This window comes from Rutidosis leptorrhynchoides, chromosome 1 (assembly GCF_046630445.1).
Source record: "Rutidosis leptorrhynchoides isolate AG116_Rl617_1_P2 chromosome 1, CSIRO_AGI_Rlap_v1, whole genome shotgun sequence".
Classification (NCBI taxonomy): domain Eukaryota; kingdom Viridiplantae; phylum Streptophyta; class Magnoliopsida; order Asterales; family Asteraceae; genus Rutidosis; species Rutidosis leptorrhynchoides.
Window position 1 is genome coordinate 429,689,047 of NC_092333.1, and position 72,089 is coordinate 429,761,135.

General features: G+C 31.3%; 1 protein-coding gene and 1 non-coding gene across 2 annotated transcripts; both read right to left on the bottom strand.

Moving 5' to 3' along the window:
* Positions 1-22,876: 22,876 nt before the first annotated feature.
* LOC139902370 (uncharacterized) lies at positions 22,877-44,598 on the bottom strand. The gene is made up of 3 exons (XM_071885005.1): positions 44,413-44,598; positions 23,374-24,259; positions 22,877-23,274 (listed from the first exon to the last, which is right to left on the bottom strand). The coding sequence occupies exons 1-3, from the start codon at positions 44,596-44,598 to the stop codon at positions 22,877-22,879; spliced, it is 1,470 nt and encodes a 489-aa protein (XP_071741106.1).
* Positions 44,599-50,220: 5,622 nt separating this feature from the next.
* On the bottom strand, positions 50,221-50,327 carry LOC139887107 (small nucleolar RNA R71). The gene has a single exon (XR_011772952.1). It is a non-coding gene; the product is annotated as a small nucleolar RNA R71 (small nucleolar RNA).
* Between the last annotated feature and the right edge of the window lie 21,762 nt (positions 50,328-72,089).

The following is a 72,089-nucleotide window of genomic DNA, read 5'->3' on the forward strand; positions in this document are numbered from 1 at the left end:
CTTGAAATAATACTGAGTAAATATATATATGTAAATCGATTGTGAGAGTTTAGAGAAATATATTTTCAAGTTTCTATGAAATAATGAAACCTATTGAATTCTATTTATAATAGATTTTTGAATTATTAAAGTGAATTATTAAAGTATGAATTATTAAAGTGAATTATTAAAGTATGAATTATTAAAGTAAATTATTAAAGTTAAAGTAAAGTAAAAGTAAAGTAAAAGTAAAGTAAAGGTAAAGTTAAAGTATAGTAAAAGTATAAAACTATGTACGTATAATACGTGTATAAATATATATAATATTAATTTAAATCGTTATATATATTTAATAAAATAAAATATAAATATCGTTATCTTTATCATACTGGTTAAGAAATGAGTTGTCAGAAGTGGTTCTAGATATTTATAAAAGTTATATACGTTTCAATAATAAAGTTCTTTTTAAACTGAAAACGTTTTTGTACGTTTGAAACTAAATCAAATAAATATGATAATTTTGTTTTCCAAAACTAAATATATTTAAGAATCATTTTGTTAAAAGTTTAAAATAATGGAAATCGTTATATCATAAAATGTTTTAGAAAAGTAGAATTGTATATTCATAATAGGTTTCAAGTTTTTAATTTACAGTTTAATCGTGAATCGTAGGGTTAAGTCTAAAGGATACTCAAACGTACGAAATCATTCTAATGTAAAACATCGATATCTATTTTCTAAGTTATCTATATTCCATAGTATTACTTTCATATTAAATATTATGAAATCTAATAGTTACCGTATCAAAAGTCACGAGGATAATATCGTAAATTATGAATTGGAAATCAAACAGAAATCTCCACTAACCCTTGTCTAGTTCCCGTTAAATACGATCATGTAAAGTATTATACCTAATACTTTGTTAACGTTTTCAAGTTATAATATATATATATATATATATATATATATATATATATATATATATATATATATATATATATATATATATATATATATATATATATATATATATATATATATATATATATATATATATATATTCCAATCCAATTATAATGGTTCGTGAATTGCAGGGTTTGGTCAAGGTTAAATGAATGTATGAACACAGTTTAAAATTTTTGAGATTCAACATTACAGACTTTGCTTATCGTGTCGGAAACATATAAAGATTAAAGTTTAAATTTGGTCGAAATTTTCGGGTTGTCACAGTACCTACCCGTTAAAGAAATTTCATCCCCAAAATTTGATCGAGGTTGTCATGGATAACAATAAGAATGTTTTCATGACAAATATAAGTTGATAACTCAAATTTTATCATCATTGAGTAATATGGATAAAACAATCCGTTTATGTGAAGAGTATGGGTGAAGTTATCACAAAAGAGTGAAATGAGTAAATGTAAATTATTTTTAACCGGTGACGTAGTCACGGTTGATTTCTAGAATTCAAGGGATTTAAAGAAAATCTTCATAATAAGATTTGGTTCTTCGGTAATTAAGGAAATTAGAATCCTCTTTGGTTAAATGCGATGATCTATCTTGATTGTTCTGTATGATATTTCCCTATAAATCCACCCTCTTCGTTTCCTTATTTCCACAGCTCATACCTTCTATTCTTTCTCCCTCAACTCATACTTTAAAGCATTCGTCAATATGCTCCATCCGGTTCTAATTATTGATATACTCCTAACTGTTATATCCGTCATTCTTCTTTTTCATCTGCCACAGGAAGAATCTATTCACTTCTACTATACTCTTGGTTTTATAGTGTTTTTAGTTCTCCCATGTCTTTTCGTTGCAACACATATTGATATACACGGTTTGCAATTTATGTATTGTTGTCGAGCTTTATATTTTCTTTTATATTTGAGAGTTCCATGCTTTTGTCTCCTCTTCCCGACTTCAAGTCAAGCGAATAATGGTCCAGCTAGAATTCGTAGGTATGGATTTTGAATTATCATAATATACAAAGTAGAAAGAAAGGTAGTAGCACGATTTGATTTGTCAAATTACCAGAATATCCGGAAAAGACTGAATCATCAAGAAAATATTTTCTTGATATTTTTAGAGGTTAAATAGAATACCAGAGTCGTGTAACATGGCACATGATGACGGTATGGTCTGTGAATCGTCATGTCCCATTAGAAACTCAGCATGACTTACTGTAATATAATCACGTTGATCAAGTGTCATTATATTATACTAATTCATGCTTCAGTTCCGAACACTACTTCAAAAAAATTCTTATTTTAAACTCGAAGGTTTCAAAATTTAGAAACTAAAATAGTTTCTTTTATGATGTAATACAGATAGCGCGAAGAGGTAAATGATTTCAGATAAGAATAATTATGGAAATATGTAACGACCCAACCCGTAATCCATACGATAGATTTTTTATTTTTTATACAACACAATTACACGCCGAATAAATATGTAACCCATTTCACGAGTTCCATTTAAAATGCACAACAATTAATCGTTTACAAAAGGCACGAGGGCCACGAATAAATTTTAGTACAAGTTTGACCCATTACATATGATAGTTTACAATCCAAATGACACTTCGAGCATGGTTTGGGACTAAACTACCCATAATGTTAGGCCAACATCAAAACTCCAACAAAGCATCATCACCGGACACCTAATGCCCGATAACCCCCCTTGCCCTTAACTGCGCCTGCATCTAAAAAGATAAACAACGAGAGGGTAAGCTGACGCTTAGTGAATGCAATAATTATACACATACATATATAACCTACTTACATGCAATCACATACACAATTACCTCATACACGCTAGCAATTTAAAAGACATACCAAAACAAGGCATAACGCTAAATCTCCAAAACCACAAGCTAGCACAACGATAACATATATAACTCGAATAATGTGAAAACACCACACAACAAACACATAGCCATGGTTAACCAATAGTACAAGGAATGGTACTTCGAATTTCCCATTGGTGTTCCCAACAACCGTTAGTGCACAACAAATTATAACACTAACCCCGAAGTGGTATCGATCGCCCGAACTTTAAACCCACCCGTCACGTGTAATGTGGTATCGAACGCCCGAACTTTAAACCCACACTACATGCCCACACACATATATGACATGGCATTGAACCCCTGAACTTAAACCCACATCGAATCTCGTACAAGTAAATACATTATATACACATATGCATAATCATTCCACTCACCTCAAGTCTCTTGTGAAAGCTAACCGAGCTTGCAACCCTTCAATGTAACGTACCTATTACATTATGCATTTATTAACATACAATCTAGTTGAATTAAATGCCAACCACTAACCCTTGAGCATTTAATGACCCGTTTGCATTAAATGACTCAACTACACCAAAACCGCCCATTAATGGCCATGCCTCGTCATAAATCACTAAAAGCTAGTGATTAGGGTTTAATAACATCAAATAACATAAGCTTGGTGTACTTTATAACCATTTCACCCGATTAGGTCAGCTAGTGCTCTTTTGACTATTTGACTCATAAATTAAGTCAAATTTACACAATAATAACTCTATCATCCTTTTAAAAGTGTATTAATGACTAACAACATCATTTAGCACTTACAATCTCAAATCACAAGACCAAACCCTAGATAATAGCTATTTAGGGTTTCCTTTCAACAATCCAACCCAAAACCCACCCATTTAACCCTCAAATGGGTCACACTAGTTCCATATGAACTAAACCCTAGCTTAAACTAATTAAAACTCAAGACTTAGAGTTAGAACTTACCAAGACTATGAACGTGTAGCTTGAGATACAATGAACAACTTTAATTCTTGCTCCTAGGTTTGATTCACAACTCTTCACCTTCAAATCTCAAGATTAAACTTAGTGGGTTTTATGTTTTGGGAGGAAAATGTGAAAGAAAATGGAAAAGAAATGAGAAATAGAGGATAAGTGGCTGAGATTAAAGGCTCCAATCTGATCTATACACAAAAAGACCAAATTACCCCTAAAGCCCTATTTAAATTGGGCTGAAATTGGAGTCAGAACTGCAGAGGTGCCGCGGCGCGGCTCCTTTGTCACGGCGTGACATAAAGAAGGAAAAACGACCCTTCTTAACTCAAGTTCTGATCTGGATTTGCTTTACATGTCGTGTCGCGGCCCCATTCCTCGCGGCGCGGCATTGGCCTGTTCCTGGTCACTTTGACAACAAATCATAAAACGAAGGTTCATACAACTAGCACACCTCGTTCACTATTCCTATGCACGTCTAAGCTTCGCCCTTAAGTCTCACACGACTCAACACCATCGCGATACATACATAAACATGTACACGCATGCATTTGCATATATGTATATATATATATATATATATATATACATATACATACATGTACTTACACAAAAACTAAGGACACATACATAAACATGTACACGCACGCATTCGCATATATGTATATATATATATACATATACATACATGTACTTACACAAAAACTAACAGTTAGCTCACTTAATCACACAAACGAACAAGTTATAAGCGTGCTAATAATTAAAGTCGTACCTTTAAACGTGCACGGGAAAACGGGGTGTTACAACTCTCCCCTACTTAAATCGGAGCGTGTCCTCGCGATCCAAGCCGCATGATACGAGGGAAGGTAAACCAACACGAATTCTTCGGGCACCCAAGTAAACTCGAAACCTTTACTACAACGCCATTGGACCTTAAAGGTCCTCACCTATTTGTTACGCAACATTTTTACCTTCTCGTCGAGTATAGCAATCGGCTCTTCAACGTATTTTAACTTGTTGTTTAGCTCAATTTTGTCTAAAGGCATCCATGAAGAATCATCCGCAAGACACTTACGGAGGTGGGAAACATGAAATGTGTTATAGATCCCCGCAAGTTCTTCGGGTAATTCCAAATGATGCGCGACCTCCCCAATACGAGCTAAAACCTTAAACGGCCCAATAAACCGAGGAGCTAACTTTCCTCGTTTCCGAAATCGAATAATACCCTTCCATGGCGAAACCTTGAGCATCACCATATCACCTTCTTGGAATTCTATCAAACGTCTACGCTTATTGGCGTAAGATTTTTGCCTATCTTGCGCCTTTTTCAAATGTTCCCGAATCATATTGATTTTATCATTTGTCTCCAATACCAAGTCGGTGCTCCCGACTTCCCTTTGACCCACATCACCCCAACAAATCGGGGTTCGACACCTCCTACCGTATAACATCTCATATGGTGGCATTCCAATACTAGAGTGAAAACTATTATTGTACGAGAATTCCACCATTGGCAAATGTTCGTCCCAACTACCGCCAAAATCAATAATACACGTACGTAATATATCCTCCAATGATTGATTCGTACGTTTGGTTTGACCATCCGTTTGAGGATGATATGCCGTACTCATATTCACCCTCGTACCCATGTCTTCATGAAACTTCTTCCAAAATCGAGAAGTAAAACGCGTGTCTCGATCCGAAACAATAGACGCGGGAATGCCATGTATCGATATCACCTCTTTAATGAACATCTTCGCGAGTGCCTCCGACGAGATTGCTTCTTTAATAGAAAGAAACAACGCACTCTTCGTCAATCTATCGACAATCACCCAAATAGTGTCAAATTGGGTTCTTGCCGTTTTCGGAAACTTGGTAATAAAATCCATGGTAATATGCTCCCACTTCCACATTGGAATTTCTAGCGGTTGTAACTTACCATACGGCTTTTGGTGTTCGGCTTTAACTTGCAAACACGTGACGCATTGCTCAACATACTTAACAACGTCGCGTTTCATGCCCGGCCACCAATAATCTTTCTTCAAATCATGGTACACCTTCGTCGCACCCGGATGTATGGAATACTTAGACTTATGCGCCTCATCGAGAAGCACCTTTCGGAAATCACCCATCTTAGGCACCCACACTCTTTCTTGAAAAGACAATAAACTACGCGAACCCATCGTAATGAATTTCGATTGCCCCACAATTCATTTCGCATGCTTGTTGTGAACGTAAGCCTCTATTTGAATCACACCAAGTTTTTCAAGAAAATCGTTAGTAATAATCATACGTAACAATCCCAATCGTAACGTCGGGTGGTGACTCTTTCGGCTTAACGCATCCGCGACCACATTCGCCTTGCCCGGATGATAAAGTATCTCACAATCATAATCCTTCACCACATCCATCCATCTACGTTGACGATAATTCAAATCCCGTTGATCAAAAAGATGTTTCAAACTCTTGTGATCCGAATAAATCGTACACTTGACACCATACAAGTAATGGTGCCAAATTTTCAAAGCATGGACCACCGCCGCTAATTCGAGATCATGAGTCGGGTATCTCTTTTCATGTTCCTTTAATTGGCGAGAGGCGTAAGCGATGACTTTACCTCGTTGCATTAGAACACACCCGAGCCCATTCAAAGAAGCATCACAATAGACCTTCATATCATCTACACCTTCTGGCAATACTAAGACCGGAGCTTTACACAATTTCTCTTTCAACAATTGAAAAGCGATTTCTTGCTCGTTCTCCTAATTGAATCTCGTATTCTTCCTTGTCAACTTAGTTAATGGCGAAGCAATCTTGGAAAAGTCTTGGATAAACTGACGATAGTAACCGGCCAATCCGAGAAAACTTCAGATTTCCGTAGGCGTAGTCGGTCGTCCCCAATCCTTCACCGTCTCTATCTTCCCCGGATCCACTTGAATACCATCCTTGTTCACAATATGGCCAAGGAATTGAACCTCCCTTAGCCAAAATTCACATTTGAGAATTTAGCATACAACTTCTCTTTTCTCAACGTCTTCAATACTTCGCGTAAGTGGTGTTCATGTTCCGTCATGCACTTAGAATAGACAAGAATATCGTCAATGAACACAATTATCGACTTGTCCAACATAGGTTGGCACACTCGGTTCATAAGATCCATGAATGCCGCCGGTGCATTCGTAAGACCAAAAGGCATAACCACAAATTTAAAATGCCCGTAACGCGTTCGAAAGGCCGTTTTCTCAATATCTTCCTCACGGACCCGCATTTGGTGATAGCCGGACCGTATGTCAATTTTGAGAAATACGTCGTACCTTGGAGTTGGTCGAATAAATCGTCAATCCTAGGCAATGGATAACGATTTTTGATCATCACTTTATTTAACTCCCGATAGTCGATGCACATACGCATACTACCATCTTTCTTCTTCACGAACAAGACCGGAGCACCCCATGGCGAAGCACTCAGTTGAATAAAACCCTTCTCAAGTAACTCCTGGGTTTGATTTAACAATTTTTGCATTTCTGTTGGTGCTAAACGATAAGGAGTTTTAGCAATGGGAGTAGCTCCCGAAACCAACTCAATGCGAAATTCGACTTGTCTTTCCGCCGGAACACCCGGTAACTCATCCGAAAAAACATCTTCAAACTCACTTACCACCGGAATGTCACGAATGGGTGGTGGCTCATTACGAGTATCAACAATATGAGCAAGGAAATCCATGCCACCGGTAACAACGAGACGACGTACCCGTGCAAAAGTGCATATCGGCACCGGTCTCCTTCGTTTATCACCATGAATAATTAGCTCTCCCCCACTAGGGGTCTTCACACGAATAGATTTTTCATGACATGCAATATCGGCTATATAATGATCGAGCCAATCCATACCAACCACGATATCAAAATCACCCAACGTCATCGGAATGAGATCAATATTAAAGTTCTCGGAACCAAACACAACATTACAATTCTTACACACATCAACCACTTGCACCGTCTTGCCATCCGCTATTTCGACTTCTACCAGAAGACTTAACTTAGCTAATGGTTTATTAAGTTTAGGCACAAATTTTGGAGACAAAAACGATAAATTTTCACCGCTATCAAATAGAATCCTTGCCGGATTAGAGTTAACCATGAAAGTACCTGAAACGACTTCATTTGATTACTTGGCTTCGTCATTGGTCATCAAATAATTACGTCCCCTAGCCGACCCGGCCGCCTTCTCCATTCTCTTAACTTGATCATTTCGGAGTTCGGGGCACTCCGACTTTCGGTGCCCTTCTTGTTGACAATTGAAACATGTGATCACATTAGTACGCGGTTTTGGGCAATCACGAGAGTAGTGACCTTTTTGCCCACAATTGAAACAAGTGACCATGTGACCACTAGAAGCACCCTTCTTCACGCTACCGACACTTTCGGATGCTCCCTTACTCTTCTTGTTCGAAAAATTAGAAACTTCAAACTTTCGTTTACTTGGCGCATAACTAACCGGACTCGGAGCTTACACTTCAAACCCCTTCACCACCGCCAACAACTTAGCAAAGGTCTCAACATGACCAATACTAATTTTACCCTTCAAATCATCTCTAAGGGTCGCATGAAAGTCTTCCATTAACAATTGATCATTCCCCACATACTCGGGGTAAAAACGCGCCTTAGCGAGAAAGTTGGTTTTAAGAGTGTTTAGGTCCAAAGACCCTTGACGCATGTTCCTTAACTCGTTGCGCAATTTGGAAAGATCCGCTTGCGTACGATATTCAAGGAAAAAATCCTTCTTGAAATCCGCCCAAGATAACCCCACAAAAGCCGCATCACCTACCATATCAATCTTGCCATCGAGCCAATCTTTAGCATGGCCCCTTAACAAACTAGTAGCAAGCCTTGTTTTCTTTTCGGGAGGGCACTCGGTCGTGCAAAAATAACCTTCAACATCGGAAATCCAAGCCACACTCTTCATGGGGTCGGGATCCCCGTGAAAGTGAGGAGGCTTAGTCGCCAAGAAGTTCTTATAGCTAAACTCCAACTCGCCCACATTTTGAGGTCTAGGAAACCTCCTTTCAACTTCTTCTTTAACGGCATTAGTCATCCGTTCTTGAATCATATCGACAATTTGTTCCGAAACTGACTCTTCGAATATTTGTTTAACCCTTCGTGAGAAAACCGAAACATAGTTTTCTAAAGCGGTCTCAATCTTGGTAGTCATCTCATCTTCCTCCACATGAGAGGGACCACCATTGCCATTCGTATTCGTTTCGTTTCTCGTCTTCATTCTAAAGATTAAAAATGGATTAGATATCACCAACAATTTAATACACATATATACCTATGCATATGACCACACACACACCACATCTTGCTCGATACTTGTCGCACATCCTTGCTCGACTTGACTTGCAACCGTAATAGTGGTCGCGACTCACTATTACGCTCACATGCCATGCCATGCTCAAACGTGTCACAAAAATCTTGCTCGATGTTTAAAACAACAACACATGATTAGTAACATCATAACATAGCATAGTTGTCCACTTATGCATCAAAGAACTAATCAAACCCCGCACTGACCCGTAGTCCTACAAGTCCCGCATATAATTCCACAACACAAAAGTCTAAGTCTAGGCGCCTATCTCAAGTTACCTAAATCCCTTAGACCATGCTCTGATACCACTTGTAACAACCCAACACGTAATCCATACGATAAAATTTTTTTTTATACAACACAATTACACGCCGAATAAATATGTAACCCATTTCACGAGTTCCATTTAAAACGCACAACAATTAATCATTTACAAAAGGCACGAGGGCTACAAATAAAGTTTAGTACAAGTTTGACCCATTACAAATGATAGTTTACAATCCAAACGACACTTCGAGCATGGTTTTGGACTAAACTACCCATAACGTTAGGCCAACATCAAAACTCGAACAAAGCATCATCACGGGACACCTAATGCCCGATAACCCCCTTTCCCTTAACTGCACCTGCATCTAAAAAGATAAACAACGAGAGGGTAAGCTGACGCTTAGTGAATGCAATAATTATACACATACATATATAATCTACTTACATGCAATCACATACACAATTACCTCATACATGCTAGCAACTTAAAAGACATACCAACGCAAGGCATAACGCTAAATCTCCAAAACCACAAGCTAGCACAACGATAACATATATAACTCAAATAATGTGAAAACACCACACAACAAACACATAGCCATGGTTAACCAATAGTACAAGGAATGGTACTTCGAATTTCCCATTGGGGTTCCCAACAACCGTTAGTGTATAACAAATTATAACACTAACCCCGGAGTGGTATCGATCGCCCGAACTTTAAACCCACCCGTCACGTGTAATGTGGTATCGAACGCCTGAACTTTAAACCCACACTGCATGCCTACACACATATATGACATGGCATCAAACGCCCGAACTTTAAACCCACACTACATGCCCACACACATATATGACATGGCATCGAACGCCCGAACTTAAAGCCATATCATATATTGACCCGATGTGGTATCGACTGCCCGAACTTAAACCCACATCGAATCTCATACAAGTAAATACATTATATACACATATGCATAATCATTCCACTCACCTCAAGTCTCTTGTGAAAGCTAACCGAGCTTGCAACCCTTCAATGTAACGTACCTATTACATTATGCATTTATTAACATACAATCTAGTTGAATTAAATGCTAACCACAAACCCTTGAGCATTTAATGACCCGTTTGCATTAAATGACTCAACTACACCAAAACCGCCCATTAATGGCCATGCCTCATCATAAATCACTAAAAGCTAGTGATTAGGGTTTAATAACATCAACTAACATAAGCTTGGTGTACTTCATAACCATTTCACCCGATTAGGTCAACTAGTGCTCTTTTGACTATTTGACTAATAAATCAAGTCAAATTTACACAATAACAACTCTTTCATCCTTTTAAAAGTGCATTAATGACTAACAACATCATTTAGCACTTACAACCTCAAATCACAAGACCAAACCCTAGATAATAGCTATTTAGGGTTTCCTTTCAACAATCCAACCCAAAACCCACCCATTTAACCCTCAAATGGGTCACACTAGTTCCATATGAACCAAACCCTAGCTTAAACTAATTAAAACTCAAGACTTAGAGTTAGAACTTACCAAGACTATGAACATGTAGCTAGAGATACAATGAACAACTTTAATTCTTGCTCCTAGGTTTAATTCACAACTCTTCACCTTCAAATCTCAAGATTAAACTTAGTGGGTTTTATGTTTTGGGAGGAAAATGTGAAAGAAAATGGAAAAGAAATGAGAAATGGAGGATAAGCGGCTGAGATTAAAGGCTCCAATCTGATCTATACGAAAAAAGACCAAATTACCCCTAAAGCCCTATTTAAATTGGGCCGAAATTGGAGTCAGAACTGCAGAGGTGCCGCGGCGCGGCTGCTTTGTCGCGGTGCGACATAAAGAAGGAAAAATGACCCTTCTTAACTCAAGTTCTGATCTGGATTTGCTTTACATGTCGCGTCACGGCCCCATTCCTCGCGGCGCGGCATTGGCCTGTTCCTGGTCACTTTGACAACAAATCATAAAACGAAGGTTCATACAACTAGCACACCTCGTTCACTATTCCTATGCACGTCTAAGCTTCACCCTTAAGTCTCACACGACTCAACACCATCGCGACACATACATAAACACGTACACACACACATTCGCATATATGTATATATATATATACATATACATACATGTACATACATGTACTTACACAAAAACTAACAATTTGCTCACTTAATCACACAAACGAACAAGTTATAAGCGTGCTAATAATTAAGGTTGTACCTTTAAACATGCACGGAAAAATGGGGTGCTACAAAATATCTTCAGAAATATGGAGGATATTTATAATGAAAGCTACGATGATATCTTAGAATTTCTAATATCAGAGGATGATGAAGAATATTATCTGCAAGGGTTTAGAGTCAGGTGCAAGGTATTCGTTAATGACTTCAGCAGAAACTGAATCATTTGGATTCTTTGAAGGCAGGTTTAGTCTTTGTGATTTGTCCACAGCCTCCTTCATACTTTGCTCAATCAGTTTTTCAGTTCCAAACCTTCTCTTTTTCTAAGCTTTGCCAACACACTATTCTTTATCATCAAACTTTTTACTGTTAAGGTCGTTTTACAGTTTTTGCTGCTTCATCGGCATATTTTGAGAACTAGTTCGCAGTTTAGGGTGTTTTTCAGAAACTTCACATTCGAAATATGTAAGTCTAGGAGTTAGACGTTATATGTACACATATAGTTGTTGGCGTAGACATGCTGTAAGATTTCAAAATACTGATTGCTGAATCCCAGTAATTGGCATGGTAATTCTTGTTACAAGATACGGATGAGTAAATGATGGGGTTTCGATAAATATAATGATTTTTCAGAAAGTCAAAGATCAATGAAGTTCTTGGTAAAGTTATTGCTAATGTGGTGAAATATAAACAGTTCCCCGGTAACGATGGCGAAAGGGCAACGTATATATCGAGGTTATAATATGGCTGTTTCGTCTAAAAAGTCGAAGTTGACTTGTTGGAGCCGTGACAAAACTGACTACTTTGGAGAGGAGTTAAAAAGTCATTTTAGCTAATAAATGCCAAAGAGTCTGACACGGATACGTGTTAAACTATGACTTTGGTTTCAAGAGTTTTTCAGATACATAACTGTGGTTAACATGTGGTTGGATCATCATCTCGATTGTTCATTATTTGAAGTGTCTTCAGGAATTTCGAAAGGTTTGAACACAGATTGTAATCGGTAATATATATATAATGTTCTAGCACAGTTTTGAAATCAAAGTATAGCTTTGAAAGATGTAGAAATCTAAGAGTGATGATACCGGTTATATATTGAATTGAATTTTGCTATTTCAAAATTATAGTATGTAATTGAATTTGAATGAGTATGGTTGTTTTGATTTCTATGAAAGAGCGTATATTGCTATGAAAATAGTAAGTATAGTTAATGATTGCTGAATCAGATTCGAAGAATGTAACATATTAATTGTGAATTTATATATCTCTCGGGTATTACCTACCAGTTAAAAATTTTTTTCACAAGTAATGTTTTGTACTCGAGAATTTTATTACAATCTTTATGAAAATATATGTATATTTTCTTCAGATGTAATACAGATTTGATGAGTTAAGTTCGTTTGATCTTAGGCTGGAATTAAAAATGAATAATCTCTAACATTAGAGATTACATAATCTTCACAGAGTATTTCACTACTATGATCAATACTTCATTATTTATTCTTACAGATATTTCCTTAGTGAATCATGTTGATGTGCATAGAACTCTTGCTAACTTCGCAAGATACGAATGATGTTTTCTAGTAAGTTTCGAGTATATCGAAAGTGTAAAATCAAACATGTAATTGAATAATACACTTGGATTATTTTGAAACAGCATTCATTGAGTTGAAACAGAGATCGTAGTTAACGATGGTTAAGTTGTTAAGGAAGGATGTACATCTTAGCATTTTAGTAATATGAATTAACTGAGTAGTATTTACCCTTTTTAAATTCATACATAATAGCTTAATACGAAAAGATTTATGATGGTTTCAAAATTTATATGTATATAAGGTACACATATAAATTCTTCAGAGGAATTGAGTTAATACGTCATATCTCATTGATACAATATACTCGTTGTTGATTCGTAATAATATCCAAAGTGATTTCTTGAACTGGCGGCGCTTATGCTGTTTATAGGTGCTGCTAGTGTTGATGATACTGACGGTACTGACGGTGCTGGTGATGTTGACGGTACTGTTGATGTTGTTGGTAAAACAAGTCTAGCTTGTAAATTACGCATCATTCTTGTCAGGGTTTCTACTCTTCCTTCTATCATTTTGGTTCACTCATCTAATTTTTGGTTAGGACTAGAATAGATAATCTCTAAGACTTTAGAGATTACATAATCGTAGCAGAATATTTCTCTAATGAAGTTATGAATTAATACTTCATCGATTATTGTTGTTGGTACTCTTTGGTATCTATGGTGAGTATGACGTTGATGCTCGTTGAACAGTTTATGATGTTGAAGCATGGGATGTGGATGTTGTTGGTGGTGGTAATGGTTCTGTTGGCATTGCTGATGGTGGTACTATTGATTCCGGTGATGCTGCTGGTGCTCGTAACCTTTCCAACATGTTCTCCAACACTACTACTCGAGCGCAAAGCTCATTGACTTCTTCTATTACACCGGGACGGTCGGTGGTTCGAACGAGCGGGTGAATAAGATCTAGAATCTAAGATAGTATGTAATCGTGACGAGACACTCTGGAAATATGAGAGAAAATGGTGTCTCAAATAGGTTCACCGGTGAGTGCTTCAGGTTCATCGCCAAGAGAGCAATGTGGTGGATGGAAGGGATCACCTTCTTCTTGTCTTCAATGATTGAGAAGGCTACGAACCCATCCCCAATTCATCCAGAATAGATGATGGCTGATTGGTTGATCCATTCCAGTCACACTGCTTTCGGAGCTCAAATGAAACTCCATATCAAAATCCAAGGGACTTGAACTAGTGGAGAGTTCCATTTCGTAGGATTGAATAAAGGATTTTTCGATATGAAATGATTTCTGTCTATCGGATGGTATTCTAATTACATAGAATATCTATCTATCTATCTATCTGTCTATCTATCTATCTATCTGTCTATATATATATATATATATATATATATATATATATATATATATATATATATATATATATATATATATATATATATATATATATATATATATATATATATATATATATATATATATATATATATATATATATAGAACAAAAAATTTCGTAGATTACTGAGCATTTTACGGGATATGTCAGGCAAAGTTTACAGTAACAGATACGCTAAGATATGAGTTAGCAGATACGCTAAGATATGAATTTTGTCTATACACTATCTATGCAATGAATGCAGTAAGACGCGTAAAACTTTTGACATGCAGACACGGTCGAAGTCCAGACTCATTAATGTATCTTAATATCTATCAGTTAGACACACTAATGCAAGACCTGGTTCGCTAAGACCACCGCTCTGATACCACATGAAGCGACCCGTCCCAATCCATAAGGATGAATACAATAATATATGATTACATCGCGAGGTATTTGACCTCTATATGATACATTTTACAAACATTGCATTCATTTTTAGAAGATAACCTTTCATTACATCGAAAGTTGACAGGTATGCATACCAATTCATAATATATCCAAACTATAATGACTTAATCTGTCATTTACTTAATAATATTCTTTATTGAACTCTACGACTTGAATGCAACGTCTTTTGAAATATGCCATGAATGACTCCAAGTAATATCTTTAAAATGAGCAAATGCACAGCGGAAGATTTCTTTCAAACCTGAGAATAAACATGCTTTCAAGTGTCAACCAAAAGGTTGGTGAGTTCATTAGTTTATCTTAATCCATCATTTCCATAATTTTAATAGACCACAAGATTTCATTTATTCAATAATCATACACTCGCAAGTGTTTAAAATTCATTCATATGGATTGAACACCTTGTAACCGACATTAACAAAATGCATCTAGAATATCCCCAAACATATAAACATCGAAGTACTAAAGCAGTTCAAATTCTCTGACTGGGGTGTGTCAAAGCCCATAGATCTATCTTTAGGATTCGCATCAATTGGTGGCAATTATAATAAACACCAATTCTTAGGCTACCAAGTTCAACAAGGGCGATATCCGGTATAACAATTCAACCATAGAATGTAGTTTCAATTACTTGTGTCTATTTCATAAAACATTTATAAAAACAGCGCATGTATTCTCAGTCCCAAAAATATATATTGAAAAGCATTTAAAAAGGGAGCAAATGAAACTCACAATACTGTATTACGTAGTAAATATGCATATGACGGCACTGAACAAGTGCAAGGTTGGCTTCGGATTCACAAACCTATATTAATTATATATATTTATATGTTGGTCAATAACTGTCTAACAATTTAGGTCAGGTCATAGTGTATCACAATCTTAATGCTCGAGATTATCATGCAAAAGTCAACAAAAGTCAATTTGGCTCAAAATGATTTCCAAAATTTATACGTGTTTATTATATAACTTAAATATAGTCGTTTTATATATATTTAAATATATTTATCAGATTTTATTAAAGTAAATAATAAAAGTCATTTATTAAAAAAATTATATTAAAAATTTATATATGATAAAAATATACTTTTATATATCTTAAGTAATAAAATTTATAAAGTTCTCTTAATATCATAAAAATATATAATGGTATGTAATATTAATGTAATTATATTACGTGTGGTAAAAATATCTTTGTATCACATATTTATTTGTTAAAATAATATTGATAATAATAATAATAATTAAAAGTTGTATTATTTTGTAATAATAATTATTATTATTCTTCTAATAATAATAACAATAGTTATATTTACTAATGATGATATTAATTATGATAAAAAATGATAATTCTAATCGTGATAATCTTAATAATAAAGATACTTTTTAATATTAACAATAATTATATTTTATAAAAGTAATAATTCTATTCAAAATGATAATTTTAATAATAATAATACTAAAATGATAATAATAATGATATTTTATAATTACAATGATATTTATATTAAAAATAATAATTTTTAATACAAATGATAGTTTTAATATTAATGACACTTTTAATAATAATAACAATAAAATAATGAAAACAATATTTTTATCTAAATCAATATCTTTCAATATTTTAATTTCATCATGACGCTTATACTCATTATTTTCTAATCAATTTGTTTAGTAGCTTTTTGTCTTCATTTATATCGCCTTCATAATAATGATAATAATATTAATCATGTTAATTAGATGATATTAATATTAGTTTTAAAAATAATAATTATGATAACACTGATGATAATACTAATAATTACTATAATGATAATAATAATAATAATAATAATAACTAGGTTATAATTACGATAGTATTAATAATAACAATAACGATTTTCAATGATAATATTTATATTGATAATGATCATAATAATAATTTTTAGATAATAACGACGATAATAACGACGATAATAACGACGATAGTAATAATAATCATTTTAACAATAATAATACTAAAATTAATAATAATTCAGTTGACTATATCTTTTAATCCGTTCATCGAAATCACACGAGTTCTAAATGAAAAGTTCTTAATTTTTCGCTAGCTTTCCAACGACATGCATATCCTATACCTTATCTCAGTAGCATATGTATCTAATTCAGGATTCAACATAACCTAACTAATAACTATATCAAACGTACAAGCATGCATAATCCTATATACTCGAGCACTAGTCAGGGATACACTAATAATATATAAAAGTTAAGTTATGAGTGCTCACGTATCAACATTGAGATTCAATATTGCAGGAAAGTACGTAAAAGCAACGACATTGATAAACGTTAGGTTGACCTCCCGAGCAATACCCTCGAACAATACCCATAACCTCCATAGCTATAACCCATAATTTCCTTAGCTCTATCCCGTTTGAAAACTTATTTTGAAATCGCCTGAACATAACTCCGTCGTAGTATTTTATGTATAATAATAATATCTTAAAATAATACTGAGTAAATATATATATATATGTAAATCGATTGAGAGAATTTAGAGAAATATATTTTCAAGTTCCTATGAAATAATGAAACCTATTGAATTCTATTTATAATAGATTTTTGAATTATTAAAGTGAATTATTGAAGTATAAATTATTAAAGTGAATTATTAAAGTATGAATTATTAAAGTGAATTATTAAAGTTAAAGTAAAGTAAAAGTAAAGTAAAAGTAAAGTAAAGGTAAAGTTAAAGTATAGTAAAAGTATAAAACTATGTACGTATAATACGCATATAAATATATATAATATTATTTTAAATCGTTATATATATTTAATAAAATAAAACATAAATATCATTATCTTTATCATACTGGTTAAGAAATGAGTTGTCAAAAGTGGTTGTAGATATTTATAAAAGTTATATACGTTTTAATAATAAAGTTCTTTTTAAACTGAAAACGTTTTTGTACGTTTGAAACTAAATCAAATAAATATGATAATTTTGTTTTCCAAAACTAAATATATTTAAGAATCATTTTGTTAAAAGTTTAAAATAATGGAAATCGTTATATCATAAAACGTTTTAGAAAAGTAGAATTATATATTCATAATAGGTTTCAAGTTTTTAATTTACAGTTTAATCGTGAATCGTAGGGTTAAGTCTAAAGGATACTCAAACGTACGAAATCATTCTAATGTAAAACATCGATATCTGTTTTCTAAGTTATCTATATTCCATAGTATTACTTTCATATTAAATATTATGAAAGCTCCACTAACCCTTGTCTAGTTCCCATTACTTGACCATATCAAAAGTCACGAGGATAATATCGTAAATTATGAATTGGAAATCAAACAGAAATCTCCACTAACCCTTGTCTAGTTCCCATTACTTGACACTTTTGTTCTTACTTGTAAATCACGTTACCAAATATTCCGAATACCTTTAAAAAGGAAAGGTTTCCTAAATCAAAGTGGACCTCTCAACAGAGACACGTATATCATATACTAATGTATCTTGATAATTCAATCATTTGATATTATCTTATAATTCCGTCATTAAATACGATCATGTAAAGTATTATACCTAATACTTTGTTAACGTTTTCAAGTTATAATATATATATATATATATATATATATATATATATATATATATATATATATATATATATATATATATATATATATATTCCAATCCAATTATAATGGTTCGTGAATCGTCAGGGTTTGGTCAAGGTTAAATAAATGTATGAACACAGTTTAAAATTTTTGAGATTAAACATTACAGACTTTGCATATCGTGTCAGAAAGATATGAAGATTAAAGTTTAAATTTGGTCAGAAATTTCTGGGTTGTCACATAATCTAGCAAGTTTGAAAGATTTATTGAAGTGTTCTTGAATGGTTGTTTTTATGATGATTAAAGCTTGTAATTGAAGATACAAGATGGTGAAATTGCTTGGAGATGATCAAGTATGATGTTAGGAGTATTTTGTGAGAGAATTTGGAGTGTAAATATAAGAAAATGGAATGGAAAAATGAGGTGAAATCATAAAAACGTTTTTACTCATTATAAAGAAAGAAAAGATTCTTAAGTTTGTTTTCTTGCTAAATAATTCATTCTAGTTGACAAATGGTTGGTTCCACGTATTCCTTAATCATTTAAGGCTGCTAAGGAGCAGATTTTTATGTGTATATACCAATAGTGTGTACATCTAGGAGCTGGGTATTGTACGAGTACGAATACGGTTGCATATGAGTAGAATTGTTGATGAAAATGAATGAGGATGTAATTGTATGCATTTTTGTTAAGTAGAAGTACTTTGATATGTGTCTTGAAGTATTTCAAAAGTGTACTAATACATCTAAATACACTATATGTATATACATTTTAACTGAGTCGTTAAGTCATCGTTAGTCGTTACATGTAAGTGTTGTTTTGAAACCTTTAAGTTAACGATCTTCTTAAATGTAATTAATTCATTGTTATTATACTTAAATAAGATGTTAAATTGTTATGTTAACATGATAACATGGTATATGAATATATCTTAACATCATATATATATATATATATATATATATATATATATATATATATATATATATATATATATATGTTAAAATACTATTACAACGATAATCGTTACATATATATATTGTTTCGAAATCCTTAAGTTAGTAGTCTCATCTTACTTGTATAGTTCATTGTTAATACACTCAATGATATACTTAATTATCATTTTATCATGTTAAATATAGTATATCAATATCTTAATACAATACATATGTATTTAGTAAGACGTTGTTATAACGATAATCGTTATGTATATCGGTTCGAGCTTCATAATTCAATATTCTCATTTTTTATATCTATCACACATTGTTAATATACTTAGTGAGATAATTACTTATCATAATCTCATGTTAACCATATATATGTCCATATATATATCATCATGTCGCTTTTACAAGTTTTAACGTTCGTGAATCGTCGGACAAACTGAGTGGTCAAATGTTAACACAAAATCCGTTTCAATTAATCAAGTGTTAACATGTTTGATTGCTTAAAATGTTGGAAACATTTAATCATGTAAATATCAATTTCATTTAATATATATAAATATGGAAAAGTTCGGGTCACTACAGACGGGTCGTCTCATCTATCAAGCCACACATCAATACTCTCTTTACTAATATGATTCCTTGATTCGTTCACCTGAATTGTTCTAAGTTGATGGACTTTCATGGGCTCAAAGTGAACCGTTTCAACTACCTTGGACTCTTTAAGTGATGAATTTAAAGCTATTTTTGACCGTTGTCCATTAACTAAGAATGGTTCTCCGCCTTTTGGATCTTGTATCTCAATTTCTCCATGCAGAGTAATCTTAGTGACAACATACGGCCCATTCCATTTACTTTTCAATTTCCCCGCAAATAACTTCAACTTTGAATTAAATAACCACACACTTTGCCCTACCACAAAAGTTCGCCTTACAATTTGCTTATCATGAAACGCTTTCATTTTCTCTTTGTAGATTTTTGAACTTTTATAAGCATCGCGTCTCAACTCGTCTAGCCCCGATAGGTCTAACTTTCTTGCTTTTCCTGCCTCATCCATGTTCATGTTCACCTGTTTAATAGCCCACTCTGCACGATGCTCAATTTTAACAGGTAAGTGACATGCCTTCCCATAAATAAGTCGATAAGGTGAAGTACTAATAGGGGTTTTATAAGCTGTCCGGTAAGCCCAAAGCGCATCATCTAGTCTTAGAGACCAATCTTTACGATTAGGATTTACGGTTTTTTCTAAAATCCTTTTTAATTCCCTATTAGATACTTCTACTTGCCCACTTGTTTGGGGATGGTAAGGCGTAACAATTCGGTGATTTATCCCGTAATCCCTTAAAAGTTTAGCAAAATGCGAGTTCTTAAAGTGTGAACCCCCACCATTAATTATGGCCTTAGGTACACCATGACGACAAAAAATATTTTTCTTAACAAACTTTAGGACAACTTTGTGGTCATTAGTCCGAGTAGCCTCAGCCTCTACCCATTTGGAGACATAATCAACGGCTACTAATATATACTCAAACCCGAAAGACGGTGGAAAAGGTCCCATAAAATCTATGCCCCAAACATCGAAAATTTCACAAATCAAAATTGGGTTCATGGGTATTTCATTACGTTTATTGATTCCCCCCATCCGTTAACACCTAGCACAATTTTTAACATACTCACATGCGTCTCTAAAAATAGTAGGCCAAAAGAAACCTGAGTTGAGTACTTTGTACCCGGTTTTCTTTACTCCGTATTGTCCTCCACATGCGAAAGTATGACAATGAGCTAGAATGTCTTTATGCTCATCTTCCGCCACATATCTCCTTATGATTTGGTCGGGTCCAATTCGGTAAAGAACCGGGTCCTCCCAAATATAATGCTTAACCTGCGATAAAAAGTAATCCCTCTTGTGCTTGTTCCAATGCTCCGGTACTTTTTTGGTCACCAAATAGTTAACAATATGAGCAAACCAAGGTACCTGCACAACACTAAACAAACACTCGTCCGGGAAATTTTCCTGGATCGGTTTAGCAGGGTCAAACGGTGGCGGGGGTATTTTAGACAAGTGGTCGGCTACCACATTCTCTATACCCTTCTTATCCATTATTTCCAAATCAAACTCTTGAAGCAACAAGATCCACCTAATTAATCTAGGCTTAGACTCTTTTTTCTCTAGTAAGTGTCTTAGGGCACTATGGTCCGAGAAAACAACTACCTTAGACCCCCACAAATATGATCTAAATTTGTCTAAGGCAAACACTACCGCTAGTAATTCCTTCTCGGTTGTGGTATAGTTTATTTGGGCATCCGAGAACGTTTTACTAGCATAATAGATAACAACCAATTTCCTATCAACCCTTTGACCCAAAACAGCCCCAGCCGCAAAATCACTAGCATCGTACATAATTTCAAATGGTTTGGTCCAGTCAGGTGATTGCAAAATGGGTGCTTCAGTCAACTTATGTTTAAGGGTATCAAAGGCCTCCTTACATTGGTCATCAAAATCAAAAGGTGCGTCTTTTAATAACAAATTACACAATGGTTTAGAAATAACGCTAAAATCTTTGATAAACCTACGATAGAAACCCGCATGTCCCAAAAACGACCTTACCCCCTTAACATTGGTCGGTGGGGGTAGTGTGGAAATAAGTTAAACTTTTGCCCTATCTACTTCAATCCCCGTTCAGACACAATGTGTCCCAAAACCACCCCTTCCCTTACCATAAAATGACTCTTTTCCCAACTAAGGACAAGGTGGGTCTCGGTACACCGCTTTAAAACTTTTTCCAACATATTTAAACATGATTCAAAAGACTTTCCAAATATTGAAAAATTATCCATGAAAATTTCTAAAGACTCGCCTATTAATTCTGAGAAAATACTCATCATGCACCTTTGAAAAGTAGTCGGTGCATTACATAAACCAAAAGGCATTCGTCTAAAAGCATAAGTTCCATAAGGACACGTAAAAGTTGTTTTTTTCTTGGTCATTAGGGTGAATAGGTATTTGATTATATCCCGAATACCCATCTAAGAAAAAATAAAAATTTTGACCTGACAACTTTTCGATGATTTGATCAATAAAAGGCAAGGAAAAATGATCCTTTGAAGTTGCAGCGTTTAACTTCCTGTAGTCAATACATACCCGCCAACCCGTCACAGGACGGGTTGTGATCTTTTCTCCTTTTTCAGTTTCCATGACCGTGATCCCAGCTTTCTTTGGCACTATTTGCGTGGGGCTTACCCACTGACTATCTGAAATAGGGAAAATAATCCCCGCATCTAACCACTTAAGAACCTCCTTCTTTACAACTTCCTGCATGTTCGGATTTAACCTGCGTTACGTGTCACGAGCGGGTTTAACCTCCGGATCTGTAACTATACGATGCATGCACACTGAGGGACTTATCTCTTTCAAATCAGCTATAGTCCAGCCCACCGCAGCCTTGTACTTGTGAAGCACCTCCATTAAAGCTTTTTCCTGCACACCCGTCAGATCTGAAGCAATAATAACTGGCAAAGTGTCGTTAGTACCTAAAAACGTATACTTTAGATGAGAAGTTAATGGTTTTAGCTCGAGGGTCGGCGGTGACTCTAGCGAAGGTTTTGTGTTGGTGTCTATGGACTTGGATAATGGTTTATATTTATGAGTCCAAGGTGGTAACCTAGAGTCCATTGTACTTGCTATGGCCAACTCAATCGCGTTAACCTCTTCACATTCAACATCTTCTTCATCACCTAAGCAAAATACTTCCACAGGGTCATTTATTATCAAATGAGAAGTATGTTTTTCAAGTTGTTCATCAATCACATCTGCCTGATATCATTCATGGACACTTGGGGCGTGAAGAGAATTAAAGATATTAATCCTCATCTTGCAATTTTCGAATGATATGTCCATGGCACTCGTTCGACAATTAATGTGGGCATTTATGGTGGCCAAAAACGGGCACCCCAAGATTATAGTGGGTTGGACGTCCCTATTCCTAGATTCAATATCCATTACAACAAAGTCAACATGGTAATAGAAATCCTCCACTTTTACTATTACATCTTCTAATATTCCCCTAGGTGTTTTGATTGATTGGTCCGCTAGTTGAATAATTATATCGGTTCTTTTCATTAACCCCAATTCAAATCGGTCAACTAGATAAAAGGGTAAAATATTAATGCTAGCTCCTAGATCCAGTAACGCCTTTTTCACATTTACGTTGCCTACAGTCACAACTATTAATGGGGTCCCCGGGTCCTTAAATTTAGGTGGGAGTGTACCCGAAACAACCGCACTTAGGTGTTCGGTTAGCTCTACCTTTTTGGGTAAGGTCGCCCTTTGCTTCCTCTTTTGAATGCAAAGATCCTTTAAAAACTTAGCGTAGGATGGGACTTGCCTTATAGCATCGAGAAGGGGTAAATTTATCTTAACCTGTTTAAGCGTTTCCCACATATCCTCTGGTTGTGGTCCTTTCTTCCCATAAGGGAATTGGTTTGGGGACTCTAAGGCCTTGGGAAATGGGATGGTTTTTGATTCCGTCTTTTGTTTCCCGGTCTCATTAACGATTGGTTCCTTATCTTTCTCCCCCTTCCCATGGTTATCATTTTCACTTACCTCATCTTCATCAAGAACAATCGGAGACTTACTTGATTCTTGTTGCACTACCTCTTTTTCACTAACTTTATTGTCATACTTCTTTCCACTTCGCAAGGTGTGACAACCCAGAAATTTCTGACCAAATTTAATCTTTATCTTTATATATTTCTGACACGATAAGCAATGTTTGTAAAGTTGAATCTCAAAAAAAAAAATTTAACAACATTCATGTAATCAATTACCCTTTGACCGTGCTCGACAATTCACGAACATTTATGTGTATAGATATGTATATATAATATATGGTTATATTAATTGAAAACGTTAACAAAGTATTATATGTATAATGCTTTACGTGAACGTATTTGTTTCAATATAAGTTTATTATAATTATCGATGAGATTAAAAGATAATATCAAATGATTTAATTATCAAATACATTGTTATTATGATTACGGGTCTCTGTTATGAGGTCCACTATGATTTAAGGAATTTGTTCTTTTTAACGATATTCAGAAAAATTAGTAAAGTGCTTTACAAATGAGAACAAAGTGTCAATTATCAGGAACTAGACAAGGGTTAGTGGAAATTCCTATTTTACAATGTTTTCCCCGTGATTTGGATAAGATAATTATTTTAACCTTCATTTTATTTAATGTGAAAATAAGAATGTAGAATGTAGATAACTTAGATGTCGGATTGTGACAAGTTGAGTAATCAACGTTTTACAATAAGATTATTTTTACGTTATTTAACCATTGGACTTTATCCCACGCTTCATCATCAAACGGTAATTTAAAAACTTGAAACCTGTTATGAATTATATATAATTTTACTTTCTTAAACGAAAACATTTTTCGATATGATAGACTTTTATTATAAACTTTTTAATAAAATGATTTTGAATATAATATAATTTCATTACTAAAATGTTTTTTAAGCTTTAGAATGCAAACGTTACGAAATAATACTTTCTATTATTTAAATGATTTCATATTATAAGCTTTGAATATAATTAGTTTTGAAAAACTGAATGTTATTAAATAAAGATTTCAACTATATATATATATATATATATATATATATATATATATATATATATATATATATATATATATATATATATATATATATATATATATATATATATATATATATCATGTTTTAAAGACATACAAAAATTATATATTTCCTAACATTAGTATATATATTTTTACAAATAAAAATATATTATTTAAAAATATTAACTTATATATAAAACATTTTCATTAGATTTCTTGTATTAAATATTTAAAAATAATATTATTAAATATATTTTAGTAAATAACGAGACATCGATTCATAAAAGCAAATGACCATAATACTCAAAGGTATAGGTTACATTTCTTATAATATAAATTATTGAGATATAAGTCTAATTATTGTTAAGGGTACGTGCCGCGAAACGCAAAGTACTAGTTTTTCTCAGCGTACGAGTTAACGTTCGAGAAACCGGAACCGGGACGTATGTCGAACGTGAATGTACAAGTAACCGGAACTAATGTTACAAGTCGATTAGACTCGTAAATATAATATAATATAATATATATATATATATATATATATATATATATATATATATATATATAATTATATTAATTAATTAAATAAATATAAATTATATATTAAAAGTTTCGGCAGAGTAAAAATAAGCGAATGTGAGCTGTCCAGGCAAGCCATGCGATCGCATGGCAAATGCACTGGAAGCCCATGCGATCGCATGGGCATCAGGTTCAGGAAATGTGTATAAAGTTCGACGAAATTCAGTTTGTTACACACACACTTTCATCCATCTCTCTCAATATCGATATATATATATTATTATTATTATTATTATTATTATTATCATTATTATTAAGATTAATATAATATTAATCTTATAGTTAGGAGTATTATTATTAGTAGTATTACTATACATAAAATACTACGACGAGGTCATGAGTGAGTTATTCCAAATGGGCTTTTCGAGCGGGATAGAGCTAATAAAATTATGGATTATAGCTATGGAGGTTATGGGTATGGTTCAGGGGTATTGCTCGTGAGTCAAACCTAGTGTTTATCATCTCCGTTGCGTCTACGTACTTTCTTACAATATTGAATCTCAATATTGATACGTGAGCATTCATATCTTATCTTTTATATATTAATAGTGTATCCCTGACTAGTGCTCGAGTATATATGATTATGTATGCTTGAATGTTTATTTTTGTCATTATAGAGTTTATGATAAATCATGAATTTAATACATATGCTACTGAGATAAGGTATATGATATGCATGTCGTTGGAAAGCTGGCAAAAAATTAATAACTTTTCATTTAGGAATCGTGTGGTTTCAATGAATGGATTTAAAGATATGATCGACTGAATTATTATTAATTCTAACATTATTATTATTATTATTATTATTACTATCGTCGTTATTATCGTCGTTATTATTATTATCTAATAATAATAATTATTATTATTATTATTATCATTATCGTTATTAATATAAGTATTATCATTAAAAATTGTTATTGCTATCATTATTACTTTCGTTATTATTATTAAAATTATTATTAACATTATCATTATTATTGTTATTATTATTATTATTATCATCATTATTATTATTAAAAGTAACATTAATATTATAACTATAATTTTCATTAAAATTATCATTTTTATTATAAAATATCATTATTATTATCATTTTAGTATTATTATTAAAAATTATCATTTTTAGAATTATATTGTTATATAAAAATATTATCATTAAAAAGTATCATTATTATTAAAATTATCATGATTAGAATTATCATTTTATCATAATTGTTATCATCATTAAGAAATATAAATATTGTTATAAGAAGAATAATAATAATTATTATTATTACAAAATAATACAACTTTTATTTATTATTATTATTATCAATATTATCTTATCAAATAAATATGTGATGCAAAGATATTTTTAACACACGTAATATAATAATACATACCACTATATTTTTATGATATTAAGTGAACTATATAAACTATGTTACTTAAGATATATAAAAACATATTTTTTTTATCATATATAAAATTTTAATATACATTCTTATTTATTAATAAATGACTTGTATTATTTACTTTAATAAAATCTGATAAATATATTTAAATATATTAAATGACTATATTTAAGTTATATAATAAACATGTATATATTTTGGAGGTCATTTTGGGTCAAGTGGATTTTTGTTGACTTTTGCATATCGATCTCGAGCATTAGGATTGTGATATACTATGACCTGACCTAAATTGTTAGACACATATTGACCAACATATAAATATATATAATTAATATAGGTTCGTGAATCCGAGGCCAACCTTGCACTTGTTCAATGACGTCATATGTATTTTTACTGCGAAATACAGTATAGTGAGTTTCATTTGCTCCCTTTTTATATGCTTTTGCAATATATATTTTTGGGACTGAGAATACATGCGCTGTTTTATAAATATTTTACGAAATAGACACAAGTAATCAAAACTACATTCTATGGTTGGATTATCGAAATTGAATATGCCCCTTTTTAGCTTGGTAGCCTAAGAATTAGGGAAATGGCCCCTAATTGACGCGGATCCTAAAGATAGATCTATGGACCTTGACAAGTCCCATTCGGGTTACGAATGCTTTAGTACTTCAATTTATCATATCCGATGAGAGTCCCAGAATGATGGGGATATTCTTTATGCATCCTGTTAGTTCGGTTATCAAGCGTTCACCACATGTATGCTTTTTATTTCTATGCAGTGTGAAATGCCTGATATGAGATGATGTTTATGAGAAATGAAAATGAAAATCTTGTGGTCTATTAAATTAATGGAAATGATTGTTTATGATAAACTAATGAACTCACCAACCTTTGGTTGACACTTGAAAGCATGTTTATTCTCAGGTATTAAAGAAATCTTCCGCTGTGCATTTGCTCATTTTAAAGATATTACTTGGAGTCATTCATAACATATTTCAAAAGACGTTACATTCGAGTCGTTGAAGTCAACAAGATTATTATTAAGTCATTTATAGTTTGGATATATTATGAAATGGTATGCATGCCTGTCAACTTTCGATGAAATGAAAGTTGTCTTTTAAAAGCGAATGCAATGTTTGTAAAACTTATCATATAGAGGTCAAATACCTCGCAATGTAACCATATGTTATTGTATCCGTCCTTATGGATTAGGACGGGTTGTCTCTTGTGGTATCAGAGCGGTGGTCTTAGCAAACCAGGTCTTGCATTAGTGTGTCTAACTGATAGTTATTAAGATGCATTAGTGAGTCTGGACTTCGACCTTAACTGCATGTTAAAAGTTTTGCTTATCATTTCTAGTCAAAAATCATCTTCTTATCATCCTTAGAAAATTACCTGCTTATCATTCTTAGTCTAGACACATCTTACTGCATTGATTGCATGAATAATGTATAGATAAAATTCATATCTTAGCGTATCTGTTACTGTAAACCTTGCCTAACATATTCCGTAAATTCCTTCGTAATCGACGAAATCTTTTACTATATATATATATATAGATATTCTATATAATTAGAATACCATCCGATAACCGGAAATCATTTCATATCGAAAAATCCTTTATTCAATCATACGAAATGGAACTCGTCACTAGTTCAAGTCCCTCGGACTCCGATATGGAATTCCACTCAAGCTCCGAAAGCAGTGTGACCGGAATGGATCAACCAATTAGTATCATCTATTCTGGATGAATTGGGGATGGGTTGGTAGTCTACTTAATCATTGGAGACAAGAAGAAGGTGATCCCTTCCATCCACCACATTGCCCTCTTGGTGAAGAACCTGAAGCACTTACCGGTGAACCTGTTCGTAATACCATTTTCTCTCTCATTTCTAGAGTATCTCGTCACGATTATATAATATCTCACATTCTAGATCTTATCCATCCGCTCATCCGAACTGACAACCACCCTGGAGTAATAGAAGAAGTCAACGAGTTTCGCGCTCGGGTAGTGACTTTAGAGAATATGGTGCAAAGGTTACAAGCACCAGCAACATCACCGGCATCAACAGTACCACCATCAGCAATGCTAACAGAACCATTACCACCACCAACAACATCCACATTTCATGCTTCAACATCATAAACTATCTCACAAGCATCAACGTCATACGCACCGTAGATACCAAGGAGTACCAACAACAATAACCGATGAAGTATTAATTCATAACTTTATTAGAGAGACATTCTGCGGCGATTATGTAATCTATAAAGTCTTAGAGATTGTCTATTCTCGCCTTAACCATAAATCAGATGAGTGGACCGAAACGATAGAAGGAAGAGCAGAAACCCTGACAAGAATGGGGCGTGATTTACAAGCTAGACTTGTTATACAAGCGCCACCGGTAGTACCACCAACATCACCATCTGTGACAACCTAGAAATTTCTGACCAAATTTAAACTTAATCTTTATATGTTTCCGACACGATAAGCAAAGTCTGTAATGTTGAAGTCTCAAAAATTTTGAACTATGATTATGTACTCATTTAACCTCGACCAAATAAATGGATATGAATAGATAAATATATATATATATATATATATATATATATATATATATATATATATATATATATATATATATATATATATATATATATATTATAACTTGAAAACATTATCAAAATATTAAATGTATAATACTTTACATTAAACTTATTGGTTTCAATCTATGTTTAATATATTTATCGGCGAAATTAAAAGATAATATCAAACGATTTAATTAACAGATATTTTTGTTAGCAATTATCAATTCCATAGGTATTGTAATATTATTATAAGTCTCTGTTGTGAGGTCCACGTTGATTTAAAAAATCTTTCATTTTTAACAGAATTCGAAATAAATGGTAATGAAATCTACAAGTAAGAACAAAAATGTCAATTAACGATAACTAGACAAATGTTATTGGAGATTCTTGTTTGATTTTCAATACACGTTTTGCAATAATTTACTCGTGACTTTTGATAAGGTAACTATTTAACTTTCAAATTATTTAATGTAAAGGTGAAATTATGAAATGTAGATAACTTAGAAGATGGATATCGACAAGTTAAGTAAATCGATGTTTTATATTAAAATAATTTCATACACTTAACTATCCATTGAACCTTATATATATATATATATATATATATATATATATATATATATATATATATAGTATAACTTCAAAACATTATCAAAATATTAAAATGTTTAATATATATATATATATATATATATATATATATATATATATATATATATATATATATAGTATAACTTGAAAACATTATCAAAATATTAAATGTATAATACTTTACATTAAACTTATTGGTTTCAATCTATGTTTAATATATTTATCGGCGAAATTAAAAATAATATCAAATGATTTAATTAACAAATATTTTTGTTAGCAATTATCAATTCCATAGGTATTGTGATATTATTATAAGTCTCTGTTGTGAGGTCCACGTTGATTTAAGAAATCTTTCATTTTTAACAGCATTCGGAATAAATGGTAATGAAATCTACAAGTAAGAACAAAAATGTCAATTAACGATAACTAGACAAATGTTATTAGAGATTCTTGTTTGATTTTCAATACACGCTTTGAAATAATTTACTCGTGACTTTTGATAAGGTAACTATTTAACTTTCATATTATTTAATGTAAAGGTGAAATTATGAAATGTAGATAACTTAGAAGATGGATATCGACAAGTTAAGTAAATCGACGTTTTATATTAAAATAATTTCATACACTTAACTATCCATTGAACCTTACCCGGTGATTCACGAACAATTGTTTATAAATAAATAAATAAATAAATAAATATATATATATATATATATATATATATATATATATATATATATATATATATATATATATATATATATATATATATATATATAGTATAACTTGAAAACATTATCAAAATATTAAATGTATAATACTTTACATTAAACTTATTGGTTTCAATCTATGTTTAATATATTTATCGGCGAAATTAAAAGATAATATCAAACGATTTAATTAACAGATATTTTTGTTAGCAATTATCAATTCCATAGGTATTGTGATATTATTATAAGTCTCTGTTGTGAGGTCCACGTTGATTTAATAAATCTTTCATTTTTAACAGCATTCGGAATAAATGGTAATGAAATCTACAAGTAAGATCAAAAATGTTAATTAACGATAACTAGACAAATGTTATTGGAGATTTTTGTTTGATTTTCAATACACGCTTTGCAATAATTTACTCGTGACTTTTGATAAGGTAACTATTTAACTTTCATATTATTTAATGTAAAGGTGAAATTATGAAATGTAGATAACTTAGAAGATGGATATCGACAAGTTAAGTAAATCGACATTTTATATTAAAATAATTTCATACACTTAACTATCCATTGAACCTTACCCGGCGATTCACGAACAATTATTTATAAATAAATAAATAATATATATATATATATATATATATATATATATATATATATATATATATATATATATATATATATATATATATATATATAGGTTAAATAGTTACCTTATCAAAATGTTATTTAAACATTAGAATTAAATAAGTGAAATAAGATACAAAATAATTAAGTGTATTATAAAATGAATCTATATATGATTTCTATGTAAAATATTATTATATGTATATTGTAATATATATATATATATATATATATATATATATATATATATATATATAGTATAATTATTCAATTATATATTATATAATTAGTAACTATAATATACTCGATAAATTATAATATTAATATATTAATTTATATATTAAATATAATTAAAAATTAAAAATATAGTTGTTATACTGAGAATCTTATTATTACTTTCATTGTTATTATCAATATTAATATTAATATTAAAATTAGTATTATTAATATTATTATATATATATGAAGTTTGGTATATATATAAATTGTTATAGTATTATTATTACTAATATTATTATTATTAAAAATATTAGTATTATTATAATTAATATTATTATTAATAATATGATTTTTATAAATATTATAGTTATTATTATCATTATCATTAATAATAATTTTATTATTATTATTATTATTAATATTAGGAATATAATTATTATTGTTATATTTATTAATGAAAAAGATTAATTATAATATATATAAATACAAATAGATAAATACAGATAAAGATAGATATATACAAATATTAAGACAAATAATATAAATACAAATATATATACAGATATTAAGATTAATCATATTATATAATCACATACATTTACGCGTTATATCACTATCAATTCTATATTTTTTTTTCCTGTTTCCTGTTATACTTGTGAACTAATGTCGACACACACATTATATTATGTATCCATCGATCATCTCTGGTCAATGATAAAAACCTAATCGATTTCTCCATCACCATATTCAATTATAACAGTTTTTAATTTCAATTATTTGAGGAATTAAACAAGAAAAACAATTACAAACTCGACACCTCTGTAAGCATGATCTTTTCAACCAAAACTCGATTTCGTAATGATTTTAAAAATGTGTTAATGAAGAGTTGTTAGATTTGATTCATTCAAACTTTCTGGAAAGTCTTAACTTCCAATTCCTCATAACGATTTCGAATTTTGGAGTCAAAGTTTTAAAATCAAAAAGTCAACATCTGTTCTTCAGCCAAATTCAATTTTTCTGTTTCGATTTGAGTTAAATTAATGGTTACTATAGTTTCTAGGAGTGGATTACAATCTTTTTCATGTTGTAACATTTATCTAAAACGATCTCTAAAGTGAAAACAAATTTTTATTTTTTGCAAGCAGCAACGGCAGCAAGCTGCTGTAATTTTTTTTTCAAGAACACCTCTTTCTAAGTAATTGTGGTTGTTTACAAGTCGTAAAGGAACCCATAAAATTCGTTATCTTGATTGTTGAAGTTCCATGGTAGACTAGATTTCATGAAGAAGAAGAAGAGCAGGAAACAAATAAATAGAAATGGGTTATAGAATTATAGGATAGAATATATTCAAAAACACAGATGACATGGTGATGGTTAAGATGGTTTGCGGGTGAGTGGGAGGTCGCGCGTTCGAGCCCGGGCAGGGGCGTTTATTATTTTTAAGGACTTATACATTAAGGTAGCTCTTCTAATATTTTTATTATTATTTCATTTATTATTATTATTATTATTATTATTATTATTATTATTATTATTATTATAATTATTATTATTATTATTATTATTATTATTATTATTATTATTGTTGTTGTTGTTGTTATTGTTATTATTAATTGTTATTATTAATTATTATTATCATCAACATAACTTATGATATTATCATTATTATTACTAGTATTATCATTTAAAAACTATTAGTATTATCATTATTAATATTATTATTATTAGTATTATTATTATTGTATTATTATTGCTAGTATTATTATTATGATTCCAAAGAGATTAAGAATGCTAATAATGTAAATGTATAACAAATGATAATATGATAAAAATTATGAAACTGGATATAATTATATGAATACATGTAAAAATTATGATTATGACTACAAACTAGTATTATAAGAAACTATAGTCATAAGTTTATAAATTAAACACGAAGATTATGATTATTATGACTATGAATATAAAGGTTTTAATAATACAGTTAAGATTACAAATATAGAAATTTTAGATATAAATACTATTATGAAAATGATTAAAATTTGAATTTAAAGGAGTTATTAAAGCTATTATAATTATGGTTATCATAGTTATCATAATACAACTCAAATCATTATCATTATTAATATCACTATTTTTATTAACATTATTATTATCACTTTAATCATTATTATTATATATTATCATTATTATTACCAAAATTTAGTATTATCATAATTATTAATTTCACAAACAAATGATCTTCATATAAAAATATATTAAATATATATAACTTAACTATATTTATATTTTTTTATATAAAATAGATTTATTTAATTAAATAATGAAATATATAAGTTATTAATATAAAAACCATATCAATAATAATAATATGAATATTTGTTCGATTAAAAGTATACGTTTTAATATATAAATGAATGATATAGGTTCGTGAATCCGAGGCCAACCCTACACTTGTTCAGTGCCGTCATATGTATTTTTACTACAAAATACAGTATCGTGAGTTTCATTTGCTCCCTTTTTAAATACTTTTACAATATATATTTTTGGGACTGAGAATACATGTGCTGTTTTATAAATGTTTGACGAAATAGACACAAGTACTCGAAAATTACATTCTATGGTTGGATTATCGAAATCAAATAACGCCCTTCAAGTCTGGTAACCTAAGAATTAGGGAAATGGCCCCTAATTGACGCGAATCTTAGAGATAGATCTATTGGGCCTAACAACCCCTATTCATGTTTATGGATGGCTTTAGTACTTCGATATTATTATTATACAGACGACGATGTCTGTGGGGATATTCTATGCATTATGGCTAATGTCGATTACCAGGTGTACAATCCATATGAATGATTTTTATGCAGATGGATATATGCAAGCATGATGTTTATGAGTAATTGAAATCTGAAATCTTGTGGTCTCTTAAAATTATGGAAATGATTGATTACGATAAACTAATGAACTCACCAACCTTTTAGTTGACACTTGAAAGCATGTTTATTCTCAGGATTGAAAGAAATCTTTCGCTGTGCATTTGCTCATTTTAAAAATTATACTTGGAGTCATTCATGGCATATTTCAAAAGACGTTGCATTCAAGTCGTTAAGTTCAATAAAGATTATGATTAATCAAATGATAGATTAGGGCATTTATAGTTGGATATTATGAAATGGTATGCATGCCTGTCAATTTTTGATATAATGATAGTTTATCTTTTAAAAAGAATGCAATGTCTGTAAAATATATCATATAGAGGTCAAATACCTCGCAATGTAATCATATGTTATTGTATTCGTCCTTATGGAATAGGACGGGTCGTCTCATCATCAGTATCACTAACACCGGCAAAACCTTTAGCACCACAAGCTACACCCGTTCCATAACCATCAACGATACCGACACCACAATCATCAACGGATATATTGTATCAACGAGTTATGAAGTATTAACACATTTCCTCTGAAGAATTTATATGTATATTTTGTATATATGAATTTTTAAACCACGATATATCTTTTTGTACTAAGCTATTATGTATGAATTGAATAAGGGTAGATACTACTTGGTTAATTCATATTACTAATATGCTATGATGTACATCCTTAGTTAACAACTTAACCATCGTTAACTACAATCTCTGTTCCAATTCAATGAATTCCATTGCATAATAAACCAAGTGTATTATTCAATTATATGTTTGATTTTACACTTTCATCTTCGATATACTTGAAACCTCCTAGAAAATATCATTCATATCTTGCAAAGTTCGCAAGAATTCCACGAGCACCAACATCATTCACCGAAGAAATATCAATAAAAATGAATAATGAAGTATTGATTCATGATTTCATTTACGTTGAAGAAATAATCCGCGAAGATTACGTAAATTCTAAAGCTTTAAAGAGTATTCATTTCTAATTCCAGCCGAAAATCAAATGAGTTTAATTTAATATTAACTCATTAAATCTGTATTACATCTGAAGAAAATATACATATATCTTCATAAAGACTGTAATAAAATTCTCTTGTACAAAATATTAACTTGTGAAACTTTTAATGGGTAGGTAATACCCGAGAGATATAGAAATTCACAATTAATATGTTACATTAGTAGATTTTAATCATCAAGTATACTCATTACTTTCACAACGATATACATTCTTTCATAAGAAATCAGAACAACCATTCTCATCCAGATTCAGTTACATATTCTGAACAGATCAGAATCCAAATCGAGATATAGTCGATACCATCACTTCTAGATTCCTACATTTTTTAAAGCTATACTTTGACTTCAAAATTATGCTAGAACATTACTACTATTCATTAAACCCATAAAACAATTTTTGTATCATTCAAAATTCATTACAATCTACATTCAAACCCTTCATGATTCTTGAAAACACCTCAATTAAGAAACAATCGAGATGATGATTCAACCACATGTTATCCACAATCATGCATCTGGAAAACTCCCGGAACCTAAGTAGAAGTTTAACACAAATTCGTGAGCCATTAGCGTTGTTATTACCGAAAATATTTATGCAATCCCTTTCCAAAGTAGTCAATTTTGTCACAGCTCTAGCAAATCAATTTCAACATTTCATTCGAATTAGCCTTATTATAACCTTGATATATATGTTGCCCTGTATATCATTGTTACCGGGGAACCTTTATATTTCACCACATTAGCAGTAAACATACCAGCAACTTCATTACTCATCAGCTTAAGTCTCTTCGAAAAACCATTATATGTGTTCATTAAAACCCTATCATATACTCATCCGCATTTTATAACAAGAATTGCCATACCAATTACCGAGAATCAACAATCAGTATTTTGAATCTCGCAGCAATTCTACTCCAACAGGTATATATATACATATAATGTCTATATCCTAGACTTACATACTGTGAATGTGAAGTTTCTAAAAAACACCCTAAACTGCGAACTAGTTCTCCGAATTTTGGAAAAAGCTAAATGAAGCATCAAAAACTGTAAACGACCATAACAGTCGAAAGTTTGATGATAAGGAATAGTATGTTGGCAAAGCTCAGAAATGTTGGAACTGGAAAATAGATTAAGCAAATCGTGAAGGAGGCTGTGGACAAATCACAAAGACTAAACCTGCCTTCAAAGAATCTAAATGATTCAGTATCTACTGAAGTCATTAACCAATACCTTGCTTCTAACTCTAAAACTTACGGACAAATCTTCTTCATCATCCATCGATATTAGAAATTCTAAGATATCATCATATCTTTCATTATAAATATCCTCGATATTTTTGAAGATATTTTCATAACTATTCTTATCTGAACTCACTTATCTCTTCGCGATATCTGTGTTACATCATAACAGAAACTATTTTAGTTTCTAAATTTTGAAACCTTCGAGTTTAAAATATGAATGTTTTTGAAGTAGTGTTGGGAACTGAAGCACGAGTTAGTATAATATAATGACACTTGATCAACGTGATTATATTACAGTAAGTCATGCTGAATTTCTAATGGAACGTGATGATTCGCAGATAATAACGTCATCATGTGTCATGTTACATAACTCTTTCATTCTAATGAACTATCAAGAAAAATATTTTTCTTGATGATTCGGTCTTTTCTGGATATTCTGGTAATTTGACAAATCAAATCTTGCTATTACCTTTCCTTTCTACTTTGTATATTATGATAATTCGAAACTCTATACCTACGAATTCTGGACCATTACTTGCGAAAAGAAAACTAAAGCATGAAGCTCCAAAATAGAAAGGGGGTATAAATCGCAGCAAACGGAAAAGATCATTAACCGTAGATGTCAATAATTATGGAAAGACAAACAAGGAAGGATTATGAAAATCACCACCCCAAGAGCAAAATAGAAGTAAACAGATTCCTCCGGAGGAAGTTGGAAAAGAAGGATAATTGTTGCGACAGTTAGGAACATATCAAGGATCAGAACTGGATCAAGCATATTGAAAAATGTTTTAGAAGTATGAATCAGGGAAGAAAGTATAGAAGATGGGAGATGTGGAAGTAATGAAATAAAGGGGGTGGGTTTATAGTGAAACATCCGACAGAGCAATCGAAATAGATCATTGCATTTAACCAAAGAAGATCCTAATTTCCTTAATTACCGAAGAATCAAATCTTATTACGAAGATTTTCTCCAAATCACTTGAACTCCGGAAATCAACCTTATCTACGTCAAAAGATATGACAAAACTTTATTTTACTCATTTCACTCTTTTGTGATAACTTCGCTCGTACTCTTTATAAAATCAAATTGTTTTATCCATACTACTCACTAATGATAAAACTTAAATCCTCAGCTCGTATAAGTCATGAAAACATTTTTATTGTTAGCCATGACGACCCCGATCAAATTTCGGGATGAAATTTCTTTAACGGGTAGGTACTGTGACAACCCGGAAATTTCCAACCAAATTTAAACTTTATCTTTATATATTTTCGACACGATAAGCAAAGTTTGTAAAGTTGAATCTCAAAAATTTTGTAACTACATTCATGTAATCAATTACCCTTTGACCGTGCTTGATGATTCACGAACATTTATGTGTATAGATATGTATATATAATATATGGTTATATTAATTGAAAACGTTAACAAAGTATTATATGTATAATAATTTACATGAACGTATTTGTTTCAATATAAGTTTATTATAATTATCGACGAGATTAAAAAATAATATCAAATGGTTGAATTATCAGATACACTGTTATTATGATTACGGGTCTCTGTTATGAGGTCCATTATAATTTAAGGAATATGTTCTTTTTAACGATATTCGAAATAATTAGTAAAGTGCTTTACAAATGAGAACAAAGTGTCAATTATCAGGAACTAGACAAGGGTTAGTGGAAATTCCTATTTTACAATGTTTCCCCTGTGATTTGGATAACATAATTATTTTAACCTTCATTTTATTTAATGTGAAAATAAGAATGTAGAATGTAGATAACTTAGATGTCGAATTGTGACAAGTTGAGTAATCAACGTTTTACATTAAGATTATTTTTACGTTATTTAACCATTGGACTTTATCCCACACTTCATCATCAAACGGTAATTTAAAAACTTGAAACCTGTTATGAATTATATATGATTTTACTTTCTTAAACGAAAACGTTTTTCGATATGATAGACTTTTATTATAAACTTTTTAATAAAATGATTTTTAATATAATATAATTTGATTACTAAAATGTTTTTTTAAGCTTTAGAATGCAAACGTTACGAAATAATACTTTCTATTATTTAAACGTTTTCAAAATATATATAATAAGCTTTGAATATAATTAGTTTTAAAAGACTGAATGTTATTAAAAAAAGATTTCAACTATATATATATATATATATATATATATATATATATATATATATATATATATATATATATATATCATGTTTTAAAGACATAAAAAAATTATATATTTCCTAACATTAGTATATAAATTTTTACAAATAAAAATATATTATTTAAAAATATTAACTTATATATAAAACATTTTCATTAGATTTCTTGTATTAAATAATTAAAAATAATATTATTAAATATATTTTAGTAAATAACGAGATGTCGATTCATAGAAGCAAATGACCATAATACTCAAAGGTATAGGTTACATTTCTTATAATATAAATTATTGAGATATAAGTCTAATTATTGTTAAGGGTTCGTGCCGCGAAACGCAAAGTACTAGTTTTACTCAGCGTACGAGTTAACGTTCGAGAAACCGGAACCTGGACGTAAGTCGAGCGTGAATTTACAAGTCACTGAAACTAATGTTACAAGTCGATTAGACTCGTAAATATAATACAATATATATATAATTATATAAATTAATTAAATAAATATAAATTATATATTAAAAGTGTTGGCAGAGTAAAAACAAGCGAATGTGAGCTGTCCAGGCAAGCCATGCGATCGCATGGGCATCAGGTTCAGGAAATGTGTATAAAGCTCGACGAAATTCAGTTTGTTACACACACACTTTCATCCATCTCTCTCAATATATATATATATATATATATATATATATATATATATATATATATATATATATATATATATATATATATATATATATATATATATATTATTATTATATTATTATTATTATTATAATTATTATTAAGATTAATATATTATTAATATTATAGTTAGAAGTATTATTATTATTAGTATTACTATACATAAAATACTACGACGAAGTCATGAGCGAGTTATTCCAAACGGGCTTTTCGAGCGGGATAAAGCTAAGGAAATTATGGGTTATAGCTATGGAGGTTATGGGTATGGTTCAGGGGTATTGCTCGTAAGTCAAACCTAGTGTTTATCATCTCCATTGCGTCTACGTACTTTCTTGCAATATTGAATCTCAATATTGATACGTGAGCATTCATATCTTATCTTTTATATATTAATAGTGTATCCCTGACTAGTGCTCGAGTATATATGATTATGCATGCTTGAATATTTATTTTCATCGTTATAGAGTTTAAGATAATTCATGAATTTAATACATATGCTACTGAGATAAGATATATGATATGCATGTCGTTGGAAAGCTGGCGAAAAATTAATAACTTTTCATTTAGGAATCGTGTGGTTTCAATGAATGGATTTAAAGATATGATCGACTGAATTATTATTAATTCTATTATTATTATTATTATTATTATTATTATTATTATATTATTATTATTATTATTATTATTATTATTATTATTATTATTATTATTACTATCGTCGTTATTATCGTCGTTATTATTATTATCTAATAATTATTATTATTGTTATTATTATCATTATCGTTATTAATATAAGTATTATCATTAAAAATTGTTATTTCTATTATTATTACATTCGTTATTATTATTAAAATTATTATTAATATTATCGTTATTATTCTTATTATTATTACTATTATTATTATTATTATTATTAAAAGTATCATTAATGTTAAAACTATCATTTTTATTACAATTATCATTTTTATTATAAAATATCATTATTATTATTATCATTTTAGTATTATTATTAAAAATTATCATTTTTAGAATTATATTGTTATATAAAAATATTATTATTAAAAAGTATCGTTATTATTAAAATTATCATGATTATTATTATCATTTTATCATAATTGTTATCATCATTAAAAAATATAAATATTGTTGATGTTATGCGAGGTGTATACGAAATAGTTGTATTTTTATTACGAAATACTATTAAATACGATACAATTTTACACAAGTTATTTATTTATTTATAGAGTGGATATACCTAAACCTTGCTACAACACTTATAAGTAGTGTACTTAATCGTACAGTAGTGTAGTTTTTAGTAAGTTCGGTTCGTTCCACAGGGAGCTAGCCAAGTTTAACGCTATATTTTATTTTAAACTATATTTGTATATAAATAAATAAATATATATATATATATATATATATATATATATATATATATATATATATATATATATATATATATAAGTAGTATTATTATTATAAAAAGGGGGTTTTACCGTTTAATGACCGGTTTGTTCGATTTTATGTCTTAAGTCACAATTAAAACCTAATGTAAAATATTAAAAATAAAAATAACTTAATTTAAAGCGTAAAGTAAATGATGATAATAAAAGTGCGATAATTAAAAAGTGCGATAAATAAAATGACGATAAATAAAATTGCGATAATTAAAAAGTACGATAATTAAAAGTGCGATAAGATATGAAATAAAGGAATTATGCTTATTTAAACTTCCATAATCATGATGTTCGACGTGTTGATTTTCATTTATTACCATGAGTTAATTGTCCTTTGTCATGGATTATTCGATATGTCCATTTGGTTTTTGTCCATAACAGTCCATCAGTCATAAATATAAAGTGCGAGTGTCCTCGTCATATTATCCTTATATCCGAAGTCAAATATTCCAAGTAATTGGGGACTTAAACTGTAACAAGGTCTTAATACTTTGTTTAATAATTACATCAGGATATCGACTGCTTGTAACCCAAGGTTTTAATACTTTGTTAACAATTACGCCAAGTGTCCTTGTACATAATTCACCCCTGTTTTAATGAGTCCATTGACTATTAATCCATTCCCGTGTCCGGTTAAATGAACGATTATTAGTACTTATAAATATCCCGCCCATCATGTCCGATCGAGTGTATATGATTATTTATAGATACGTCAAATTGTAAATCTCTATATTAAATTAACGAACTATCATTTAGTTAAACAAATATAAAGCCCATTAATAGTCCATAGTCCAATTTCTACAAGTGTCGGTCTTTTGTCCAAACCCCAATTATGGTACAAAGTCCAATTACCCCATCTTTAATATTTAGCCCAACATCACGATTACTTCGATTTAAATAAGCATAATAATAACTTAGCTACGAGACATTAATTTAAAAAGGTTGAACATAACTTACAATGAGTATTAATCGCGTAGTGTTACACGGACAGAATTTCGACTTACAAACTTACAACATTCGCTAACATAACCTTATTATTATTAAACTTTAATATTAAAATTATAATTAAAATATAAATATAAATATATAATTGAGAGTGAGAGAGATTGAATTATATTGCGTAATTAAAACGTCGAGCAAACTGCCTTTTTATAATACTTGGCCTGCTACAGTAACTCATGCGAGTGCATGAGTTTTGTGCCTTCTGGACATGCGATCGCATGGCCAGCTGTTCCAGCTCACATTGAGTTTTAAACATGGGCTGCGCGTATTTATTTAATTTATAATATAATATATATAATTAATTATATATTATATTATATTCTTGTGCATTGTTGACTTGTAATTTTAGCTCAGTTGCGTCGCGCGTTGATAGTTGGTTCATGTCCCGGTTCCGGATTTTTGAACGTCCTTTCGTACGCGGAGATATCTTGTACTTTGCGTTCCTAGGCTCGTACTCTTCTAGTTTTTAGACGTTTCTCATTAATAATTTGAACCACTTGGATTGTACTTTGTACTTTTTAGCTTTTTGATCATTTGCGTCTTCAAATCGTCGTTTTCTTCTTTTGTCTTCGCACTTATTTATTTAAACGAATATTACATAAAAATAGAACAATTACAACTAAAAGCTTTACATATTGGAAGGATATTGTGCCTAAATATATGTTCATTTGGAGCACTATCAATTGTTATTAGTAGAATAATAATTATTATTATTATTACAAATAAATATTATCTTATCAAATAAATATGTGATATAAAGATATTTTTACCACACGTAATATAATAATAGATACCACTATATTTTTATGATATTAAGTGAACTATATAAACTACATTCTTATTTATTAATAAGTGACTTGTATTATTTACTTTAATAAAATCTGATAAATATATTTAAATATATTAAATGACTATATTTAAGTTATATAATAAACATGTATATATTTTGGAGGTTATTTTGGGTCAAGTGGACTTTTGTTGACTTTTGCCTATCGATCTCGAGCATTAGGATTGTGATATACTATGACCTGACCTAAATTGTTAGACAGATATTGACCAACATATAAATATATAATCAATATAGGTTCGTGAATCCGAAGCCAACCTTGCACTTGTTCAATGACGTCATATGTATTTTTACTACGAAATACAGTATAGTGAGTTTCATTTGCTCCCTTTTTAAATGTTTTTGCAATATATATTTTTGGGACTGAGAATACATGCGCTGTTTTATAAATGTTTTACGAAATAGACACAAGTAATCGAAACTACATTCTATGGTTGGATTATCGAAATCAAATATGCCCCTTTTTAGCTTGGTAGCCTAAGAATTAGGGAAATGGCCCCTAATTGACGCGAATCCTAAAGATAGATCTATGGACCTTGACAAGTCCCATTCGGGTTACGAATGCTTTAGTACTTCGATTTATCATATCCGATGAGAGTCCCGGAATGATGGGGATATTCTATATGCATCATGTTAGTTCGGTTATCAAGCATTAACCATATGAATGATTTTTATCTCTATGCAGTGCGAAATGACTGATATGAGATGATGTTTATGAGAAATGGAAATGAAAATCTTGTGGTCTATTAAATTAATGGAAATGATTGTTTATGATAAACTAATGAACTCACCAACCTTTGGTTGACACTTGAAAGCATGTTTATTCTCAGGTATTAAAGAAATCTTCCGATGTGCATTTGCTCATTTTAAAGATATTACTTGGAGTCATTCATAGCATATTTCAAAAGACGTTGCATTCGAGTCGTTAAAGTCAACAAGATTATTATTAAGTCATTTATAGTTTAGATATATTATGAAATGGTATGCATGCCTGTCAACTTTCGATGAAATGAAAGTTGTCTTTTAAAAGCGAATGCAATATTTGTAAAAGTTATCATATAGAGGTCAAATACCTCGTAATGTAACCATATGTTATTGTATTCGTCCTTATGGATTAGGACGGGTCGTCTCACAAGGTACCTACCATATTCACACTATGCCCTTTTCCCTGATCCTTATGATTCGGATTTAGAACCGTGTAGCTTGGAATTGTACCCTTCTCCCGATTTCCCTTACTTTCTGCTACATTACCCATCTCCTTAGCCAATGCAACAATTGACTTGTTTTGTACTTCCACTATTTTACGCATTTTGGAGATAAACGCGTCCATCTTGGCGTCCGAGCTAGATGGTTGATTGGGTGGGACATTGTTTTGATTTTGGTTTTGGTTTTGGCATTGATTTTGGTAATTATTTTGGTTTTGGTTCCGGTTGTTGGGATAAGGGTTTTGATAGTTTCTTTGATAGTTGCCTTGATTCTAAAAGTTCCCTTGGTTTTGAAAGTTGTTCTGCGGTTTTTGTTAGGTCCCTTGGGTGGAATTTAGAGCATTGTTATTGCTCCAACGAAAATTAGGATAATTTCTCCAAACCGGATTATACGTGTTGGAGTATGGATCAAATCTTCGTCCCTGCACTTCATTAACTTGTTCCTCCACTATTTATTGATTCACCGGTGGAATCCCATTTCTACATCCATATGCAAAGTGAGAAGGATCTCCACAAATCTCACAAACTTCCTGAACATGCGAAACATTACAAGCAAGACCCTGGTTTGGGTTGTTAAATATAAGCATTTTAAAATCATCTAATTCTTGCTCTAAGTTCCTAGACGAACCACCCGAGTCAGAAACATGATTCACTTAGGAGGTACTAGGTTGTTTACGATTAACTTGTGATGACCCGGAAATTTCCGACCAAATTTAAACTTTATCTTTAAATGATTTAATGTTTTTGACACGATAAGCAAAGTTTGTAATGTGGAAATCTCAAAAACTTTAAACTATGCTCATATAATCAATTACCCTTTTATTCCTACGATTCACGAACATCATAATTTGTATTAATTATATATATATATATATATATATATATATATATATATATATATATATATATATATATATATATATATATATATATATATATATATATGTGTATATATATATTTAACTTGAAAATATGATAATTAAATATCTCATTAAGTATATTAAGAAGGTATTATATATACATTTTCATACTACTAATTTAGAGAGTTTTCGAACAATATATATGTTACTATTTAAACGACGTAATTAACTTATGTTAAAATGTATTTACAGACAATGTATTATGAGTATAAATACAACCTTAAAAGTATTAAATACACTTAATAATATACAAAAACTTATAAAGGATAGCTATACTCGTATTTCTGTTCATTTTTCTCAAGAATCCTACTCATATTCATACAGTATATATATACACGTATTATATGAAGCTTCTAGAAGTATTTGCTATTGATATATATACTAATAAAAATCTATATTAGTGGAGTATTATGTCATGCATGATATCATCAATCTTATTATGTCATGCATGACATCATTAATTTAACTTATACTAGATATTAGTCAAAAAAAGACAACATAAAGTATTTACTATTCGTATATACCAATAGTAACTTACATGGTTGATGTATTATGTCATTCATGACATCATCAATCTTATTATGTATTGCATGACCTCGTGGTATTTAACTTATCCTAGATATTTGTCATAAAACAACAAAATACAACTAGTATATAAAGACCTTACATGGTATTTTTTTTTACACACATTTACATCCATTCTACTTTCAATTCTCTTCCAAGTATTCTCTTATTCTCTCTCTCTAAAAACACTCTCTAATATCCTCTCTTCAAGTTCTAATAAGTCTTCATTATCTACAACAAAAACTAGTTACAAAAAAACAATCCATAAACACCATAGAAGTAGTAATCAAGAACACCTCCTTTGATTTAAGTTTTGCTTCCAAGTTTGGTTATCATTAAGCACCCTTTCAAGAAGTCTTTCAAGCTCTAGAAACCCTCTTCATATTCAGCTACTTCCCTTTCTTAAATCAAGGTATTAGCCTTGATAATACTAAAAAGGAACATATATTTAGTATCAATATCCTTCCAATATGTAAAGCTTTTAGTTACTATTGTTCTATTTTTATGTAATAATTGTTTAAATAAATAAGTGCGAAGACAAAAGAAGAAAATGACGATTTAAAGACGCAAATGACCAAAAAGCTAAAAAGTACAAAGTACAATCCAAGTGGTTCAATTTATTGATGAGAAATGCCTAAAAATGACAAGAGTACAAGCCGCGAAACGCAAAGTACAAGATATCTAACCGTACGAAAAGGCGTTCAAAAATTCGGAACTGAGACATAAACCGAGCATCAACGTACAACTCAACGAAGCTAAAATTACAAGTCAACTATACACAAGAATATAATATAATATATATATATATATAATTATATAAAATTATATATTATTATATTATATATTATAATATTCAGCTGCCCATGTTTAACTCAATTTGGTGAGCTGGAATCCGAAGCTCCGCACTCGCGGAGCTGTGAGGCACAAAACCTCCGCACTCGCGGAGCAGCCAAATTCAAAATCTGCCTATAAAAGGCACAAGCTTTTGCCGAATCCATCACCCCTGATCTATCTATCTCTCTCAATTTATATTTATATTTATATTTTATAATTTTAATTTTAATTTAATATTAATAATAATTTGGGTTATTGTAAGAAATGTTTTACGGGTTTTAAAGTTGGAACTCTGTCCGTGTAACGCTACACGATAAATAATCACTGTAAGCTATGTTCTTCCTTTTTAAATTAATGTATCATAACTAAGTTATTATTATGCTTATTTGAGCCGAAGTAATCATGATGTTAGACTAAATATTAAAGACAGGGTTATTGGATTTTGTATCATAATTAATGTTTGAACAAAAGACCGACACTTGTGGGCATTTGACTATGGACTATTAATAGATGGGAGGTATTGTCTAATTGAGTGACAACTCATTGGAGTCTGTCGAACCTATCTTCAAATTAATTAACTTAATAATTAATAATGATTATGGTTCTCCTATTTAGTGACATTCATACGGAATCTATTATAATCATTTAATTAATTATTCGGGTTGGGTAATTGATTATTCAAACTGATCAATGGGTATATTAATATTCATATCTAATCAAAACAGGAGTGGATTACATACAGTGATAACTGGTGTAATTGTTGACAGAAGTGATGACTGTGTCACAATTTAAATCCCTAATTAGTGGAATATTTGACTTCGGAAATAAGGTTAATTTGACGAGCATTTTATAATTATGACCGATGAACTATTATGGACAAAAACCAGATAGGTTTCAACTAATCCAGGACAAAGGACAATTAACCCAGAGTAATAAATTAAAATCAAAACGTCAAACATCATGGTTACGGAAGTTTAAATAAGCATAATACTTTTATTTCATCGTACCTTTATTTACTGTCATTTTAATTACTGCAATTTACTTTATCGCAATTTAAATTCTGTCATTTATATTATCGTCATTTATCTTTACGCTTAAAATATAAAATCGACAAACCGATCATTAAACGGTAAAAACCCCCTTTATAATAATAATAATAATAATAATACTATATTATATATATATATATATATATATATATATATATATATATATATATATATATATATATATATATATATATATATATATATATATATATATATATATATATATATATATAGTTTAAAATAAATATAGCGTTAAACTTCGCCAGCTCCCTGTGGAACGAACCGGATTTACTAAAAACTACACTACTCTACGATTAGGCACACTGCCTATAAGTGTTGTAGCAAGGTTTAGGTATATCCATTCTATAAAGAAATAAATAACTAGTGTAAAATTGTAGCGTATTTAATAGTATTTCATAGTAAAAAATAATAATATTTCGTACCCCTTCGCTCACACATCAAGTTTTTGGCGCCGCTGTCGGGTAAATCGGTAAAAAACGCTATATTTTTTTAATATATATTTTTGTAAAAATATATAATTTCTTATTTTCATTTTGTATTTATATAACAAGTGTTTAAAAAAAAGTATAAAAAAATAAAAATATATATTTTGAAGATTCTATAAAATTAATAAGTATTTTTTTAGATTTTGAAAATATAAGTTTATTTTTAATAAATTTTCTATATATTATTTTATAAAACTTAAAAAATAAATAAACATAAAAAAATCGTGACTGGGCCGAACTGTTTTAGCCAAATACCGAACCCATTACTATTAATCTCTGCAGTCGCGAAGCTCCTCAGGAACAGAACACCGCAGTCGCGGAGCTTTTCCAGACTGCAACCTTGGACTGCATTAATTACACGATTAGGGTTTAATAATTATTATTTAATTAATTTAGGGTTTTAATTTAAATATTATTAATTTGTAATTAGTTTTAATTATAATTTGTAATATTAAGTTTAATTATTATTATTATTATTATTTATATAGATTAATATTTTTATAAAAATAATATAAAAATAATATTTTTATAAAATTTTATTTTTATCATTTTTAGATTATATCCTTTTATAATTTGTATCTTTTTATTATTTAGTACGTAGTCTTTATAATTATCGTTCGTAATATATAGTTTTTAAGCTTAGTATTTTGCCGTAGTATTTCTAGATCTTTAAGTTTCGCCGTAAAATCCCTTAAGTGCTTTTTCTTTAGATTAAAATTTAGGCGCTTTAGAATTTTACGACGCAGTTTATAAATTTTAGTGCCTTTTTAAGTAATTGCCGTTTTCCGTTTAGAATTCCTTTTAAGCTTTAATACCTTTATACACAATATTTAATTTTTAGTTTTTAGACTTTTAAGTTTCGACGTTTTTCTTTCTTAGTTTTATTTTTCGACGTTTTTCGACGCACTCTTTTTCTTTCTCATTTCTACGCTCTAGTTTTTAGGACATAGAATTTCCTAGAATTTCTTTAAAATATCGACGATAAATTATTTTAAGCAATTAAATTAATAGACATCCAAAATTTTCTACTTCGTAGTAATAGTTGGATTTGTTAGTGGCTGAGTTGTGGATTTTCAGACTTAAAGGATTCTGGCTCCCTGCTGCATCTTTTGGCTATTCGAAACGTGGGCAAAAGAAGAAAAGTCTATTAATTTGATAACTTTAATAATTTTTATCTTTATAACTAATAGGATATTCAGTGAATGCACCGAGTAAAACGTTCACCACCTTTCATACGTTCACCACCTGTAACCCGATCAAAACATCTAGCCAATATTATCGCCGTTGATTTTTCTTTAGAATCATCATCTAGTCGAACAAGTACTTCAATTCAAATTTTCAATAATCTATCTTTTGAACCCGATTTCACAATTGAGAACCCTGAGGATATTCAAGGACAATTCCAAGATCCTGAACCAATAATCATTCCTCCTGAACCATAAACCGTTAAATCAGAATCTTCTAGTGATTCGGATTCAACAATTTCAAATATGGAAATAACGGAACCTCTCAGTATGGAAGATCGAATGAGAGCCACACGCACGGGCCAAGGTCACGCCATTATTAAGCCAGACATTAATGCACCAGATTATGAAATCAAAGGACAAATCCTACACATGGTAACTAATCAGTGCCAATATAGTGGTACGCCGAAAGAAGATCCAAACGAACATCTTCGAACCTTTAATAGGATCTGTACTCTATTCAAAATCAGAGAAGTTGAGAATGAACAGATCTATCTCATGTTGTTTCCCTGGACTTTAAAGGGAGAAGACAAAGATTGGTTAGAATCATTACCCGAAGGAACGATTGACACATGGGATGTCTTAGTTGAAAAATTTCTTAAAAGATTCTTTCCGGCATCTAAAGCTGTGAGACTTCAAGGAGAAATTGTTACGTTTACGCAAAAGCCAAATGAAACATTATATGAGGCGTGGACAAGATTCGGAAAGTTGTTAAGAGGATGTCCTCAACACAGTTTAGACACTTATCAAATAGTACAAATATTCTACCAAGGTGTCGACGTTGCTACACGAAAAGACATCGACACAGCAGCTGGTGGTTCCATTATGAAGAAAACCGCAACCGAAGCTCACAAAATCATTGATAACACAGCCTCCCACTCGCATGAGTGGCATCAGGAAAAAGACATTTTTTGTTCATCTAAAGTGGCTAGAGCCGATTCTAGCCATGACTTTGATTCCGTTTCTGCAAAAATAGATGCTTTCGAAAGACGAATGGAAAAGATGAATAAAGATATTCACGCAATACGAATTAGTTGTGAGCAATGCGGTGGACCATACTTAACGAAAGATTGTCACATTGAACAAACGATGGAACAACGTGAGGATGTTTCCTACATGAACCAAAGGCTGGGAGATAATTATCAACTGCCAAGGCCAAACTTCAATCGAAATCAAAATATTCTTTACAATCCAAATGGACCCAACAATAACTCGTACAACCAACAAGGTCCGAATAACCAACCAACTTAAAACAACAATTTCAATCAACAAAGACCTAGCTTGTATAAACTACCACAACAAACCGAAAAGAAAAAGCCAAATATGGAAGAAATGATGGCGAAGCTAATGGAATCTCAAACACAATTTATTATATCTCAATCCCAAACAAATGAGAGGTTTGATCAGTCATTAAGAACTCAACAAGCTTCCATTTTGAATCTATAAAAACACATAGGTACTCTTGCTAGCATGATGAGTGAGAGGGAACAAGGAAAGCTACCAAGTGATACTGAAGTAAATCCTCGGAATGAGAATGTTAATATGGTATCAATGAATTCTGAAAAACTAGCATCAGAAGATGGGAAGGTTTTAGATGTGAGTAACAATAAAGAAGTTACAACACCACCACCACCCGAGTATGTAAAGCCAGTGGTGACACCATACAGACCACCCATCCCGTTTCCAAGAAAAGGAGTTGAGTATGAGCAAGTAATAGGTAATAAAGTTTGTGATGCCTCTGGAAAGAAGAAGAAGAATAAGAAAGTACAAGAAACAAAAACCGTAAAAGTAAACCCGGTGAAGACAGTTCCACTAAAACCACCACCAAGGTTGGGTGATCCGGGTGAATTTATTGTTCCTTGTCTAGTTAGTGATTGTGTCATGTATGATGCACTAGAAGATTTAGGTGCGAGTGTGAGTGTTATGCCTCTTTCATTATATAAGAGATTAGGAGTAGGTGAGTTAAGTCCAATGAAAATGAGTGTTCAACTCTTTGATCAAACCATTAGGCACCCAGTTGGAATTGCTGACAACCTACCCGTTCAAGTGGGTAATTTAACCTTTTTAGTCGAATTTATTGTCAATGACATAGAAGAGGACCCAAACATTCCTCTAATTTTAGGTCGACAATTCTTAGCATCCACCGGGGCGTTATTTGATGTAAGAAAGGGTAGAATGACACTTAGTGATGGTGACAAATTGGTCACCTTTGTGATTCGAAAGTCTAAATCTCCACCAACCAAAACCGTTGAACCAATAAAAACGATCGATGAGAAGCATATTGTTTTACCAACTCCAACGGTAATGCTTAACAATAATAAAACGCCTAAGTATGGGGAAGATGAAGTGACACCTAATGATGACTTGATAACAAAGAACTCCGTTGTTGATATGAAATTAAATGATCCCGTTATTAACAGTTCAATGAAGAAACTTATTAAACGGATTCGCGATACTAGAACCAAGGGGAACTTTACGTTATGTAACTGGTTAGTATCCAATCTATCGGCTAAAGAAAAGGTAAAACTGGTTGAATTTGTGAATATTACACAGGAATCCAACCAATGACTTAAAGCAAAAGTCACAAATATGCAAGTTAATTATAGTCCAAGAGAAATTGACGATGAAGTTAATCACAATTTCGACACCACAGCTACCTAATTGTGGGGAGATTCAAATGTTCTAAAAAGAAAATGATGTCTAAAGTTAGTTGTTCCATTCTCGTGTAGTTCCGAGAATGGAATCCGATTGGTCTTTTCCGCTAGCAGACACTAAAGAACTAGTTTTCTCCCCTCATTCTAAATTTTTTATTTTATAGGTTTTATATGAAATTTATATGCATTTTTAAATTTAAGTTTTGTGTGAATTTAAAAACAAAATTTACTTTATTTCATTAAGTTTAAAAAATAAATGATTTCTAAAATTCGTCGTAAGTTAAAGACTAGGTCATGGAACCGAAATTGCTTTACCCGAGGGCGGGGCGAAAAATTTTGTTATCATTATTTTTAATTTTATTGATCTAAAGTATACCAAAATAATTAAAAAACTCAAAAATCTTTGGTTTTAAAACAATCGCTTTAAAAATGACAAATTTTAAATTTTGTCGAGGGATGAACTAGGTAAACGTACCGAAACTACCTCTACCTAAAGTAAAAGAAAACAAAATTTTAAAAAATTATTCATTTAAATTGTTTTAATAAATAAAGGTTTTATAAAAAAATATATGTATATATGTTTGTAGTTTATCTCATGTAAAATGGGGTAAAACAGCGCACTTTCAAATACTGGCATTAAGTTCAACAAAGACTACTAATTTTGACGATAAGACGCAAAACATATGTGAAATTACAACAAAAGGAATGAACGATGAGGCATGTCACCTATCATTCGACGAGCTTAGTAATTACAAACTGAGTATTTTTATCACTTTTCTACACTAATGAACCTCATGAATTTGTAATTATAGTCTGATTTCTTGCAAATGAGGGCATTGCAAGATCTCAAGTGTGGGGAAGGGTTATTGATAATGCTAAAAACGAACATATATTTCATAGCATTATTCCTCAAGAAAGACAAGCTTTTAGTTGCAATTGTTCTATTTACAAGTGATATTTGTTTAAATAATAAAAGGCGAAGACAAAAGACAGATTCGACGAATTGAAGACGCAAACGACCAAAAAGCTCAAAAGTACAAAAGACAATCAAAAAGGTTCCAATTATTGATAAGAAACGTCTCGAAATTACAAGAGTACAAGATTCAAAACGCAAAGTACAAGATATTAAATTGTACGCAAGGACGTTCGAAAATCCGGAACCGGGACATGAGTCAACTCTCAACGCTCGACGCAACGGACTAAAAATTACAAGTTAACTATGTATATAAATATAATATAATATATAATTAATTATATTAATTATATATATATTATATTTATAAATAAATCGTCGGCAAGAAAGACTCCAAAAGCTGGTGAGATGTATTTACAAACTCCGCGACTCGCGGAGTTTGAAGGCAAAATAGGCCGCGAGTCGCGGAGCCCCAAGTTTTGAAAGTCCCTATAAAAGCAACCGAATTCTGAGCATTTTTCATCCATCATATATCATTCTCTCTATCTATATACGTAAAATATATATATAATTTATATTTTAATTTTAATTTTAATTTTAATCTTAATAATAAGGGTATGTTAGCGAATGTTGTAAGGGTGTAAGTCGAAATTATGTCCGTGTAACGCTACGCTATTTTTAATCATTGTAAGTTATGTTCAACCTTTTTACATTAATGTCTCATAGCTAAGTTATTATTATGCTTATTTAATCCGAAGTAATCATGATGTTGGGCTAATTACTAAAATTGGGTAATTGAGCTTTGTACCATAATTTGGGTTTGGATAAAAGAACGACACTTGTGGAAATTAGACTATGGGCTATTAATGGGTTTTATATTAACTAAACAATACCTTGTTAATTTAATATACAAACTTATAATTCGACGTATTTATATATAACCACATACGCTTGACTGGGTACGGTGGGCGGGATATCTATAAATACCAATAATTATTCATTTTACCAGATACGGAACTGGATTATTAGTTAATAGACTTGTTGAAACATGGGTGAATTACATTCAAGGGTAATTGGTGTAATTGTTAACAAAGTAATAAAACCTTGGTTTACACGCAGTCGATAACCTGGTGTATTCATTAAACAAAGTATTAAAACCTTGTTACAATTCGAATCCCCAATTAGTTGGAATATTTGACTTCGGGAATAAGAATAATTTGACGAAGGCTTTCGCTCTTTATATTTATGACTGATGGACTATTATGGACAAATCCGTATGGACATATTAAATAATCCAGGACAAAGGACAATTAACCCATGGGCATAAAACTAAAATCAACACGTCAAACATCATGATTACGGAAGTTTAAATAAGCATAATTCTTTTATTTCATATTTAATTTCCTTTATTTTATATTTAATTGCACTTCTAATTATAGCACTTTTATTTATTGTTATTATATTTAATTGCACTTTTAATTATCGTACTTTTTAATTATCGCAAGTTTATTTTATCGCACTTTTATTCTTCGCAATTTCATTATCGTTATTTACTTTACGCTTTAATTTAAGTCTTGAATTTATATTATTTTACATTTGGTTTTAACTGCGACTAAAGTTTCAAAATCGACAAACCGGTCATTAAACGGTAAAAACCCCCCTTTATAATAATAATATTACTTATATATATATTTGATTTTTATAAAAGTAAACTAATATAGCGTTAAGCTTTGTTTAAAGATTACCCTGTGGAACGAACCGGACTTACTAAAAACTACACTACTGTACGATTAGGTACAGTGCCTATAAGTGTTGTAGCAAAGTTTAAGTATATCCATTCAATAAATAAATAAATATCTTGTGTAAAATTGTATCGTATTTAATAGTATTTCCTTGTAAACTTTAATAGTATTTTATACCCCTTAGCTTTGACATCAAGTTATTTTTGGCGCCGCTGCCGGGGAGCTCTTAAACGCCGGAAGCACAACGCTACATAAAAAAAAAAAAGATTTTTATTTTACTTTTATTAAAATTCGTTTTTATAAAAGTATGTTTTAAATATTCGAAAATATAAAAAGAAAAACAAAAATTTATATATTTTTAAGAGTTTGTTAAAAGTTTTATAAGTTTCTTTATTTTTATTTTAGTTTGTAAAAATATAAGTTTTATTTAATTTATTTTTATATTTTATAAATATAAAACCGAAAAAAAATAAAAAAATTTAATATATATAAATCTATTTTTTTTAGATTGTTATAAAGTATTTTATTTTTATCTTAGTTATTAAAGATAAGTTTTATTTAAATTATATAAATATTTTAATTAGATTTTAAAACAGAAAATATAAAAACAGAAAATAGAAAATAAAAAAAATTAAAAAATAATAAAAACGCGTAAAATTTAAACTGTTCCAGGGTTGAATTTTGGAACCCCGCAACTCGCGGGGTTTGCTGTTTGAAATACCGTGACTCGCGGAGCTTTTTCTGACACGCCTGCCAGAAACCCTAACTGCAATTAATACGGAGTAATAATTATTATTATTAATTAATTAAGATTTAAGTTTTAATTAAATTAATATTTAATTTTAATCATTTAGTTATATTAAGTTTTACTTAGTTTTATTTATATATTTAAATTAATACTTTTATAAAATAATATAAAAATAATATTTTTATAAAAATTGTACTTTTTACAACTTTTTGTATATTTTTATATTTTGTCCCTTTTTAATTGTTTTAGCGTAATATTTGTATCTTTAGCTCATATTTAGTTTTAAACTTAGTTTTTGCCATAGTTATTTTTAGATTTTTAGGCTTTGCCGTAGAATTCCTTAAGTGCTTTTTCTTTAGACTAAGATTTAGGTGCTTTAGAATTTTGCGACGCCCTTTTAAGTTTTAGTTTCTTTTTAAGTTATTTCCATTTGGGATTTAGTTTTTCCTGTAAGCTTTAATATTTTAGACGACTTTTACCTATGTATCAATTATGATTCCAATTAGTAATCTCAATTTGCGATTATAATTTTAAGTTAGTTGTAGTAATAAGGTTAGGTTAGTCAAGTGTTTTTAAGTTTTATAAGTTTCTTTTATTTTTCCGTCACCTTTTATTTTTCAACCATTTTTCTTTTCGACCTTTTTCGACGAACTCTTTTTCTTTCTTATTTCTCGCTACTCTAGTTTTAGGACATAGATTTTTATTCTACTTCTTATCTAAATTTCTTAAAATTATGAAAATTTATTTTAAGTGATTAAATTGATAGACATCAAAATTTTCTGGTTCGTAGTAATAGTTGGATTTGTACGTGGACCGGGTTATTGGAGCCAAACAGTCCTCAATTATATTGAGACCAAACGAATCCTGCCCCTCTGCTGCATCTTTTGGCTATTCGAAACGTGGGCAAAATCAGAAAAGTCTATTGATTGGATAACTTATTATAATTTTTCTTTCATTTTAAAACTAATAGGATATTCAGTGAATGCACCGAGCAAGACGTTCACCACCTTTTGTACGTTCACCACCTGTAACTAGATCAAGACATTTAGCAAATATTACCGCCGTTGATTTTTCTTTAGAATCATCATCCAGTTGACCAAGTACTTCAGTTCAAATTTCCGATAATCCATTTTTTGAACCCGACCTCACAATTGAGAATCCGGAGAATATTCAGGAACGATTCGTAGATCCTGAACCACTAAACTTTCCTCCGAAACCACCAATCATTCAAACAGAGATTGTTGAGGAACGAACCATTAAATCAGAATCCTCTAGTGATTCCGATTCAACAAGTTCAATTATGGAGAATCTGGAACCTTTAAGTATGGAAGACCGAATGAGAGCTAAACGCACTGGCCAAGGTCACGCAATTACTCATCCAGACATTAATGCGCCAGATTATGAAATCAAAGGACAAATTCTACATATGGTGACTAATCAATGCCAATTTAGTGGTGCGCCGAAGGAAGATCCAAATGAACATCAACGTACCTTTAATAGGATCTGCACACTATTTAAAATCCGAGAAGTGGAGGATGAACAGATATATCTCATGTTATTTCCCTGGACTTTAAAGGGAGAAGCCAAAGATTGGTTGGAATCGTTACCTGAAGGGGCGATTGATACATGGGACGTTTTAGTTGAAAAATTTCTTAAACAATTCTTTCCGGCATCTAAAGCCGTAAGACTTCAAGCAGAAATTGTTACGTTTACACAGAAGCCGAATGAAACTCTATATGAGGCGTGGACAAGATATGGAAAGTTATTAAGAGGATGTCCGCAACATGGTTTAGACACCTGTCAAATAGTACAAATATTCTACCAAGGATGCGACATCACTACAAGGAAAGACATAGATATAGCAGCTGGTGGTTCTATTATGAAGAAAACCGAAACTGATGCTTACAAAATTATTGATAACACTGCTTCCCACTCACATGAGTGGCACCAAGAAAAAGATATCGTTAGATCATCTAAAGCAGCTAGAGCCGATTCTAGCCATGACTTAGATTCCATTTCTGCAAAGATAGATGCTGTCGAGAGACGAATGGAAAAGATGACTAAAGATATTCACTCAATACGAATTAGTTGTGAGCAGTGTGGAGGACCACATTTGACAAAAGATTGTCTCAGTATTGAATTAACAATGGAACAAAGAGAGAATATTTTATACATAAACCAAAGGCCTGGAAATAATTATCAGAATAATTATCAACCGCCAAGACCTATTTACAATCAAAACCAGAATTATAACCGAAATATTCCATACAACAACCAACAAGGTCCTAGCAATCAACAAGTATCCAATAATACTTACAATCAGCAAAGACCTAATTTTCAAAACAAACCACCACAACAAACCGATGATAAAAAGCCGAATTTAGAAGATATGATGACGAAGCTAGTTGAAACTCAAACGCAGTTTTTCACATCTCAGAAACAAACTAATGAACAAAATGCTCAAGCATTTAGAAATCAACAAGCTTCTATTCAAAATCTGGAACAAGAAGTAAGTAACCTAGCAAGGTTAATAGGTGAAAGAAAACCGGGAAGTCTACCTAGTGATACAAACGCTAACCCCCGGAATGAAACAGCTAAAGCCATTACCACAAGAAGTGGTACAACACTTAAATCACCGGAAATACCTGTAACTTCTGATGAAGCTATTCCTACTCCACAAGAACCACAACCTGATCAAGATAAGGAAAAAGAACCGGTAGTTGAAAACGTTAATGAAGATAACACAGTTAAGGATAAACCTTATGTTAAACCATACCAACCACCACTTCCTTACCCGAGTAAAATGAAGAAAGAGAAACTTGAAGCCGAGCAATCCAAATTCTTGGATATGTTTAAACAGATAAATGTAAATCTTCCTTTCATTGATGTGATTTCAGGAATGCCTAGATATGCTAAATTCTTGAAAGATCTAATCTCAAATAGAAAGAAAATGGAAGAACTCTCGGCTGTTACTATGAATGCTAATTGTTCAGCAGTGCTGTTGAATAAGATACCAGAAAAACTATCTGATCCAGGAAGTTTCACAATTCCATGTTTTCTGGGTAGTCTTAGTTCAATAGAAGCATTGGCAGACTTAGGTGCTAGTATAAATCTAATGCGGTATTCACTATACACTAAACTAGACCTTGGAGAATTGAAACCAACAAGAATAAGCATACAACTAGCCGATAGATCAATAAAATATCCTAGAGGGATAATGGAGAACATGCTAGTTAAAGTTGGTATTTAGTATTTCCAGTAGATTTTGTTGTTCTGGACATGGAAGAAGATTCTCAAGTTCCACTCATATTAGGAAGACCATTCTTAAACACGGCTAAAGCAATGATAGACGTGTTCGGTAAGAAATTGACCCTAAGTATAGAGGATGAGAGTGTTACCTTTTCAGTTGATAGAGCAATGCAACAATCACAATCTGCAGATGATATATGTTATTATATTCAAACTATAGATGCACATGCAGAATTATTAGAAGAATTTCCAGAATTACAAGGAACAGGAGAATGTTCTTTAGGAGAAGGTAATGAACCAATTGATGAAGCTGAAATGTTAGCTACACTTATAGCTAATGGATATGAACCAACAACAGAAGAAATTCAAATGCTAAAAGAAGAAGACATATATCGATATAAATCATCGATAGAAGAACCTCCGAAATTAGAGTTAAAGCCACTTCCAAACCATTTGGAATACGCTTATTTACATGGTGAATCTGAATTACCTGTAATAATATCGTCTTCTCTTACTAAAAATGAGAAATCACAACTCATTTCTGTGTTGAAAGCTCATAAACCAGCCATTGCATGGAAGATTCATGATATTAAAGGAATAAGTCCTTCGTATTGCACACATAAAATCCTTATGGAAGAAGGTCATAAAACGTATGTGCAACGCCAATGAAGACTAAATCCTAATATGCAAGATGTAGTTAAGAAAGAGATTATTAAACTGCTAGACGCAGGTTTAATTTATCCAATTTCTGATAGTCCATGGGTAAGCCCAGTTCAATGCGTGCCTAAGAAGGGTGGCATGACTGTCATTACAAATGAGAAAAATGAGCTTATTCCTACTAGGACTGTAACAGGATGGCGTGTATGTATTGATTATAGAAAATTAAATGACGCCACCAGAAAAGATCACTTTCCCTTACCTTTTATAGATCAAATGTTGGAAAGATTAGCCGGAAATAGTTACTATTATTTTCTAGATGGATTTTCCGAATATTTTCAAATTCCAATAGCACCCGAGGACCAAGAGAAAACCACATTCACATGCCCTTATGGTACTTTTGCTTACAAACGCATGCCATTTGGACTTTGCAACGCCCCTGCAACCTTTCAAAGGTGTATGATGGCGATTTTTCATGACATGATAGAAGAATGCATGGAAGTTTTCATGGATGACTTTTCAGTCTTCGGTGATACATTTGAATCATGTCTAGTTAATCTGGAACGAATGCTTATTAGATGCGAACAATCAAATCTAGTACTTAATTAGGAGAAATGCCATTTCATGGTTAAAGAAGGCATCGTTCTTGGTCATAAAATTTCAAAAGAAGGAATTGAAGTGGATAGAGCTAAAGTAGATGTAATTGCTAAACTTACACATCCCACCAATGTTAGAGGAGTTAGGAGTTTTCTAGGGCATGCCGGTTTTTACCGACGTTTCATAAAAGATTTTTCTAAAATTGCCACTCCTATGAATTAACTCCTAGAAAAGGATGCTCCATTCATCTTTTCAGATGAATGTATCAAATCTTTTAATATTCTTAAAGAGAAACTAACTAATGCGCCGATAATGATAACACCAAATTGGAATCTACCATTTGAACTAATGTGCGATGCAAGTGATTTTGCAATGGGAGCCGTTTTAGGACAAAGGATTGAAAAACGATTTCAACCTATATATTATGCTAGTAAGACGTTACAAGGAGCACAAACGAACTATACAACTACTGAAAAAGTACTCCTTGCTATTGTCTTTGCTTTTGACAAATTTCGATCATATCTCGTTCTAGCAAAAACGGTGGTCTATACCGACCATTCTGCTCTTAGATACCTATTTTCAAAACAAGATGCTAAACCAAGATTAATCCGTTGGATCTTACTCTTACAAGAGTTTGATATTGAAATCCGAGATAAAATAGGAGCAGAAAATCTCGCCGCTGATCATCTTTCTTGTCTTGAAAATCCCGAATTAGAAGTTCTAAATGAATCGGCCATACAAGACAACTTTCCTGATGAATATCTATTGAAGATAGATTATAATGAAATTCCATGGTTTGCAGACTATGCAAACTACTTAGTTTGTGGATTCCTTGAAAAAGGATTATCGTACCAAAGACGAAAGAAATTCTTCAGTGATATAAAACACTATTTCTGGGAAGATCCACATCTGTTTAAAAGTTGTCCCGATGGAATAATACGCCGATGTGTATTTGGAGATGAAGCTAGTAAAATATTAAAACATTGTCACACAGGACCAACAGGAGGGCATTATGGGCCTCAATTAACAGCAAGAAAAGTTTATGATGCTGGCTTCTATTGGCCTACAATTTACAAAGACGCACACCTTCTTTGCAAATCCTGTGATGCTTGTCAAAGGGCCGGAAAAATAAGTCAACGTGATGAAATGCCACAAAATGTCATCCAAGTATGTGAAGTATTTGACATTTGGGGTATTGACTTTATGGGTCCATTTCCAAAATCTCATAATAATCTATATATACTCGTAGCCATTGATTATGTATCTAAATGGGCGGAAGCACAAGCTCTCCCAACTAACGATGCACGAGTTGTAGTCAACTTTTTAAAACGTCTTTTTGCCAGGTTTGGAACACCGAAAGCTTTAATAAGTGATCGGGGTACTCATTTCTGTAATAATCAACTTGAGAAAGTTCTTAAAAGATATGGAGTAACTCATAAAATCTCCACCGCATATCATCCACAAACAAGTGGACAAGTTGAAAATACCAACAGAGCTTTAAAACGTATTCTAGAGAAAACTGTAGGATCAAATCCGAAGGAATGGTCCATTAAATTGGAGGATGCACTCTGGGCTTTTAGAACAGCCTACAAAACTCCAATTGGAACCACACCTTTTAGACTTGTTTATGGAAAAGCATGTCATCTTCCAGTAGAAATTGAACACAAAGCATTTTGGGCTTTGAAGACATGTAATCTTGATTTACATGAAGCCGGACGTCTACGATTAAGTCAACTAAACGAATTAGAAGAATTAAGACATGAAGCATATGAAAATTCGTTAATCTATAAAGAAAGAACGAAGAAATGGCATGATAAAAGAATCAGAAGTTCAAAAGAATTTAAGGAAGGAGACAGAGTTCTTCTTTTCAATTTACGATTCAAGCTATTTCCTGGAAAATTGAAATCAAGATGGTCTGGACCATTCATAGTCAAAAGAGTTTTCCCATACGGAACGATATAATTAATAAATTCAAATGGGATTGAATTTAAAGTTAATGGTCACATAGTTAAACATTACATACATGGTCCGATGGAAGTTGACAATGAAGTTAATCATAATTTCACCACCCAAGGAAACCTTCAAAATGAAAACATAAATATGTTATCAACAACATATGAAAAATCAAAATTGGAATATAGGGAGGATTCAAATTTGAGTGATGAAGAAGAATTCCTATACAAACCTCCCATTCCAAGAAACGAAGAAAAATGTAAACAAGAAATTCAAATAGAAATGAAAGAATCAAGGAAAGAACACCCGAAAAAAGTTTACAAACCAACTCGACTTACTAAAGCAGGAGACCCGGGTGAATTTATCATTTCTTGCTTACTTAATGATGGTGCTGTATATAATGGACTCGCAGATTTAGGAGCAAGTGCAAATATTATGCCTCTTTCCTTATACAAAAGATTAGGCATGGGTAAATTAAAACCAACCAAAATAGGTGTTCAATCATTTGACCAAACCATTAAACACCCGGTTGGAATAGAAAATAATTTACTTGTTAACGTAGGAAGTTTGACCTTTGTTGCAAACTTCATAGTGATTAATATGGAGGAAAACCTTGATGTTCCTCTAATTCTAGGTCGCCCATTTTTAGCAACCACCGAGGCATTCATTGATGTAAGAGAAGGTAGAATGACACTTAGGAATGGTGATACATCGATCACCTTTGTGAACCGAAAGTTTAGATCTCCACAAACCAAAACTGTTAGACCAATAAAAACGCATAAGTGTGGGGAAGATGAAGAAACACTTAATGATGATCCAATCACAAAGAATGTCGTTGATGATACGAAATTAGATGACCCCATTTTTAACAGTTCAACGAAGAAACTTTATAAACGGATTCACGATGCTAAGATTAAAGGAAACTTTAAGTTATATAACCGATTAATATCCAATTTATCGTCAAAAGAAAAGGCAGTGTTAGTTGAATTTGTGAAAGTTACGGAGGAAATCAACAAATGGATTGAAGTAAAAGTCAAAGATATACAAGTTGTTGATGATTCAATTGAAAATAATGTTAATCACAATTTCAACTAAGTATAAGGGATTTATGTATTTCTGTTAGAGTTAGATTGTCTGTTTTCGTGTAGTTCTCGAAAATGGAACCCGAATGGTCTTTCCCTAGCAGACCCTAAAGAACTAGTCTTCTCCCCCCATTCTGAATTTTTAATTTTTTTAGGTTTTTGCAAAATGAAGACTGCCTGTGAACTAAACCATGGTCTAATGCTACACGCTTTGATCACTAAACGTAATAATGACATACTACCGAGTGAACTAGTATCAGTAATCAGAGAAAGAATGGACGGAGTTAGAAAAGAATCCAGATGCGAAGATAATAAGTTACAATTTGGTAAAGGAAAATCAAAATCCGCAGCGAAAAGAAGAGCACGACACCTAGAAAGATGTCACAAATGCGAAAAATGGTCACATGGAGGTAAATGTTCAAATAATCAAACCTATTCAAATACCGAATTTGTTACTTTATGCAGAGACGGACCGTTCATATGTTTAGAAGAAAAGACACTGAATGCTCGAGGTTACGCCTATGTAGCTATGGAAAACCAATTAAACCGACTATCTTATGAATGGGATAGATCATATAACTAAGAAATCTATTTCACAGGTATGTCTGTACAGTTTTTATTTTATTTTTTTTTATTTTTAACCTTTTGATAATAAACGCTACTTTGTTCGCTAAAAAGTATTAAATTGGTATTGAATAAAATTAGGTTTGGCGACCGAAATTGTTGATATCATACAAAAATTTATTACATCACTGCGAAATTTAACGTTTATTCTTAAGGTATAAATATCTTTAATCAATCAACCCAAAATATTTCAAAAATTCGTCATGAGTTAAATTAGGTCTTGGAACCGAAATTACTTTACCGAAAAGAGGGGCACATATTTTTGATAATATTTGATTGATTAAAGTGGGATAAAAAGCCAAAAAGATTTTTAATTTTATTTTTACCATGTTTTTAAAATTAATATATAAATCTTAATTTAATATTCTAAACTTTGTAAAAACAATATATTTAAAATTGTAAATATTTGAAAAATTAATATAAGTTTGGTGTGAATTTATAATATGAATTTTTAAATTAAGATTGGTGTGAATTTTTTATTTTTAAAATATGAATTTTAAATTTTATGCATTTTAAATTTTAAGTTTGGTGTGAATTTTTAATATTAATTTTGAATTTTATATTTAAATTGTGTGAATTTAAAAACAAAAATTTACTTTATCTCATTAAGTTAAAAATATGATTTTTAAAATTCGTCGTAAGTTGAAGACTAGGTCTTTGAACCGAAATTGCTTTACTCAAGGGAGGGACGAGAACTTTTATTATCATTATTTTTAATCTTATTGAATTAAAGTATGCCAAAAACATTAAAAAACCCCAAAAATCTTAGCTTTTAAAACAATCGCTACAAAAAGACAAATTTTAAAATTTTGTCGAGGGACGGACTAGGACATCGATCCGAAACGACCTCGTCCTAAATAACAAGGGAAACAAAATTTTAAAATTAATTACTTAATTGTTTTAATTAGTATAAGATATATATAAAAAAAAAAAAAAAAAAACCAAACTCCGCGACTCGCGGAGTTTGAAGGCTTAAATGCCGCGACTCGCGGAGGGATCGGATTACAGAAAAAATTAAAAGGAGCTGAAACAGCTCAGTTACACTCCACAACTCAAACAAACTGCGAAAACACTGCACGCAAAAACCCGAAAAAACATCCCTAAAATCACAATTTTTAACCGTTAATCACCAAATTTTTTACTAAAATCATGTTGAGAAGGATGCTATCAAGGAATTACTCAAGAAAAACGGTAAATTTCTACACCTAAACACCATTTAATTTGAAAATTAGTGTTCTTGAGCAATTTTTTTCCCCAATTTGATTTTGATGCTTTTTAGTGTAATTAGGCTTAAATTGTTTATGTATTATGCTTGTATAACCTAGATTGATGCTATTTAACATGATTAGAAGCCTTAAACTTCAAATTTTGAGTAATCTAGGGTTTGTGTTCTTGAGCAAATTTGGGGCTTTTTGATATAAACAGGTTATGGCCGATTTTTGTCATGAATTGTTGCTAAATTAAGTAGTGTAACATATCTAGGTAGTTAAATGATCCAAACTTTGAGCCTAAACATGATTTTGAGAATTAAAGTGGACTTTTTCAAGTCTAAAATTCATGAACTTGATTTTTGAGAGATAATGCCATTTGAAACTTGTTTAATTGCTAGTAATGATTATTTTGACATGTTATTTGAGTTGAATGCTTATGAACTTGGCGAACATTTTCGTATATGCTTATTTGAAAAAGTGTAGATTTGATAAAAATGTGAAAATGAGCTTAAGTTTGATATAAATTGATCATGTCATTGTAATTATTTTGATTGATGATTTTGCTGACACTAATGCATATTTGGATGCACAAAAATTGTGTTTGATGTGTTTTGCAGACTGAAAGGGGTGAATCTTCATCCCAAGCTCGCAATGCTCCTGCTGAGAATGCGGAACAACAGGAGGTGGATAACTACTACAAGCAAGATATACCTCACCCAGTCATGACATTTTCTGATATGCACTTAGAAGAATTGCACCCGAACCTGAGATTTGACAGACTTTGGATAGATTATCCAAAATACCAAAGGGGTTTGCATACTCTTCATTCCAAGGTTGTTGAGGTACCTAGGGTCATAGAATGGGGACCCTTAGAAGCTGTAGAATTGGCCGGGCCAATTAGGGAATTACTTGTACAGAGGTATGGTAATTCTACTTTTAATGACTGGGTACGTTTATTCACCATGCGTAGAGCTGTATATAAAGTATGGTGTGAAGAATTGTTGTGTAGTATAGAGTTGAATGATCGGGTAGCTAGTTTAACCGATCGATCTTTTATTAGATTTTTGTTAGGAGGTTCGATGCGTCACATGTCTTTACTAGACATGGCTCAGGCTTTACGTATATATACGCCTGAGGAGTTAGCATCTGTCGATTGTAGAGGATTGATACTAAATGGTAGAAAGATAGATGAAAATTTTGATACACACGGTGTATGGAGTTAAATGACAAGCCATCACCGATTCAAAGGGGGAAATTACTCTTATTTGGATATAGATAGAGCTGAATTAAGAGTGATTCATATGTTTTTAGCTAATTCGATTACACAAAGAGGTAAGAACAAGGAAAAGGTAAATGAACAGGATTTGTTTTACCATATGTGTATTCGAGACCCACAAAGCGCTGTAAGTATACCGTATTGTGTGGGTTATTATTTATCAGCTATGGTTAGGGGGATGAGACCGCATAGCATAATAGGAGGTGGTATTTTTATTACTTTGATTGCTGAATATCTCGGTGTGGATATAAGTCGGGGGGGATTATTAGTAGAAGAACCAGAACCTCGCGATACTATAGGTTTAAATGTATACCATGGTGCGAAAGTTTTGAAGAGGCGAAATAATGCCGCAGTACAATACCATGGTAGACATCCACAGGTTGAGAGAAACCAACAGCAAGGTAATGTAGGAGGGGGAAATGAGATGCAAGAAATGCAAAGGTTTATAGCTTCACAGGAGTACGAAAATGCTAGACAGAGAGCATTTGAGGATTGGCAAGTTCATCAGAACCAAATCATAGCTCATTGCCAACATATAGGTAGAAACTATATTCCTACACCAAAACCCATATTCCCTCCCTGGACTATAGAGATGCAACCACCGTATCCTACGTATAACCCTGCCGAAGCATTCTATAGCACCTATGGTTATGCTTGGAACCCCTATTGGTACCAGTATCATCCCTAGTCTACTTAGTTTTATTTATTTTGTAATTTGTAATATTGATACGTTTAATACTTATGTTAATATTGTAATAGTTTTTATAATTTTCTAACTTTTATTCTTAGATTTTAATAATTTTTGAATGTGGGGTAATATACCAAACTTCAAAAATATGTATATATGTTTGCAGTTTATCTTATGTACACAACAGGGTAAAACAACGCATTTTCAAAGACTGGCATTAAGTTCAGCAAAAGCAACTAATTTTGACGACAAGATGCAAAATATATGTGAAATAACAACAAGACGGAATGAACAAATGATGAGCACCATTTATCATTCAGCAAACAAACGCCAATATATTTGGAAACTTTGGTAAAAATTTAATCATTTTCACACAAATCACCCTCAATAATTTAAATTGTTACTGATTTCTTGCAAATGAGGGCATTGCAAGATCTTAAGTGTGGGAAGGGGTTAAATTCTTTCGGATTTTAAAATTTTTATCTTAAACACTGGGTTACCATTAAAAATACTAGTAAAGCAGTAGTTGTATTAGAATCTAGTGCTCTCTGATAATAAAAAACAGCCCTAGTCTTATATACTGACTACCCAATTCTAGTAAAATTTTTCAAAATTTTCAATTAAATGAACTCAAAATCATGTTTATACATATTTATGAACGATAAAACTAGGTTTTAACACCGAAATTATTGTAACCTCGGAAAGGACATAAATTGAGAAACAAACCAAAATGTTAAAATTCATTTAAAATGGAATAGAGGACGATAAAAAGGAAAATAAAAGCCAAGTGTGAGAAAATTTACCAAGTTATTCAAAACATATATCACATATTTTTGTACAAATAACTGAAAATACTTTTGCTTTGGACTAAGCTAAACTGTTTTACCCGATGAAAGAAAAGAAGAGATGGATCTACATGATGAATCAATTCCATCATTAAAAGGAAGTAAAGTCTTCCGAAAAAGAAACGCGCTTCTTGATTTAAGTCAGGAAGTTGTCGTCCAGACCAGCTGTAGGTTGACGAAAAATCTAGAAAAGTCATCACTAAAATCAGCAGGAAATCCACGGACCTCAGCATTAAACAGGGTCGCCAAGTGGTCAGATTTATCCTAACCATGAGAAGGATTTATCTCGTATAATGGGGGGGCACCATGCAAATTAGCTGGATAAGACTAATGAATCAGATCCCCAGAAAGGATAATCTCCTTAAAAGATAAAAAATCAGCTTTTAAGCCTGATATTACTCAATCCTTGAGATTGACCTTAAAGATTGAGAATTACAAACTCATAGAATTCAATGATATCTAAACTCGAGCTTGAACGAGAAAATATTTTGATCAAAACTATAAACCGATTTGTTTTCTGAAAACCCATTTTCAATGCGTTCATTACCATTGAACGTGAAATCCTAGGAATTCACCTGGAATTCATTAGGTCACCTGAACTAAATCAGGTGTCAACCGTAAGAACGGTGGTTGCATAGCATGGTCAAAGATAGGACCTTGTGCCAAACCGAAAAATTATAAGGGTGAGCTTTACTATTGCTCCTACCAAGGATAGTAATTGCGTCCGACACGTTATAGACCATAATTAAAAGCATGTCAGGGGACATTGCCTTAACAGTTGCTTGTTCAATGCTTTCCTTTACAACCGGACGGTAGTTTACCGAAAGGTAATATACGGGACAAGTAAACTGGACGTGTTGCTTTCCAAATACAAGGTTAGCAAGTGGGTGACACAAAACCGCAAGTTTTGAGCTAAAATTTTCAAATCTGAAACCCACCAAACCCACAAAAATATTTTGCAAACACCGGTAAAGGGTTATTCCGGAAAACTTATCTAGGGTAAAAACTAGATTTAATTTTCAGAAGATCAAATATTTTCATAAAGATCCAATTTCCTTAATGGATCTAAATTTTTATAGTCATGTGGGACTGTAAACCATATCGTTACTACCATTGTTTATACCGCCGTATAGAAATCACTGATGTACAAAGTGTGAAGAATAAAGAAGTGATTCTAGTATTTCAAGACGATATTGCTTGAGGACAAGCAACGCTCAAGTGTGGGAATATTTGATAATGCTAAAAACGAACATATATTTCATAGCATTATTCCTCAAGAAAGACAAGCTTTTAGTTGCAATTGTTCTATTTACAAGTGATATTCGTTTAAATAATAAAAGGTGAAGACAAAAGACAGATTCGACGAATTGAAGACGCAAACGACCAAAAAGCTCAAAAGTACAAAACACAATCAAAGAGGTTCCAATTATTGATAAGAAACGTCTCGAAATTACAAGAGTACAAGATTCAAAACGCAAAGTACAAGATATTAAATTATACGCAAGGACGTTCGAAAATCCGGAACCGGGACATGAGTCAACTCTCAATGCTCGACGCAACGGACTAAAAATTACAAGTTATCTATGTATATAAATATAATATAATATATAATTAATTATATTAATTATATATATATTATATTTATAAATAAATCGTCGGCAAGAAAGACTCCAAAAGCTGGTGAGCTGTATTTACAAACTCCGCGACTCGCGGAGTTTGAAGGCAAAATAGGCCGCGAGTCGCGGAGCCCCAAGTTTTGAAAGTCCCTATAAAAGCAACCGAATTCTGAGCATTTTTCATCCATCATATATCATTCTCTCTATCTATATACGTAAAATATATATATAATTTATATTTTAATTTTAATTTTAATTTTAATCTTAATAATAAGGGTATGTTAGCGAATGTTGTAAGGGTGTAAGTCGAAATTCTGTCCGTGTAACGCTACGCTATTTTTAATCATTGTAAGTTATGTTCAACCTTTTTACATTAATGTCTCATAGCTAAGTTATTATTATGCTTATTTAATCCGAAGTAATCATGATGTTGGGCTAATTACTAAAATTGGGTAATTGAGCTTTGTACCATAATTTGGGTTTGGATAAAAGAACGACATTTGTGGAAATTAGACTATGGGCTATTAATGGGTTTTATATTAACTAAACAATACCTTGTTAATTTAATATACAAACTTATAATTCGACGTATTTATATATAACCACATACGCTTGACTGGGTACGGTGGGCGGGATATCTATAAATACCAATAATTATTCATTTTACCGGATACGGAACTGGATTATTAGTTAATAGACTTGTTGAAACAGGGGTGAATTACATTCAAGGGTAATTGATGTAATTGTTAACAAAGTAATAAAACCTTGGTTTACACGCAGTCGATACCCTGGTGTATTCATTAAACAAAGTATTAAAACCTTGTTACAATTCGAATCCCCAATTAGTTGGAATATTTGACTTCGGGAATAAGAATAATTTGACGAAGGCTTTCGCTCTTTATATTTATGACTGATGGACTATTATGGACAAATCCGTATGGACATATTAAATAATCCAGGACAAAGGACAATTAACCCATGGGCATAAAACTAAAATCAACACGTCAAACATCATGATTACGGAAGTTTAAATAAGCATAATTCTTTTATTTCATATTTAATTTCCTTTATTTTATATTTAATTGCACTTCTAATTATAGCACTTTTATTTATTGTTATTATATTTAATTGCACTTTTAATTATCGTACTTTTTAATTATCGCAAGTTTATTTTATCGCACTTTTATTCTTCGCAATTTCATTATCATTATTTACTTTACGCTTTAATTTAAGTCTTGTATTTATATTATTTTACATTTGGTTTTAACTGCGACTAAAGTTTTAAAATCGACAAACCGGTCATTAAACGGTAAAAACCCCCCTTTATAATAATAATATTACTTATATATATTTGTATTTTTATAAAAGTAAACTAATATAGCGTTAAGCTTTGTTTAAAGATTTCCCTGTGGAACGAACCGGACTTACTAAAAACTACACTACTGTACGATTAGGTACACTGCCTATAAGTGCTGTAGCAAGGTTTAAGTATATCCATTCAATAAATAAATAAATATCTTGTGTAAAATTGTATCGTATTTAATAGTATTTCCTTGTAAACTTTAATAGTATTTTATACCCCTTAGCTTTGACATCAGTTATAAATTCTCTCGGGTTTACACTTGGTTTAATTGCCAAATTTTGTGAATAATTTGAAAAATTTTCAACTAAATGAATTCAAAATTATGTTTATACATATTTATGAACAATGAAACTAGGTTATAATACCGAAATTATTGTTACCTCGGAGAGAACATAAATGGAGAAACAACCCAAAATGCTTGAATTCATTTAAAATGGAATAAAGGAGAATAAAAAGGCAAAGAAAAGAATAAATAAAAGCTAAGTGTGAAAAGAATTTACCAAGTTCTTCAAAACATATATCACATATTTGTACAAGATTATTGCAGGTACTTGTGCTTTGGACTAAACTAATCAGTTTTACCCGATTTACTGTAATATATATTCGAAAGAAAGATGGATCTACACGACGAATCAATTCCATCATTAAAAGGAATTAAAGTCTTCCGAAAAAGACACGCGCTTCTTGATTTAGGTCAGGAAGTTGTCGTCCAGACCAGCTGTAGGTTGACGAAAAATCTTGAAAAGTCATCTCTAAAATCAGCAGGAAATTCACGGACCTCAGCATCAAACAGGTTCTCCAAGTGGTCAAACTTATCCTAACCATGAGAGGATCTGTCTCGTAAAATGGGGAGGGCACCGTGCAAATTAGATTGATAAGACTAATGAATCAGACCCCTAGAAAGGATAATCTACTTAAAGATTAAAAATCAGCATTTAAGCCTGATATTACTCAATCCTTGAGATTGACTCTAAAGATTGAGAATTACAAACTCATGGAATTCAATGATATCTAAACTCAAGCTTGAACGAGAAAATATTTTGATCAAAATTAAAACCGATTTGTTTTCTGAAAACCTATTTTTATTGCGTTCATTACCATTGAACGTAAAATCCTGAGAATTCATGAATTCATTAGGTCACCTGAACCAAATCGGGTGTCAACCGTAAGAACGGTGGTTGCATAGCATGGTCAAAGACAGGACCTTGTGCCAGACCGAAAAATTATAGGGTGATCTTTACTATTTCTCCTACAAAGGATTGTAATTGCATCCGACACGTT

Excerpts from the sequence above, each read along its gene's own strand:
- LOC139902370 (XM_071885005.1), bottom strand. The coding sequence starts at position 44,598 with ATGGACGCGTTTATCTCCAAAATGCGTAAAATAGTGGAAGTACAAAAC. Across the intron at positions 24,260-44,412 it reads AAGGGCATAGTGTGAATATG|AAATTTCTGGGTTGTCACAC; the intron begins GTAGGTACCTTG and ends AAATTTGGTCAG. Across the intron at positions 23,275-23,373 it reads TAATTCTCTTCACGCCCCAA|GTGATGAAGAAGATGTTGAA; the intron begins GTGTCCATGAAT and ends TATTTTGCTTAG.